We start from the raw sequence: 66,649 nt of genomic DNA on the forward strand, positions 1-66,649 counted from the left end.
AGGGGAGACCAGCACAGGGAGAGCCTTGCCCAGCAAAAATCACATATTCTCCAAACCAAGACCTTCCCAAGGATGGAAAGTCTAGGTCATCTTGGACCCTATGGAGCAGAAGTAATGTGACAGCCTAAGAGCAGAGGCATTTCTCCATTTGTCCAGACCATGTGGGTCTCACTGACTGCAGTTTGGTTTTCACAGGCAGGAGCTTGAAGCCCTGACAGGGAGCCTGTTTCTGGTCCATCCCATGGATCAGTGTTTAGAATCAGATTCTAATTGCCTTTCAAATGGGTGTTCCTACCATTTGAGCATGTGCAATGACATTTCTACCTGCTATCTTAAGAGTAGGCTTCCCTGGTAGCTCAGCTGATAAGAATCCACCTGCAGTGTGGTGAGACTTGGGTTCAATCCCTGGGTTGTGAAGATCCCCTGGAGAAGGGAAACGGTACCCCCTCCAGTAAGCTGGCCTGGAGAATTCCATGGACAGAGGAGCCTGGCAGGCTACAGTTTATGGGTTTGCAAAGAGTCGGACATGAGTGACTGAGCGACTAAGCACAGCACAGCACATTCAGAGTAAAAAATAAGGCTGCCCTGTTCCTTCTCTTCCCTCCCTGCTGCCCCCTCCCCCGGGGGCGAGGATGCTCCAGTGAGCAGAGCACTATTTTCATGTGTAGAAACAAAATAACTGATGTTCTAGAGTTAATGTAATAACAATCCTCTCAATCTGGGTGAGAATGAGGGGCTTCTCAGGAGACAAGCCCTGCTCTGGGCCAGCTCCCCTGGATGTGGGGGTTACAGGTCAGCTCAGGTAGTCCCCCTCCCCAGTAGGCAGGCCTCTGTCCTGGAGTTGCAGCCCAGACTGTGCTCTTGGTGTCGGGGCCCCATGGTGTGACCCGCTCCTTCCTGCCATGTACCCAGAGCAAGGAGTAAGGAGTTCACCCTGAGCCCCAGGACCAGAGTGGTTCATGTTTTCCCCTGATGGTGCTCAGCTTCAGCCCTTGCAGGAGGGCCAGCCCTGGAAGACAGGTGTGGGTAAGCAGACCTGGGTGACAGCTTTGCATGGGGTTTAGGGGAAGAGATGGTGGGAGAGGGGAGAGGAGGAAGCAGAAAACAGCAGAATCCTGTCATTGCCTTTCTAAACACACAGTGAGTATTTGTGAATAGGAGTCAGTGAATAAATAAGCAACCAGCCCTTCGAGCCCCAGCTGAGAGACAGTTACTGAGCTGTTGGCACCCCTAACCCCACAGTGTGATTCTGGATCAGCCCCAGGGAAGATGGTCTGGTTCCCGCAGTCAGAGGCCTTTCATGGTTTTCTTTATCCAGGGCAGGAAACTTGAGACTGTGGTGCAGGACCCTGGAGGTGACACATAATTTTGTCCATAGGGGACAATGCCTGGGGGGCTACATTGTCACACCCCAGAGTCCCCCTGAGGACATGAAAGGGGAAGGACTGAGCCAGCTCTCCTCCTGGTCCTGCCCCCCCCATCTTAAGACCCTCTAGGCAATGCTGGCCTTACAGGGCCTCCATCAGAGCCCAGGGCAGGCCCCTGGGGGCTGCTCAGCTCTCAAGCCGGGAGCCTGGACATTGTCAGGAGCTCCATCTCCTCCCCCAGGGCCCTGATCTGTTCCACATGAAGACACTGCAGTGCTGTTGACTCCGGGCTGGTCTCCAAGGACACAGAAGCAGGGGTCAGGCTGACACTCAGCATGAAGGACTAGCCTATTACCCAATTCAGGTGTGCTCTCACGGCAGCAGGTAATTACACAGAACCCAGGGGGCAGCCTCCATCCTACACATCAAGGCTGTTCTACTCCTGGGCCGCGGAGATAGAGTTAGCGTCCCCCTGTCCTCACAGGGCTGACCCTCTCCCTCTGTGTTGCCCACAGTGCTGGACATGGTGGAGGTCACACAGGCTAGTGTGGTTGGGAGCAGCCGTTTGTGGCTGTGGTTCGTGCAGGACTTGTGATGCTGTCCCTCCTCTTATCAGCTCCACTATTACCTTTGCAGAAGTCAGTGACACAAGATCTTCTCTGCATCTCACATCAAAGCTGCACAGATGGTAGATCTTCTCTTATCGAGGTGGAATGTGAGGAGGGCCCAGTGTGAACCAAATGCATCTAAACCTGAGGTTCTCAACTGAAGCTGATTCCTGCCCAGCTCCTTCACAATGTGTTGCCTACCGCCCCTCCCCCCCCATCCCAGCCAACATGACATCTCCCCCGGGGGACATTTAGCAAAGCCTTGAGATATGTTTGATTCAGAACTTGGAGGAGAGGGGGATGTTGATACTGGCACCTAATGGGGAGAGACCAGGGATGCTCTAAACACCCTGCAATTCAGCATGTTCGTAGTGATTCTAAAGAGCCCTAAAGATGACTCAGAGTTGATGATGAAGGCAGGGAAGGATCTGCTCTACTTTCTTCTTTGAGGTGGACATAGGGGTCCTGCCACTCCAGGGAACCCCTTTCTCTTCTTTCTCTCCCTACTATTCTTCACTGTATCCTCTCTGCTTCTCGCACAGAACCACACACTCACCCCTTTCAAGGCTTCTGGAATGCCTGATGCCAGGAGAAGAGAGAGGAGACACATGCTCAGGTCTGGAAGCCAGGTGTTCACTGAGAGTTATTGGGAATTCTGTGACCTGGAGGAGCCTTCCTGAGGATTAGGGTCGTGACGGGGCTTTAAGGGGAAAATCAGAGGCAGATCCAGGGTGAGTGGCACAGAGAAACTGCCAGAGTCCTGCCCCGGTTTCCCCTCAGGATGGCCCAGGTTCCCAGTTAATTCTCTTTCAGGACCTCATCGATCCAGGGCCAGTAATGGGAGATCCGGGTGAACGGTGGGGCCTTGCATTGGACTGTCCATAGGAGACAATGCCCTGGGCCACCCCAGCACACAGAAGAGGGCCCCCTGAGTCTCCCTTGGGACAGAGAAGGAAATGGAGAGAGAGAAGGTGAGCCAGGGAAACCACCCCGTCCTCCCTGATGTCGCAACTCTGAGTTGGTCGGACCTGCCATCAGGCTCAGGAACACTGGCTCTCATGAGGTGATATGTTTCTGACGCTGTTTCCTTTCCTTCCTGGCACCCCCTGACCCTGGACTGCACCCCCTGACCCTGAGCAGACCCTGGTCAGAGACCCCATGGGGCTGAGGAAGGAGGATCTGCAGAGGGACAGTCCCAGTCCTCAGACCTGAGGTCTCACACTTGGTCACTGGCTGACATTCCAAACTCCATCTCCTTCCAAAGGTGTCTGCACCCTGGACAGTGATTTGTGGGGAAGTATGTAGTCTGAGAATCACCTTAAATGCAGATTTTGTGCTCTGAGGATGGCCCACACACAGCTGGAGATTGTGGTCAAAAGCAGGGAAGAGGCTGCAGACCCGGGGCTCCACGATTCTCAGCTCCACCGCTTGCAGAGTGCTGGAGGCTGGTTCCTTCACATCTGTTTTTCCCCAGCCAGCCGCCCAGCACATTCTCCCAGGACGGATGAAGGTGAACTGGGGTGGGAGGGGCAGTGTCCCCACGGCCAGGGTCAGGCTGGCTTTTTCCTTCAGCTGTGAGGGAAATGGGGGCTGTCAGTGAGGGAAACGGGCTTGGGGCTGGTTGGGGGCAACCAGGGAGGGACAGGGCAGCTGCTCCACCTGAGAGCCACTTGCAGAGGCTGAGCTGAGGGCTGCTGGTGAGAGGCAGGTTGGGAAAGTGTGAGGGTAACGGGACCTGAAGGAGAAGTCCTGGAGAACAGGGAGAGGGAAGGAGGCCCTGGAGAACAGGGAGCAGGGAGCGGGGAAGGAAGCCCTGGAGAACAGGGCATGCGTAGGGGAAGAAGAATTTGCACCTTCAGTAACATGATGTAGTGGAGACCAATGGATGCTCATATTTTGGGGGAGGAAACTGTTATGACTTCAAGCCTCTGCCATGTGTCATCTTTCTGTTTTCTGTTATGGCTCCGAGGGTGACTGATATAGACCCATTTGAGGGAGAAGAAGGACAAGGTGAAACGCTGATGGTGGGGTGTCTCCTAAGATATGCCCACTCTGAGAAAAGGCCTGTAGTCTCTCCCAAGGTCAGCGATGTCTTCCCACCTCCCTTTTTTAGATACTCGTGGTATGGGAGGGGCTCAGGCTTTGCTCAAGGAGGAGCTTTCCAGGGAACACAGGTAATTTCCAGGGCCCTCGGGATGTGCTGGGGAGTGAGCGGGCCGTGGAGGACCCAGGGGACAGGGCAGGTACTTCCTAATCAAGGTGCCCTAATGAGGGCCACCTCTCTGAGGTCAGAGTGTCCGAGGAAAGGGGGGAGTGATGGAGTCTCAGGTGGACCCTGTTCTCTGTCTCCGTGGAAAGGGTGGGTTCAGGTCCCTGAGAACTGGGCCAGTGTTCTTGAAAAGGGCATAGAGCAAGTGGTCCAAGAACTGGGTGTGACCCTGAAGAGTGAGTCCACATCTCTTGTGTTGGGGCTGGGGAGGGGGAGCTGCTTTTAGAAGAGGGGCACTGGGAGAAGGTCCCCTTTCCTCTGAGGGGAGCTGAGCTCACGGTGACTGAGGGTCAGGACAGCTGTTCCAGTCTGAGAACAGTTTCCTTAAGGCCAAGTATTGTCTCTCCCTAAAGAGACCCAGCCCTAGGAGCTCCCCCTCAGGCCCCCAGGGGCTGGCCCTGGTTGCTCCCCTGGCTGCTCACCTCCCATTTGGAGATAAACGGGACCCATTGTCTCAGCTCCCTGCACAGTGCGCAGCCGTCAGCACAAAGTCCCTTCTTATCAGGAAACCACCACAAGCCTCCTGCTTACCCTGCGAGGTGACAATTTCCAGGTAGGCCATGTAGGGGCGGGAGTGTGGCTTGCTCTCTGTGCCCCTGATGATCTCCCCTGGAACACAGAAGCCCAAGGCCTGAACACTGAGGGTGCACCAGCTGGCTTCCAGTTGGGACAGGCGTCTTTGCAATCTGCCCTCACCCCGTGTTCTGCCCTCTCCTCTCGGTGGCTCTGGTCTCTGCTGTCTTTGCTCCAGCCACAGAAGCCCAGGCGGCCTTGGACCCCTCGCAGTCACGCTCACCTAAGGTTTTCCCCCACTCCCATTCTGCCCTCACTCAACCCTCCTCTGTCCCCGCGCGTGACCAGCTCTCCAGGTTCCTGTCTCCACCGTCTGCATATCCCATGTTGCTCAGAGATCAGCCAGGTTACAAGACCAGAAGGTGAAGGGAACACAGGCCTTTCAGCACAGTGTCACACATTCTGTACAGAGAAGACCACCCCCTGGGCCCCCTGCTCTGGGCTTCCCCCCAGTCAAGGTGGAGGAACCAGCCTCCAGCACTCTGCAAGAGGTGGAGCTGAGAATCGTGGAGCCCCGGGTCTGCAGCCTCTTCCCTGCTTTTGACCACAATCTCCAGCTGTGTGTGGGCCATCCCCAGAGCACAAAATCTGCATTTAAGTTGATTCTCAGACTACTATCTTCCCCACAAATCACTGTCCAGGGTGCAGACACCTTTGGAAGGAGATGGAGTTTGGAGTGTCAGCCAGTGATCAAGTGTGAGACCTCAGGTCTGAGGAGCTGGGACTGTCCCTCTTTAGATCCTCCTCCCTCGGCCCCATGGGGTCTCTTCTCAGAGACAGGGGTGCTGCCCAGGGTCAGGGGGTGTCAGGAAGGACAGGAAACAGCATCAGAGACATATCACCTTAGGAGGAGCCAGTGTTCCTGAGCCTGATGGCAGGTCTGACAAACTCAAGTGTTGGGACCACAGGGAGGACGGGGTGGTTTCCCTGGCTCACCTTCTCTCTCTCCCTTTCCTTCTCTGTCCCACAGGGAGACGTGGGGGTGCTCTTCTGTGTGCTGGGGTGGCCCAGGGCATTGTCTCCTATGGACAGTCCAGTCATTGAGGTCCTGAAAGTGAATTAACCGGGAACCTGGGCCAGCCTGAGGGGAAACCAGAGCAGGACTCCGGCAGGTCCTCTGTGTCACTCACCCTGGATCTGCCTCTGATTTTCCCCTTAAAGCCCCGTCATGTCCCTAATCCTCAGGAAGGCCCCTCCAGGTCACAGAATTACCAATAAATCTCAGTGAACACCTGGCTTCCAGACCTGAGCATGTGTCTCCTCTCTTTTCTCCCAGCATCAGGCAACCCAGAAGTCTTGAAAGGGTTAAGTGTGTGGTGTGTGTGTGTGAGAGACAGAGAGGATACAGTGAAGAACAATAGAGAGAGAAAGAAGAGAAAGGGGTTTCCTGGAGTGGAAGAACCCCTATATCCACCTTAAAGAAGAAAGTACAGCAGATCCTTCCCTGCCTTCATCATCAACTCTGAGTCATCTTTAGAGCTCTTCAGAATCACTACAAACATGCTGAATTGTAGAGTGTTTAGAGCATCCCTGGCCTCTCCACTATTAGGTGCCAGTATCAACATCCCCCTCTCCTCCAAGTTCTGAACCAAAGATGTCTCCAGGCTTTGCTAAATGTCCCCCAAGGGAGATGCCATGGTGGCAGCTCCGGGGGTGGCTCGGTGGGGGTGCGGGGAGGGCAGATTGAGAAGGAGCTGGGAAGGAATCAGCTTCAGTTGAGAACCTCAGGTTTAGACGCATCTGATTTACACTGGGCCCTCCTCACATTCCACCTCGATAAGAGAAGATCTACCATCTGTGCAGCTTTGATGTGAGATGCAGAGAAGATCTTGTGTCACTGACTTCTGCGAATGGAATACATGGAGCTGGTAAGAGGAGGGACAGCATCACAAGTCCTGCACGAACCACAGCCACAAACGGCTGCTCCCAACCAGCAGGAAGTTGAAGGCCTAGAGCCTACTTGGCCTCCAATTCATGCCAGTTGAGGGACTGGCTGAAGAAGAGAAATGGGCAAGACAGGGACACACACCATGGAAGCCTGTGGCTGATACCACTCCCCGCTTCTGAGGGGATGCTGAATCCCTTCAATTAAGTGAACCCTTTGCAGAAAGTCATCTTTAATAAATCATCAGAGCTATACGCCAAAGTTTTTGCATAAAGATTTTTATCTCAGCATTTTCAATAGTAGAAAGCTGGCTTCCCAGCTATGAAACAAAGTTTATATAGTAAATTCATATGACTGAATATTTTGAATTTATTAAAAATTTATTTCAAAACATTGAATCATGTAGGAAAATGCAATGCAAGAATGCTTTTTAAAACAATATAAATATCTCTCTATAGTAGAATTTCAATTTTTGTAATTATGGTTAAGATTTGATGTATGCCTAGGAAGAAAACTGGAAATAATTAATATCAAATAATTATGGTAATAATATAATTTTAGAGGCTAGGATTAACAACTGTCTTTATTTCTTTTATAGGCTGGCTCTAAACCCAGGTATTCTAACTGTTGCTAACTCAATACCATATATGGACCTACCCATACATAAGCACATACACCTGTTCATTCTCTCATTGGTCAAGGTTTTCTCTGTGGGAAATAAATACCCTTGCACTTCCAGATTGCATCCCTCAGCCCATTCAGGATGCTGCGAAACAATCTAAGCCTTCATGGGATCCCTTGGGCCAGTGCACAGATATGGTGGTCTCCTTGTCAATTAGTGCCTTGCAAAGACTTTTGTCTTTAGCAAAAGTAATGGTGGCCTGGGATTGATACCCATGGAATGGTGTGAGCTGGGAAGTATAACTGATTGAGCTGGTCAGAGGTAGTAGACAAATGGCCCTGACGAAGCCTTTCTTATGCCACCCAAATCCACCCTCACTTTCTTTTTGTGAATATTTATTTTGGCTGGTCTTAGTTTCATTTTCCTGAGAGTTCATTCAGTTCAGTTCTGTCGCTCAGTCGTGTCCGACTCTTTGCGACCCCATGATTGGCAGCACGCCAGGCCTCCCTGTCCATCACCAACTCCCGGAGTTTACTCAAACTCATGTTCACTGAGTCGGTGATGCCATCCACTACTAGTCTACAAACAAATTAAAACAATAGATTTCCATATATTAACCTTGTATCTTGAAACTACTGACTTTATTTATTCTAATCATTTTTTTTTGGTAGAGATATTCAAGTTTTCTATATATAATATTGTGTCATCTGCAAATAGTGACTGTTTTTTTTTCTTTCATTCCAAATGGATGCCTTTTATTTCTTTTTCATGTCTGATTGTTGAGACTAGGACTTCCAACACTGTGTTTAATAGAAATGGTGAGTGGGGGCATTTCTGTTTTGCTCCTAATCTTAGGGGAAAAACTTTCAGCTTTTCACTGATGAATGTGATGTAAGTGGTGGGTCTGTCATGGAAAGTGAAAGTGTTAGTCATTCAGTCATGTCCAACTCTTTGGAGCCCATGAACTGTAGCCCACTGTGTTCCGTTGTCCATGGAAATCTCCAGGCAAGAATACTGGAGTGGTAGCCATTCCCTTCTCCAGAGGATCTTCTTGACCCAGGGATTGAACCTGGGTCTCCTGCACTGCAGGCAGATGTTTAATGTCTCAGCCACAAGGGAAGCCCAGTGTGGATCTGTCATAAACAGCCTGTATTTTGCTGAGATATGTTTCCTCTATACCAACTTTGTTGAGAGTTTTTATCCTGAATGGGCTCAGACAGTAGACCCTCTATTGTGTCAACTGTACCACTGTACAATCACAATGCCCAGCACTTAGTAGGTGATTCACCAGCATTTGTATTGATAAATAAAAAATGTGCTTTTCAGTCCTACTAAGGACAGGAGCCCTTTCAAACTCAGAAGGCCCCAGTTGACCAGCAGGAAATCTTGGCCCAGAGACCAACTATGACTAAAGGGACAGGGTGAAAGGTACCCTTTCAAACTATCCAAACTGATCACTTGGATCACAGACTTGTTTAACTCAATGAAACTATGAGCCGTGCCATGTAGGGCCACCCAAGATGTGCGGGTCATAGTGGAGAGTTCTGACAAAACATGATCCACTGGAGAAGGGAATGGCAAACCACTTCAGTATTCTTGCCATGAGAACCCCATGAACAGTATGAAAAGGCAAAAAGATATGATACTGAAAGATGAACTCCCCAGATCAGCTGGTGCCCAATATGCTACTGGAGAAGAGTAGAGAAACAGATCCAGAAAGGATGCAGAGGTTGAGCCAAAGTGAAAACAATGCCCAGTATGGCTGTGACTTGTGATGGAAGTAAAGTCTGATGCTGTAAAGAATATTGCATAGGAACCTGGAATGTTAGGGCCATGAATCAAGGTAAATTGGAAGTGGTCAAACAGGAGATGGCAAGAGTGAATATCGACGTTTTAGGAATCAGTGAAGTAAAATGGACCAAATGAGCAAATTTAATTTAAATGACCAATAAATCTACTCCTGTGGGCAAGAATCCCTGAGAAGAAATAGAGTAGTCCTCATAGTCAACTAAAGAATCCAAAATGCAGTACTTCAGCTCAATCTCAAAAATGACAGAATGATTTCTGTTTGTTTCCAAGGCAAACCATTCAATATCACAGAAATCCAAGTCTATGCCCCAGCTTCTACTACCAAAGAAGCTGAAGTTGAATGGTTCTATGAAGACCTACAAGACCTTCTAGAACTAACACCAAAAAAAAAAAAAGATATTCTTTTTATCATGGGGACTGGAATGCAAAGTAGGAAGTCAAGAGATACTTGGAGTAAAAGGCAAGTTTGACCTTGCATTATAAAATGAAGCAGGGCAAAGGCTAACAGATATCTTTGTCAAGATAACACAGTGCAAGCATCCTCTTCCAACAACACAAGAGACAACTCTACACATGGATATCATCAGATGGTTAATAATGAAATCAGATTGATTATATTCTTTAGCTGAAGATGGAGAAGCTCTATACAGTCAGCAAAAACAAGACCAGGAATTGACTGTGGCTCAGATCATGAACTCCTCATTGCAAAATTCAGACTTAAGCTAAAGAAAGTAGGGAAAACCACTAGGTCAGTCACATATGACCTAAATCAAATCTCTTAAGATTTTACAGTGGAAGTGACAAGTAGATTGAAGGGATTGGATATGATAGATAGAATGCCTGAAGAACTATGGATGGAGGTTCATAACATTGTACAGCAGGTGGTGATCAAAACCAACGCCAAGAAGAAGAAATGCAAAAATGCAAAATGGGTGTCTGAGGAGGCCTTACAAATAGCTGAGGAAAGAAGAGAGGCAAAAGGCAAAGGAGAAAAGGAAAGATACATCCATCTGAATGCAGAGTTCCAAAGAATAGCAAGGAGAGATAAGAAAGCCTTCTGAAGTGATCAATGCAATAGAGGAAAACAATAGAATGGGAAGACTAGAGATCTTTTCAAGAAAATTAGAGATACCAAGGGAACATATCATGCAATGATGGGCCCACTAAAAGAGATAAATGGCCTAACAGAAGCAGAAGATATTAAGAAGAAGTGGCAAGAATACACAGAAGAACATTACAAAAAAGACCTTAATGACCCAGATAACCATGATGGTGTGATCAGTCACCTAGAGTCAGATGTCCTGGAGTACAAAGACAAGTGGGCCTTCAGTTCAATTCAGTTCAGTTGCTCAGTCATGTCCAACTTTTTGCGACCCCGTGGACTGCAGCATGTCAGGCCTTCCTGTCCTGGAGTTTACTCAAACTTATATCCATTGAGTCGGTGATGCCATCCAACCATCTCATCCTCTGTCATCCCCGTCTCCTCCTGCCTTCAATCTTTCCCAGCATCAAGGTCTTTTCCAATGAGACAGTTCTTCTCATCAGGTGGCCAAAGTAATTAAGAAATGCTAACACACTTTAACCAAGCGGAAACCAAGCTGTCAAACCCCAAACTGTCAACCAGTTATTTGATCTTTCTCACAAAATTGCCTCACAGCCCTTTAGTTATAGGGCAAAAATATTTGCAGCAGAAACGCTTTCGGCAAAGATTTCTGTGGCAAAGATGCTTACAGTGAAAACACTGGACACGTTCTTTTAATATGTTGTTGGACTGGGTTTGGACTTTAATCTGAGTATATTTTACTAGGACTTTACATCTCTATGAGAGAGACTAGTGAATGACTCATTCATTCGTTGTGTTTTCCTTCGTGCCATTGGTCAGATTTTAGCGTTAGGGTTATTCCAGCTTTATAAAAAGAGCTGGGAAGTGTGTGAGTCAGGGTCCTGGCAAGAAACATTCTCCCCACTGCCAAATGGTTGAAACAGACAGTTTTTATTTTTATTTTTTATTTTTTTACTTTCAAAATATTAATTTATTTGGCTGCCCCAGGTCTTAGTTGTGACACTCGGGATCTTCGACCCTCATTGCAGCATGCGTTAGTTGCAGCTTGTGAGATCTAGTTCCCCCAACCAGGGGTCAAACCTGGGCCCCCTGCATCGGGAATGCAGCGTCTGAGCTACTGGACTACCAGAGAAGTTCCTAAAGAGCGAGACTTTAATGAAGGGAGTCCCTACAGAACTGTGGATAAGGTGAAGGGGACAAACAAGGGACAGTGAGGCACCCAGAGACTAGTACTGATGCAGAGACACCAGCAGTCCCAGGGCTGCAGGGATGAGGGAGGCGCCTAGAGCTGACCCCTGGGAGAATAGCATCAGGCAAGTGCTGAGGTTGGAGACACTGCTGCTGCCGGAGCGGTTTGTGGGGTCAGCCCCCTGGGGCTTGGGGCCAGACAGGCAAGGATGTGGTTTCTGCTGCAGTTTCTGTCTCGTGACCAGACTCTGACAGAGACTAACATAATCATATAACTGACAGGGTTTTAATATTTACTTCCACATCCATGCAACAACTTCCTCGTACTGATTTTTGTTGTTTACTATGATCTTGCTTATTTGGGTTCATCCCTGCCTGCTAAGACTGCATCCCTGAATATTTTCCCCCATGAAACCTTACACATGGCACATGTCCTAAGTTCTGGAGTACAGGAAAGATTTTTTCTGTTGTCTTCATGCATGAGCTCACCTGGCAGATGGTGGGAATTTTAGGTCACAGCTGCAATCTCGAAAAATTCTGTAGAAGCGTGGTTTTCCAAAGTGTGTTCCATACAGCACCCGTCTTTCCATGCAGTCAGTGGAAAAGGGTTTCATTGCTAAATAAGTTTGGAAAACTGTGCTCGCTAATATTACTGATTTCACAAAATGCTTTCCAAGCCCCGAGAAAGCCTCGGTATAGGATCTTGCCGCACCTTATTCTGCGTCTCCCAGGCCGATTTTATGGCAGAAGCTTTTTTCTCCAGCATAACTGGGACACAGGGCCCTCTGCGGCAGTGCTGCAGTGCTTGCACCTGACACCCCTCTCCTCAAGCGACACAATATGAAGACACTGTGGGACTAAAAATAACTGCATGCATATGCACTTGGGACAAATTCTGGACCAAAGATACAAAGAGACCAAAAACCCAACTGCCATTTTTGAAGAACCTGGAGCAAAAACTGTGTCAGAAGCAAAACTAGGGTACTGTGCATGCCCACTGCACTCAACATCACCAAAGGAGTGGGTAAAACACCTAAGTCACCCCTCTGGTCTGACCCCTGGACACACCCCTACCCTCATTCTGTATAAGGAACAAATTGGCACCCTGCTTTATGGAGCAAGCGAACAAGGGAAACTTGTTTGTTCTTCATCTCACTTGTTGCAGCAAGGGTCCCAATAAAGCTTTGTCTGGATTTCTTGTCTGGCTTCTGGTCAATTTCTGTTGATTGGGGAAGGCCAAGAACCCTGGTTGGTAACATAAGTACTTCTCAATATCCCATGGAATGGAATTTCTCTTCCAATTAAACATGTTTCCAGAATGTATAGATGTTTCTCCCATTTCCCCCCTCTGTATGGGTGCTTATAAGATTACTCTGTTGTTGTTGTTCAGTTGCTAAGTTGTGTCCAACTCTGTGATCCCATGGACTGTAGTCCGCCAGGCTCCACGACATTCTCCAGGCAAGAATACTGGAGTTGGTTGCCATTTCCTTCCCCGGAGTATCTTCTTGACCCAGGGGTCAAATCTGTGTCAAACTGTGTTGCCTGCATTGACAGGCAGATTCTTTACTGCTGAGCAACCAGGGAAGCCCCATAGAGTTGTTTCTTTACCCTTAAAATGGACAAAATGCTGCATAGTATTTCTACGTTGTTTTTTTTTTTTAATTAATTAGACATAGAGATCAAAAGGAACCTTTTAAATGTTTAAGCTCAGGCTTCCCATCAGGAGTATCATCTCCTTTTTCGACTCTTGCTTTTGTTTCATTTGCTCAGTTTCTTCTTTGGGCCTCTACGTCTACTGTGGTCTCCCTGTTTGTGTTTATTCCTTTGGGCTTTTCCTCAGCCTTCTCAGAGGACTTAGGTCTGTCTCCGCATTTACAGATTCAGTCTTCTGTAGTTTCGATTCTGTCCATTACCATCATAATGCAATGTTAAATCTACTGCTGCCTTTGTAGTTTCTTTACATCTTTTCTTTCTTTTCTTTCTGTTTCTCTCCTATATGGTTTGCCTGTGACTTCCACCTGCCTCTCGGCCAGCAGCCATCTCATTTCATTCTTCCCATTTGTATTTCAGCTGCCCTTTCTTAGAGTTTCTGTTTTGATTACATGAAGTGCATACAAAGCAGATGTGGTCTGAAAGTTATTTGTGTGTCTCAGATAAATCATCTTCAAAGGAATGGTTTTTCTCTGCCTTTTGAAGGACTTATTCTTTCCCTTCATGATACAGAATCTTTCAAAGACTGTGTGTTTGCAAGCATTTGAGTGTGCATGTGGGTGTGTGTTTGCTTTTACTCCACCTTAAAAAATCAGTGTTTTGTTAAATCTTATTATTTTCCCCCAAACAAGACATGAAGAATTGGATTCTTTTTAGCTCACCATTCACCTGGATATTTTTCCAGGTCCTGTCATCTTTTAGGTTGAAGGACTGGTTAATGCCAACTCATGTCACCAACTGGCTGTGAACACAAATTGTCTTTGTCATTATGTGCCCCCGCTCATCTCCAGAGTTGACTTGCAGGTCTCCCTGGCTGTAGAGCTTGTGTGTGTGTGTGTGTGTGTGTGTGTGTGTATCTGTGTGTTTGTCCTGTTCTTTCTCTACTCAAGTAGAGCCTTCCAAAGGCTATTACCCGCTCAGGGATCTAGTTAGGGGAACAGAGTGGGAATTGGCAGTGACCCAGTGGGGACTCTTCTGTCTGCACCAGGGGCCAGCGATACGCCAGGCTCCTCCACCAGGTAATTGATGCAGCCATGATAAGACTTGAGCTCACCCTGTCAAGGAAGAGGAAACGTGGTATCAGGGAGAAACCGATTCAGGGAGGAGCTCCCTCCCAGTTATACACGTGGCCTAGCAACCACAGGCACCCCAAAGCCTTCCAGTCAGCTCTTCCCAAATGCTATTGATCCACAGCTCTGAAAGAGCTTCTGAATGACATATTCTCTGCAAGCCCCATGTCCCACCACCTGCTTTCCAATTCAGGGGCAGTTGACAAACACTGCCAGGATCTCATCTACTTATTTCTCTTGAAGGAAGTTTACCTTTCTCAGAAACTGGTGTTGTGAACAGCCCTTTGGGGGGGGGTCTCCCTTCAGTCCCGATGGTGCGTGTTTTCCGCAGATCCCCAGCATTCCTGCCATGGAAATGTGCTTCCCCTGGCTTCCAGGCTGACTCAGGGCTTGCCCTTATTTATTTATTTATTTTTAATAAAAAAAATTTAAGGGGACTTCCCCGGTGGTCTAGTGGTTAAGAATTTGCCTTCCAGAGGGTATGGAGATTCCTTTAAAACGAGGAATAAAACCACCATTTGATACAGCAATCCCACTCCTAGGCATATACCCTGAGGAAATAAAAATTGAAAAAAGACACATGTACCCCAGTGTTCATTGCGGCTTTCTTTACTATAGCTAGAACATGGAAGCAACCTAGATGTCCATTGACAGATGCATGGATAAAGAAGTTGTGGTACATATACACAATGGAATACTACTCAGCCATAAAAAGGAACATGTTTGAATCAGTTCTAATGAGGTGGATGAAACTAGAGCCTATTATACAGAGTGAAGTTAAGTCAGAAAGAGAAAGATAAAAATTGTATATTAATTCATATATATGGAATCTAGAAAGCTGGTACTGAAGAATTCATTTGCAGGGAGAGAAACAGACATAGAGAATAGACGTATGGACACAGGGAGAGGGGAGGAGAGGGTGAGATGTATGGAGAGACTAACACGGAAACTAGCGTCACCACGTGTAAAATAGATGGCCAACAGGAATTTGCTGTGTGTCTCAGGGAACTCAGACAGGGGCTCTGGATCAACCTAGAGGGGTGGGATGGGGAGGAGATGGGAGGAGGTTCAGGAGGAAGGGGATGTATGTGCACCTACAGCTGATTCAGGGCTTCCCTTGTCGCTCAGCTGGTGAAGAGTCTGCCTGCAATGCAGGAGACCTGGGTTCAATCCCTGGGTCAGGAAGATCCCCTGGAGAAGGAAATGGCAACCCACTCCAGTATTCTTGCCTGGAGAATCCCATGGACAGAGGAGCCTGGCAGGCTACAGTCCATGGGCTCACAAGAGTTGAACACAACTTAGCGACTAAACTGCCACCATAGCTGATCCATATGGAGGTTTGACAGAAAACAACAACATTCTGTAAAGCAATTATCCTTCAATTACAAATTGAATAAATTTTTTTAAAAAAGCTGCCTTCCAGTGCAGGGGACACGGGTTCGATCCTTGCTAAGGGAACTGAAATCTCACACCCAGTGGGGCAGCTCAGCCCACGCACCACAAGTAGAGAGAGGCCCAGGCATTCAAGGAGGGATCCCCCAGGCCACAGCTGAGACCACACACAACCAAAAATAAAAATAAATAAATACAATGTTAAAAAATTTTTAAATATGTTTACTTGTTGAGTTTTCCCTTCTATATCCTTTTGATCAGCTGGGCTCTGGGAGGAAGCAGAGCCCTGCACCGGCATACCTGGGTGCTGTGTGGGACTCGTCCTGTCCTGGATGCAGCTGAGACCCGAAACTGCATATGAAAGACACCAGGAACCCATGTGCCTACATTCACAGAGCCTCCAGTGAGGGCCAGGAGCTCACAGCATCTCCCCTCTGCAGGGCTTGCACGGGGGCTGGACTGGCCCTTCTCTCATCAGCACCACAGCTGCCCACAGTGACTGGGAGAGGGGCTGGCACGGGGGCGAGTCATTGGCCACGTGGGGAGCCCAGCGCAGGTGGCAGAGGGTCCACCCTTCCCTCTCATGGGGGAGATGGGAACGGGCGCTTTCCCTCCCCAGGGCCACAGGGGATCTCTTGTGAGGCGAGACCAGCATGTCGCCCCCCAGGTGGGTGTCCGCTTTGTCTGTGGGCTCTGTGATGAACCTCCGGGCCGCCTGAGGAGGGGAAGGGGAAATGAGAGGCAGACGGCGGGTGGGGAGAGAGCGCAGAGGGAGGCAGCGGGGCTCACCCTGAGTGCTGATGCTGCTGCCTCGCCCCAGGGCCGCTCACAGGCTGCAAGGAATGCACAGGCCTTCCAGAGGGGCTCGGCTGTCTGCGAGCAGAGGATGGGTCGAGTGGCCAGAAAGGCAGTGACGATCCAGCCAGGAGAGGACAGGCTTGTGAGACTTGCTTCCACAGCCCTCTCCTGGCCCCCCTGTCTCAGAGATCCCCGGAAGAGGGAGGAGGAGGATGGGTGTAGGGCCAGATTCCCCTTCACCCTGGGCCATGCAGCTGGGGTCTCCCCTCTGCTGGAGGAGGCGAAGAGGTCTGAGTGTTGACTGCGGAAACGAGACTGTTCCAACAGACGAACACGGCCGGGGAGCAGGGCGGTGCAGCCAAGATGCCATTCAGAGCGCTGCCTCCCAGTGGACATGGGCTTTCAGCAGGACACAGCTGGGTGGGGGTGGGGTGGGGCGGGGTTGGTTGGTAGAAGACCATTTCATGTCTATATTCCAACAGATTGAGACTCTGCAATGAATGTGCTACACGTGAAAAACCCTTTCTTAAAAGCAAAAGGGGGATAAAACAGCTTTGGAACATTCTGGGAGTAGGGAATGTAGAAGTAGGGCATGGGAGCTTCTGTGAGTGCAGATGAAGAGGGAGGGCCATCAGCGGGGGACCGAGGGCGTCAAGGAGCAGGTCTTTGTCCTTTTGCTTTCAGGGGACAGAAGTCCAACTCATGCTTGCTTCTGCAGAAGTGGGGTTTTATAGGGGGGATCCTGGAGCATCTCATGGAGTCCAATAGTTGAGCTGGGGGCAGGGAGGTGACATAGGTGGGCATGAGTGATGGCAAAATCAGCCCCCTCCCAGTCCTCATGTTTTGCTTCCTGCTGCAGGTCAGCCCCAATCTTTCCTCTCACTGTACACAGGTTTGGTCCCAAAGACAGAAAATATGGCCACTCACAGCTTCCAAACATTGTAACATGGAGATTCTGTCCTGAGAATTGACTCTCAGTGGCCCCAAGTCTAAAATCCCAGAGGATGACCTCACCAGCCAGGTCAGGACAGTGGACAGTCAGGCTGGCCAGGAGGGCAGCTCCACAGAGGAGCAGGGAAGGCCCCTCCCAGGGAAAGAGGATCGGGGCCGTCAGGCAGGCACAACTGGTGTTCCTGGTGGAAATCAGACTGACACCATGACCTCTGTAAGGAGGGGGTTCTGACGACCCCACCATCCCACCACCTGCCAGGGTGCCATGCAAGCTGCAGAGGTTCTGATGGTGCTGTGGCCTTCAGCTCTCATGAAACCCATGGCAAGGGAAGCAACCTCAGAAATCATAATAGCTGGCATTTATTGTCTACTTACTATGTGCCAGGCCCTGGGCTGTGCTCTGTATGGATTTTCATTGAATCCTCAGGGCAGCTGTATTATTTCCATCCATATCGAGGTCGAGGAGGCAGAGGTTATGTTGGAAAGATTAGGAACCCAAGGCCCTGTGGCTAGTGGAGGCCAGGCCTGGCTCTCCGCCCACATCTGTCTGGCTTCCACTTCCACGAGGTTTTAACATTCAGCTCTCCCGCCTCTGAGACTGAAGGTCTGGGACATGGCATTCCCAGGGGAAGTAGAAAAGTCTTCCAGGCCTGGGATATAGTTCTGTCGTGTAGACCTTCAGACGTCACAACCAGAGCGTGAGAAGCTTCCTGGGGACTGGCTGTGTCCCCACCAGGTCTCCAGGAGTTCGTGATGAGCATCGGAAGAGGTGACAGCTATGAGCAGCATCTGTGACAGATAGAGGGGATACAGAGCTGGATCCTCCAGCCTGATGGTTTGGAGGACAGAACGGGTCCCGGCTCCCCTCCTCCCTTCTTATTTTGTCCCTCATCTCCTTTCTCTTCCCTTCCATTTTTCCCTGTTCCTACACTAGAGGGAGGGGAGTTTCCCCAGGCACCCAGGGCTTACTACTCAGGCTCTAGTCACTGACTCACTGGAAAAGACCCTCTTGCTGGCAAAGATCAAAGGCCGGAGGAGAAGGGGGTGACAGAGGATGAGATGGTTGGATGGCATCACCGACTCGATGGCATCACCTACTCGATGGACATGAATTTGAGTAAGCTCCCAGAATTGGTGATGGACAGGGAAGCCTGGCGTGCTGCAGTCCATGGGGTCGCAAAAATGACTGAGCGACTGACCTGAACTGAGGTAGACGTAGGCTGCAGGCATCGCTGATGTCAGCAGAGGGCGCCAAAGCCTCCTCCCACACCCAAGGCCCAGGCCTGGCCCAGGAGGGGAGAGCAGAGAGGCAGGTTGGCAGGGGGTGGTTATGGCATGCTCCCCGCCTGTTCCTCTTGCCTCAGTCAGCCTGTCCTCTGTATGCCTCTATGCAGAGCTGATGAATGTGCACACACCTTCCTGTGTGTGTGTGTGTGTGTGTGTGTGTGTGTGTGCACATCTGGTCTCCCTGTGTCCAAGAGGAAGTCCAAGGTCACGGCATGGGACAGATACTCTGTCCATAGCAAGCCACTGATTTTACAGACTTCAGTAACATCATTTTCTGGGCAGTGATTGTAATTCCTGTTTCTGTCCTATCATGGGACAGGCCAAGAATGACTGCATGCAGGGAGGGGAAAGAACAGTTATCCAGCTCTCTGTCTGTACCAGGTCTTGGTTAGAAGCTTTGCACCTATTATCCTGGTTGGCCAGTCCCAGCAGTCATGTAAGCCAGGCAATATTAGTCTCATGATACAGATGAGGATGTGGCGGCTTGGGGAGGTTAAGTAACTTGCCTGAGGTCACACAGCTAGGAAGTGGAGAAGGTAAGATTTGAACCCTTGTCTCTCTGATTCCAAAGTCCATGTCAGTTTCACACCTAAAGCTGCTCTCTCAGACTTGTGGTTTCCTTTCATGCAGACACCCCTCTGGCCTCCACATCCCCCCTACACCAGCAAAAATAATGCGCTTGAGAGCAGTCAGTGAAATTCCAGAGCAGCAGCCGGCTTGTGGCTGGAATGACTGAGAAATGAATGTTGATAGATAGAGTGGTGGCTTCTGGGATTCAAGGAATAATATTTAGCAATATTTAGCTGTTAGCTGTGGGCTAGTTAGCTGATGGGGAGTGAGGAACAAGATAGGCTTGGAGGAGAGAGAGAAAGAGAGAAAGAGAATGAATGGGAATGAGGTGCCAGCTGCCTGGCCTGGCTCCTCACCCTCAGAGTTGGGTCTCTCTGGCCAGCTTTGTATGGAGAACCATAGCGGGTTGGGGTCTCTTCATGAAGGGAAGTCCCAACTTTATCAGGGCTGGTGGGGCAGAGAACAGGGTTTGCCGAGGAGGATCTGCCAGGCCTTTCAGATTGTCTTCTCCACGTATGTGATATTGGTCCATGAGCCTTTCTGGCTAGGGGGTGTGGGGGTCCACAGACTAACATCGGCGCAGCTCAGCTCCAAAGCACTGCAACAACCCCCTGGATGGGCTGGGGTTCGGTCTGTCCCTTAGAGTCGTGTGACCTCAGGTGCCCCTCACGGGCCAGGACATCCCTCTCCTTTCTCACAAGGGGACATCAAGGCACTTGCTCTGGTGTGCCTTGGGTTTGGTTTCCCCAAACACTCTGCTTCCCAGAGGAACAGAGAGAGAAGTTCCTGCCTTCTCCTCACATGTCTGTGGTTCTGTCCCCCTCTGCCCTCCTCCTCAACCTGCTTTGTCCCCTCCTGGTGTAACCGATGGGGCTGGGCCCCACGCGTCTCCTCAAACCGCTCCGTCCCCGACTCCGCCCTCAGATTTCACTCAAAGAGCAAGGCCCAGTGTACTAACGATTTGAGTGGTAGACCTCGAAGAGGGTCTCATACCCCCACTTGAGATGCACTTCTTTCCACCCTTCTCCCCACTTAGGTCCCCGTTTGCCTACCCAGATCCTTCAAGGTGGGCAGCACAGAGGGCCACCAGGCACCGGGGCGCAGCTTCCGAGAAGGCCGTGCAGAGTTATAAATAAGAATGACGCTGTTCTCTGTAGAAGTAGCACCAGGGCTGGGGAGGGGAAGGCGGGACAAATGGGGAAAGTAGGTTTGATGTAGATGCACGACCCCGTGTGAATCAGGGAGCAGGGGGAGCTGCTGAGCGCAGGGAGCCCGGCTCTGTGATGACCTGGGGCGGGGGGCGGGAGGGAGGCTTAAGAGGGAGAGGACGTGCATGTGCTCACAGCTGATTCCCAGGTGGCGCTAGAGGTAAGGAACTCACCTGCCAATGCAGGAGACGTAGGAGACGGGATTCGAACCCTGGGCAAGGAAGATCCCCTGGAGGAGGAAACGGCAACCCACTCCAGTATTCTTGCCTAGATAATCCCATGAACAGAGAAGCCTGGCAGGCTACGGTCCATAGGGTCACAGAGAGTTGGACACGACAGAAGCAACTTAGCACGCATGCCTGCATAGCTGACTCACGCTGTTGTAAAACTGAAACTATCACAACACTGTAAAGCAATTATACTCCAATAAAAAAAAAAGAAGTAGGGTCACAAACCTTCTGGGACTCTGAGTCTGAGCAGCTGAACAAGAGAGGCCCCAAAGCCAGAGCGCAGGACAGCTGCCTGAGCCTGACCCCCACCCTGGCCACACTGCAGGTGACCCATGGCCAGTTACTTCCCTCGTGGGCCTGGATTCCCTTGCCTGAGTTCTCTTCCCTGCAGACCACGCTGCCTTGAGGAAAGGAGCACGGACCCCCGGGCCAGGCCCCAGCAAGTCCACACAGACCCCGTGCTGCCCGCTTGACCGCCCCCATGGATTCTTCTCTGAATTTCCCCTGGGGCGCTCACAGCCAGGACCTGGAGCACGTGCTATAAATCCAGTGAGTGCTCCGATTTCAGCTCACCTGGGAGCCGTAGTTTGCTGGGGGCAGAGCTGGTAAGTGAAGGTACTGGTGGCTTTCTGAGAAAGAAAAGCAGCTCTGGTCTGTAGCACTTGCCAACTTCCATGTAATAAATACTGCCCCCGCCCCCATGACCAATGTCAGGCTCCCAACATGAGGTGCAGAGTGCAGAATTGGAAAGAGATGTGGAAATATGCGTTTTCGAGCCAGCACCAGCCCATTTCCGTACTCCATCCGGCCAGGGGAAGGGCATAAATTCAGGAACCCTAACCTCAAGGATGTGCTGGCTTCCGCCAGGGAGGAACCAGCGAGCAGACCCCTAAATCATTGTGTTTCCCCCCACACACAGGTCGATTTAACAAGGAAGAATTAAAGCTCAAGAGTGCGTTTGAGAGTGAATCTCTTTCCAAAACAATCGGGCCACTTAGCAATTTAATTGCCTAAATATTTTTTACCTAATTTAACAATTGCTCATCCTAGAAGTAATTGGATCACATGTTATTGAATTAGAGGGATTTAGTCCCTAAATTGGGGGCTTTCCTGGTGGCTCAGTGGTAATGAATCTGCCTGCAATGCAGGAGAACTGGGTTCAATCCCTGGGTCATGAAGATCCCCTGGAGAAGGGCACAGTAACCCACTCTAGTATTCTTGCCGAATTCTTGGACACGACTGAGTGAATGACTAAGCAGCAGCAGCAATGCCTGAACTGAAGAAGCAATGAAACATTTGCATCTTTGAATTGAGTCTCTGATTCACACTTGGCTGGGGTAGGGGCAGGGGACCTGGTTCTCTAGTGAGGTGCCCTTGCTCCCCTGGAGCCCAGTGCCTGGAGCAGGTTTCATGGTCAGCTAGGGCTGAGCCTGCGCCCTCCTGGGCCTGTGCTGCTGTCTGTGCTCATCACTCCCCAGTTTCCACCTCTGTCCCTAGATTCTCCCATTTCTGCACCTGACTTTCTCCATTCTGGGCTGTCTTCCTCTCATTTCTGCCTCTGTCTCCACTCACCTTACCCCTCTCTGTCTTCCTCACTTCTTTGTGCTTTTTGTCTGTCTGTGTTTGCTTTATACCTCAATATCTCTTCCCTTGTTGTCTCTGCTGTCTGTTTTCCTTGGCCTCTCTCTCTTACACACACACACACACACACACACCTGGCCCTGTCTTCGAGCCCCAGTTCCTCCTTGTTTTGGTTCTCCTGCTGCATGCTGGTCCTGTCCACATCCACCCTGGCACTCTGAGGCCTGATTGACCTCCCTCCTCCTGGCTGATCTGCCTGCCTCTTGAGGGAAGATCAGAGTCAGAACCTGTGCAACGAACCACTCCACACACTCAAGATTTCATTACACCTGGGAGCCACAGATGGTTGGGGTGAGGATGGGGCACATGCAGTGGAGGCTCTCTGAACCTCCTTGATGAAATCCTTGCTTGGTAGCATTTCTGATTTCCTTGGTGTAAATACTCTCATTGTGGCTGGTTCCAAGCTACCGACACAATGATGGTGTGTTGGGAAGAGATGCACACGTTGGTTCCTCTGAGCCAGTGTGAGCTGATTTCAGCATACCAGCAGGCGATGTTGTGGAAGGAGATTCGACAGGACCTGGCGGGGGGCTGCTAACAGGGCTGACCACAGAGCAGCCCCCCACAGCCTTCCCAGGGTGAGGGCTCACGGGGCCTGACGGGCTCTGCTCTGGGCTGACAGCCGACTCCACCCAGGCCCATGCTTCCTTGAAGCTGGCTTCACAGTCTGCTCACCTTAGGATGGGGCAGGGCGCCCGAGGACTGACCTTCACAGTCACCAAGGAAGGCTTCCAGATGAAACGCCTGCATTGAGCTTCAGGCAGAGGGCCAAGGGCGTACGGAAGGGCGTTACAGGCAGAGGGCGTGAGCCAGACTGTGTGTGTGTGTGTGTGTGTCTGTGTCTGTGTGTGTGTGTGTGTGTTTGTCTGCGTGTGTGTATGTGTGTGTCTATGTGTGTGTGTGTATGTGTGTGCCTGTCTGTGTGTGTGTCTGTGTGTGTCTGTGTATGTTTATGTGTGTGTGCATATGTGTGTGTGTCTGTCTCTGTGTATGCATGTGTGTGTGTGCATGTATGTGTGTGTGTCTGTGTGTGTGTCTCTGTGTGTGCGGGTGGGTGTATGTGTGTGTATGTTCTCTGTGTGTCTCTGTGTATGCGTGTGTGTGTCTGTCTCTGTGTGTGTGTGTGTGTCTGTGTGTGTGTCTCTGTGTGTGCGGGTGGGTGTATGTGTGTGTATGTTCTCTGTGTGTCTCTGTGTGTACGTGTGTGTGTGTCTGTGTGTGTTTGTCTCTGTGTGTGTGGGTGGGTGTATGTGTGTGTATGTTCTGTGTGTGTCTGTGTGTGCGTGCATGTATGTGTGCATGTATGTGTGTGTGTCTCTGTGTGTGCGGGTGGGTGTATGTGTGTGTATGTTCTGTGTGTGTGTATGTGTGTGTCTGTGTCTGTGTGTGTCTCTGTGTGTGTGTCTGTCTGTGTGTGCGTGTGTGTGTGTGCATGTATGTGTGTGTCTGTGTGTGTGTCTCTGTGTGTGCGGGTGGGTGTATGTGTGTGTATGTTCTCTGTGTCTCTGTGTATGCGTGTGTGTGTCTGTCTGTCTGTGTGTGTGTGTGTCTCTGTGTGTGTCTCTGTGTGTGTCTCTGTGTGTGCGTGTGGGTGTATGTGTGTGTATGTTCTCTGTGTGTCTCTGTGTGTACGTGTGTGTGTGTCTGTGTGTGTATGTCTCTGTGTGTGCGGGTGGGTGTATGTGTGTGTATGTTCTGTGTGTGTGTATGTGTGTGTCTGTGTCTGTGTGTTTCTGTGTGTGTGTGTCTGTGTGTGCGTGTGTGTGTGTGCATGTATGTGTGTGTGTCTGTGTGTGTCTCTGTGTGTGCAGGTGGGTGTATGTGTGTGTCTGTGTGTGTGTTTCTGTGTGTGTTATGCGTGTGTATGTGTGTGTGTCTCTGTGTGTGCGGGTGGGTGTATGTGTCTGTATGTTCTCTGTGTGTCTCTGTGTGTACGTGTGTGTGTGTCTGTGTGTGTATGTCTCTGTGTGTGCGGGTGGGTGTATGTGTGTGTATGTGTGTGTATGTGTGTGTATGTGTGTGCGTGTGTGTGTGCATGTATGTGTGTGTGTCTGTGTGTGTCTCTGTGTGTGTGGGTGGGTGTATGTGTGTGTATGTTCTGTGCGTGTGTATGTGTGTGTCTGTGTCTGTGTGTGTCTGTGTGTGTGCGTGTGTGTGTGCATGTATGTGTGTGTGTCTCTGTGTGTGCGGGTGGGTGTATGTGTGTGTATGTTCTGTGTGTGTGTATGTGTGTGTCTGTGTGTTTCTGTGTGTGTGTGTCTGTGTGTGCGTGTGTGTGTGTGCATGTATGTGTGTGTCTCTGTGTGTGTCTCTGTGTGTGCGGGTGGGTGTATGTGTGTGTCTGTGTGTGTGTTTCTGTGTGTGTTATGCGTGTGTATGTGTGTGTGTCTCTGTGTGTGCGGGTGGGTGTATGTGTGTGTATGTTCTGTGTGTGTGTGTCTGTGTGTGTGTGTCTGTGTGTGTGTCTGTGTGTGTGTCTGTGTGTGTGTGTCTGTGTGTTTCTGTGTGTGTGTGTCTGTGTGTGTATGTGTGTGTGTGTATATATCTGTGTGTGTGTCTGTGTGTGTGTCTCTGTGTGTGTGTGTGTGTCTGTGTGTGTGTGTCTGTGTATGTGTGTGTAGGGGGCAGGGACATGGCTGCTCTGGGTGGTATTGGTGATGACGAGCAGTTCAGTGTGACCAGAGCATGAAGTTTGAGGCTGCAGGGGAGAAGTGGTCCAGGAGGGGCAGACGTGGGTAAGGGTCCTGGAGGGCTCTGAAGACTGAGGGAAAGAAACCGGGCTTTCCCGGAAGGCAGTGAGGAGAGTCAGGTGATCTGTTGTCTTAGTTTGGTTTCCAGACCTTTACACAAGGATTTGGGTGAAGTCATTTGTTTTTCAGATGATTCCAGGAAGCAGGTGAGGGATGGGGAAATAGGATGGAGGTAAGTGGAAAAAGCGTGTATAATGAGCAGGCTACTGCTGTGAGCAATCGGGACCCCAGCCGAGTGGGGTCCCTGTGAACATGGCCCAGAATTGTCTAATGGAGCGTGAAAAGCAGGGGTATTAATCTGCTGTGACTAGTCCCTTGTTGGTGGAAGGTTTCTCTTGGGGTGTCAACAGCCCAGCCTTCCAGTCTGACCCACGTGGGGGTCGAGTTCAGCCCAGGGTCAGACAATGCCCTTATGAAGAGAGATAAGATGCTGTGGGTCTGGGTCCCAGGCCAGGAGCAGCAGAGAAGCCTGTTCTGGCCAGAGCCTTTGGACGGCTGCCTCTGCATTGGGCAGCACCGGGGTTGTTAGTGACTCTGGGGAGGGCATTTCAGAGGGATAAAGGGGCAGCAGCCAGAAAGGGCTGACATACGGGGAGAACAAGAGTTGGTACAGAGGACACAGACTACTCCGAAAAGCACAGATAATGGGGGAACTGTTCCAAGGCCTGTGGGGCTGGGGCAAAGGTGAGCCGCACGTGGACAGGGGAGCTGCTCAGAGCGCAGGGGGAGCAAGCAAGTGGCCTGGCCACTCTACCTGCTGCCAGACCTGGGCTGATGGAAGTCTGCATGGGGCCTCCACCGAGTCCTGCAGACTCAGATTGAGTCCTCCAGACTTGGCCCGGGCACTAGCTGGCAAGTTTCACTTCCATATTTCTCTCTGGGTGTCACGGATTGGCTCAGCACGACCGGTTCTGCAAGCATTTATTGGATTGATGGGAAGCAGACAGGCCTGTCCTCTCCAGGGGGAGCAGACCCCACATTAGGCATCAAGGGGGAGAGGAAAGGAGAAGGACCTTCCTGTCTGCTAGTCTGGGAAAGTTACACCTGTGCAATGACGGATACAGGCAGTGGACTGGGGCAGGTACCAACGGAGGTGTCAGGGAGCAAGTAAGTCGGAGAGGAGACGGCTGTTCTGCAGAGCTGGGGCAGCCAAGCCTTGAGTGATGAGGGATAATTAGAGGTAGAGAAAAGAGGGGTCAGGCATTCCTGGACCTCAAAGACTTCCTAGCCTGTTTACCCCTTTCTGGTAACTGAGTATCACATACCTTCAAGATTAGGGACCTGCTGCCTACAGAGGCCATCCTTTCATAGCCAGACCCCAGTGACCATCCTTGGATGGATCAGACTGCCTTTGCTGGGGATTGACACAGAGGATGTTTGGAAGGCGTTGACGCGTGTCGCACTGTGCCTCCAGCTTAAAGGAAGAGGCTGCTTTCTTAGGTTTAGTTTCCTGGTGTGTAGGCTGAATAGCAGCTCCCACCCGAAGATGTGTGTGCTGTGTGCTCACTCGCTTCAGTTATATCTGACCCTTTGCAACTGACTCTCCTGGTGGCTCAGATGGTAAAGCATCTGCCTACAATGCGGGAGACCCGGGTTCAATCCCTGGGTCAGGAAGATCTCTTGGAAAAGGAAATGGCAACCCCCTCCAGTAGTCTTGCCTGGAAAATCCCATGGACGGAGGAGCCTGGTAGGTTATAGTCAGTCCGTGGGGCCGCAAAGAGTTGGACACCACTGAGCGAGCCCACCAGACTCCTCTGTTCATGAATTCTCCAGGCAAGAATACTGGAGTGGGTTGCCATGACTTCTCCAAGGGATCTTTTCGACCCAGGGATTGAACATGCATCTCCTGCATTGCAGGCAGATTCATTACCCTCTGAGCCACGTGGGAAGCCCCCGCCTAGAGATATCAACATCCCAGTCCCCAGAACCAGGATGTTGCCTTACATGGCAAAAGGGACTTTGCAGATGTGATTAAATTAGGGTTCTTGAGAGGGAGAGATCATGCTGGATTATCAAATGGACTTCAATTGTCATCCCAAGTGTCTTTATGAAAGGGAGGTAAGAAAGTCCAAGGAGGAAGTAGGAAGCAGAGATTGGAGTGATGTGAAAAAGGGGCCACCAGCCAAGGAGTTCAGGTGGCCTCCAGGAGCAAGAGAAGACAAGAACCAAACTCTCCCCTGGAGCCTCCAGGAGAGACCAGCCTGCCTGCACCTTCACTGTAGCTCAGAGAGGCTGAATCTGGACTTCTGGCCTCCCGAGCTGTAAGAGAATAAATGGGTGTTTGAAGCCAGTTTATGCTGATCTGTTTCAGCAGCTAGAGGAAATGAATACGCCTGGGAGGCAGATTTGGCGATAAAGATTTGCATGTAGGGGTTTGAGTGAGGAGTGCCCCTCACCTGTAGGGTGAAGGAAGCAGAGATGGGCAGAGCAGGCTGCCGAAATGCTGTGGAGTCACAGAGAGACACTGGCTTCAGAGCGTCCTTAAAATTCTCCCACAGGTGGTCCTCCCAACACAGCCTGTGGACAACACTGAGGATGCCTACCCTTCCCAACTTCTTTACTGGGTATCCTGGTACTGTGTCCTGCGGTTCCTCTGCTCTATGGGGACTGTGCTGCGCATAAGAATAACAGGGATAAGATCACGTGCTGAGCATTTAAGCAGTTTCAGAAAGTACTTTGGTTTCTCTGCATTTTTCACTTTTTGGGTCAGTTGCAAAGCTATAGAAATCATTGTAAAGAGAACAGGTAAGTCTTTTGTTTAATTACAATTCTAACAATTATCTCCATTTCAGAAGAATTCTGTCTAGTTTCCTCCCCAAATGGATAGTACTCCACACTATTTGCAATCACAGTGAATGTTCATTTTTCAATATCCTGCTTTCTTCAAGTCACATTATATTGCGTTTTTGACTAGATTTGAAGTTAGGACTCTGAAGCTGTGAAGCAGAAGGAGCAGGATTGTTGGCAGTCCCTCAGTGGCTGCGGAGGCGGAGAGTTCTTTCAGATGGGGAGCCAGGCAGGAAGGCCTGTCTTCCTCGTCTCCTATAAAGTCTGTTTGATGAACTGTGGCCCGCTGTTCACCTGTCGCACTTGCCAGGGTTCCTGATCCTGGTTGCAGTGGAAGGCGGTGATGAGCATCAAGTACATGGTGAAGAACTTCAACAAAAGCATTTGTTGGGAGGCCTGGCTTAATTTCAAAAATTCTGGCTAGCATTCTATAGAAACCTGGGGTCACTGATCTTAGTGAGGTTGGGTTTCAGGTGCACTCAGAGGTGGATCTAGGGCCAGGTTTGGCTGAGGCCCACGGGTGCCTTTCCTGGGCTGGAGAGGCCCTGCCCTATACTGGCCTCTCATTCAGGGCCTGAGACCTTTCATTTAGTGCGGATGACTTAATTAGACCTGAGACTCCAGAGAGCTGCAGGCTCATGAGGCTTCCCACCTTGTTCTAAGACCTTCGGCACAGGAGAGTTCAGTGATTTTTTTAGTCACACACATGATTTTGTTGTCGGTCAGAAGCTGGAAGGGACAGAGATTGCCAGAAGCCATGGGACTGGAGAATCACCTTTAGGGACACCTCTGATGAACTGATACTGGTTTATCTGTGATATGGCCTCCTTTGGGTAGGTGTGGGAATGGTGGAAGGGGTGGAAAAAGAAGAAGGTGGATGAAAAGTTAGAATAGGAGGAGAAAAGGAGAGCGCACTCTCTGTCCCTCCTCTGTCCCCTGAATGACCAGCTCTCCAGGTGCCTGTTGTCTCCACCGTCTCCATATCCCATGTTGCTCAGAGATCAGCCAGGTTACAAGGCCAGAAGGTGATGGGAACACAGGCCTTTCAGCACAGTGTCACACATTCTGTACAGAGAAGACCACCCCCTGGGCCCCCTGCTCTGGGCTTCCCCCAGTCAAGGTGGGCTCCTAGATCCTGGGAGCAACCCTGGGCTGCAGAGAGTGGGTGTGCACTGCCCAAGTGGAGACTTCACTCTGGGGTGTTGGGGAGAAATCCTGGGGTTCTGTTTCAGGGTTAGCAATCTTCCAAGTAAATCTTGTTTTAGAGGTTGATCCTGCACTTTCCAGAAGGAGTGGCCGGGGACTCACCAGCCTGGGCTCTGCATCAGAGGGGGAGGAGCAGCAGCGGGAGGGAGGATGGCGCATCTTCTCAGAGAGGCTGCCAAGGGCACGTGCTGCTTCTCTTTACAGTCTTGGGTTTTTAACTCCCAACAAGCGAGGGCAGGGCCAGGCTGGTCACCACAGGAACTGACTGGTCACCTTCTCTTCCCTTATACTGTGCCTGCCGTCTTTCTAATCAGAAGTTCCCCTCAAGATGGCCTCTGTTTTGTGTGAGGTGAAGCTGAGGTCTGAACTTCCAAGTCGGCCTCGGGGATGAGCTCTCCACTGTGGTTCCTCATTGGAGTGGAGGTGGAGGGCTCATGTGCTCCCAGGCAGGGCAGCTGGTTAAGGCCCATCAGAGACATGGGTGGGGTAGTCTTTACACTGAGATCTCAGAAGCATATGCACTTTGAAGGCCATGATGCCCAGTAGGAATACATTTTGCAAAAAGCCCCTGTGCATGCACTACATGTATGTGAGTACTGAGCACAAACTTTTACCCATGCAGATGAATCAGAAGCTTCAGGAAATATGGTTTATCCTTACCATGTGCAATGCTTTCCATCAGTTTCTACTTCTTGTCATTCCCTTTTATTCCAATCTGCAGTGTAATGTAAGCGGCATGCCACTTAAAGATGATCATCTGAAACGTGAAAGACATGATATGGCTCTCTCTCTTCCTGCAAACCGATAGTTCACTGGCTTAGAAGAAGGATCCAGAAGATCAAGCTGGAGTCAGTGTCTGTCAGCCCCTTGGGGTCCAATTCACTGTGTGGGCTCTGCCCAGCTCCCCACAGTGTCCCCTGACCCGACCACTTCCTGAGGGCCAGGCTGGCAGGGTCGGCTGACCACTCTCCCCCCGTCTCCAGTGTCCAGCTCCTTGGAGAGCCGGTCTGCCCTGTGCATGTGTGATGTACTATCCTTGGGGTCTGGGGGTCAACAGTGGATGGGGCCCGAGCCACAACTCAGTCTCCCAAGCAACACATCACACTTAGAACCTCTGCTCCTTGTATTTCATGTTTTAAAACTCTAATTACACAAATATAAAAGGAGAGTTAGAGCAAAAATCATAAAAATGGTTTATTATCCTTCCATATAACTTCTTTTATTTTTGAGAACCAGCCACATTTCTTCTTTTTAAAAAAAAAATTGGAAAGTGCTTCTCTGGTGGCTCAGTGGTAAAGAATCCGCCTGCGGAAGACATGGGTTCCGTCTCCGATTGAAGAAGATCCCGCGTGCCGCAGAGCAACTGAACCCATGCGCCATAACTACTGAGCCAGCTCGCCAGCCCAGGAGCCTCGGCAACTGAGCCCACGTGCCCCAACTCCTGGAGCTCGGCACCTGGAGCCCGTGCTCTGCAAGGAGAGGAGCGTCACAATGAGCAGCCTGGGCATCGTGACGAGAGAGGGGGCCCCTCTTGTTGCAACTGGAGAAAACCCCTGCAGCCACAGAGACCCAGTACAGCAAAAACAAATGAGTAGGTGGTGTGCATGTGTCTGCTCTTCACATAGAGTTAGTTTATAATCAGATATGTTCATCAGGACTGATCTTATGTCTACATAGATCAGTGGCAGAACTGGAAGCCCAGACTGAGGGCTGACAGGCAGTGGGAAAATGAGGTCTCTCGGTCCCTGGTCTGGGGCAGCAGTAGCGGCTCTTTCTTGCGTGGGGCTGGGCCTGTCTTCTAGGCCTCTTAGGGAACGTGATGAAACCTGTATGAGGGCCCTTTAATGGCAGGCTCCTGAGACCTAGCTAGAGTTCACTTTCCATTTCCCTTGTTCAGAAGTGTATGGCTGTGAGTGCAGGCATCCAACTCAGATGCTGGTGGGTATGGGATTCAGACCACTGAGGGTCACTTGCAGGAGGAAGTTCTGGAGAACTTGACCTAACTCAGATTTCTCTTTTGGAAGACCTGGAGACACCGTGTCATTTCTGAAGGAAGATGACAATTGAATTGGGTGACTGATGTAGTTCAGGGGCCAGACTCACCCTGATATTCTAGGGGAACTTTCTTTTGGACTCGCATGGCCCTGCTTCATTATGACAGTTGTGGTTGACAAAGCCATCCTGAGGACTTCCAGGGCTCAGAGCTCCCTGGCATCCTGAGTTCTCCTACTTGGGAAATTTTCCTCCTTCTCTCTTGGCAGATACTTCTCTGGCCCCAGACCCATTATTGAGGGGGATGGTGAGGATGGGGCAGAAGTGGGTGTAAGCATGCAAGGTATCAACAGCCCAAGCCTGGGACCATCTCTAGAGTCATGGGGAGGTTGCTATGGTGCATCTATGCCCTGAATTGTAGTGGCTGAGGCACAAGGTTTCTGGGAAGTGGAGAAGTGAGAGGAGGAGGAGGGAGGAGCAGGAGGAGGAGGAAGAGGTAGGCTGAATAACGGCACCCAGAAATATCCAGGGCCTAGTCCTTTGAACCTATGAATGTTACCTTATATGGTAACAGGAACTTTGCAGATGTGGTTATGGTAAAAATCTTGAGATGGGAAGGTTACCCATGTTATCCAGGTGGGACCTAAATGTAATAATGTGCATCCTTACAAGACACAGGCAGAGGGAAATCCTACTATGAGAGAAGGCCATGTGACAACCTCAGCAGAGAGAGAGAGAAAGAGAGAGAAAGATGCAAAGTCACTCCTCTGTGGGCTTTGAAGATAGAGGACAGGACCATGAGCCAAGGAATGCGAGCTATGCCACTGTAGAAGCTGGAATAGTTATCAGCCTCTGGAGGGAGTGCAGCCTTGCCAACACCTCGGTTTGAGGTTATTGAAAGTGATTTCAGACTTCTGACCTCCAGAAATGTAAGAGAAAAAATGAGTACTGTTTTAACCCACTGTGCATGCGTGCTAAGTCACTTCAGTCGTGTTCAACTCTTTGCGACCCCTGGAGCCTGGTAAGCCCTTCTGTCCTTGGGATTCTCCAGGCAAGAATACTGGAGTGGGTTGCCATTCCCTTCTCCAGGAGATCTTTCCAACCCAGGGATTGAACCCACATCTCTTATGTTTCCTGCATTGGCAGGTGAGTTCTTTACCATTAGCGCCATGTGGGAAGCCTCTTTAACCCACTGAGTTGGTAGTATTTTGATAAAATGACTAGATTAAAATAATACAGTGATCAAAGGATTTCATGGGTCTGACATGACACAGTCTGAACAACACTATAAACATTTGGAACAAGTCGGTGCCATACTTGACACCCACCTATAACTGGTGGGAGCCATCACATCTTCCAGAAGCAGAGAGAATTCCTTTTTCCTTTATTTCAGAAATGCAGCACTAATTTCCATTCTTAGAGGAATAAACCATAAGTTAAAAAAATAAAAATAGAAACAGAAAAGGCAGAGAAGAGTTAGAGACAGGCTAGAAACAAAGAACAAGGGCAACAAATAGAAAATGGTAACAAGTATGGTAGACATAATACCAATACTCATTTTGAATACTACGGGTCTCAGTTCAGTTCAGTTCAGCTGCTCAGTCGTGTCCGACTCTTTGCGACCCCATGAACCACAGCACGCCAGGCCTTCCTGTCCATCGCCAACTCCCGGAGTCCACCCAAACCCATGTCCGTTGAATCGGTGATGCCATCCAACCATCTCATCCTCCGTCATCCCCTTCTCCTCCTGCCCTCAATCTTTCCCAGCATCAGGGTCTTTTCAAATGAGTCAGCTCTTTGCATCAGGTGGCCAAATTTTTGGAGTTTTAGCTTCAACATCACTCCTTCCAATGAGCGCCCAGGACTGATCTCCTTTAAGATGGACTGGTTGGATCTCCTTGCGGTCCAAGGGACTCTCAAGAGTCTTCTCCAACAGCACAGTTCAAACGAATCAATTCTTCAGCGCTCAGCTTTCTTTATAGTCCAACTCTCACATCCATACATGACCCCTGTTAAAACCATAGCCTTGACTAGATAAGACTTTTGTTGGCAAAGTAATGTCTCTGCTTTTTAACATACTGTCTAGGTTGGTCATAACTTTCCTTCCAAAGAGTAAGCGTCTTTTAATTTCATGCCTGCAATCACCATCCGCAGTGATTTTGGAACCCAGAAAATTAAGTCAGCCACTGTTTCCACTGTTTCCCCATCTATTTGCCATGAAGTGATGGAACCAGATGCCATGATCTTAGTTTTCTGAATGTTGAGCTTTAAGCCAAATTTTTCACTCTCCTCTTTCAGTTTCATTAAGAGGCTCTTTATTTCTTCTTCGCTTTCTGCCATAAGGGTGGTGTCATCTGCATATCTGAGGTTATTGATATTTCTCCTGGCAATCTTGCTTCCAGCTTCTGCTCCTCCAGCCCAGAGTTTCTCATGATGTACTCTGCATATAAGTTAAATAAGCAGGGTGACAATATACAGCCTTGACATACTCCTTTTCCTATTTGAAACCAGTGTTGGTCCATGTCCAGTTCTAACTGTTGCTTCCTGACCTGCATACAGGTTTCTCAAGAGGCAGGTCAGGTGGTCTTGTATTCCTATCTCTTTCAGAATTTTCCACAGTTTATTGTGATCCACACAGTCAAAGGCTTTGGCATAGTCAATAAAGCAGAAATAGATGTTTTTCTGGAACTCTCTTGCTTTTTCGATGATGCAGTGGATGTTGGCAATTTGATCTCTGGTTCCTCTGCCTTTTCTAAAACCAGCTTGAACATCTGGAAGTTCACGGTTCACTTATTGCTGAAGCCTGGCTTGGATAAGTTTAAGCATTGCTTTACTAGTGTGTGAGACGAGTGCAATTCTGTTGTAGTTTGAGCCTTTTTTGTTATTGCCTTTCTTTGGGATTGGAATGAAAACTGACCTTCTCCAGTCCTGTGGCCACTGCTGAGTTTTCCAAATTTGCTGGCATTTTGAGTGCATTATGCTCACAGTATCATCTTTTAGGATTTGAAATACTAGTCTAAATGCACCAATTAAAATGCAGAGGTGCACAAACTGCTGGGAGGGGTACTCAATCTTGGGGGCTAATGATGCTAATACAGTAATAAGTATCTGTAATACTTACTATAGCTGATGCCTTAACCCCTCATCTCTTATTTAATCCTCATCATTCTTATGCCCATTTTACAGATGAATAGGAAGGGGGAACCTAAGAAAGATGAAGAAATTTGCCCAAAATACAAAGCTGGTCAGGTATCCCACCAGGATTCCAATGCAGTCTGATTCCAAGATCTTAATGTAACCCATCTTGTTCCCAAGATGCTATAAATAAGGGTTCTGTAAGAAAAAGGTAATTCTTTGCCAAGCCTTGACAATGTGATTTTGCATTTAACTCTGATATACTTGTCTTGGGCTTTGCCGGTGGCTCAGATGGTAAAGAATCCACCTGCAATGCAGGAGACTTGGGTTCGATTGCTGGGTTGGGAAGATCCCCTGGAGGAGAGCATGCAACCCACTCTAGTATTCTTGCCTGGAGAATTGCATGGGCAGAGGAGCCTAGTGGGCTACAGTCCATGGGGTTGCAAAGAGTTGGACATGACTGAGTGACTAAGCACACATACTTGTCTTAGGAGATCCACTCCTCTCATCATGTTATAACATTCTTATAAGCACTGAAAAAATCAACCCTTCCCAAGAGATCTTGGCGCTTACACCCCTCCACCATGGCAGTATCAACAGACCAGCCAAACGTTCAAAATTACATCAGACATATATGGCATGTAGGGGAAAGAGAAGGTTCTCTCTGCTTGGTTGTGTTAAGAGATAAGGAAATGCAGGAATAAGGAGCAACTAGAGAGAAGAATCATTATTTGATAAAACATTGATTCACATCCTGGAGGGCTAAGGGAAGAGTCCTGAGTAGCATCCCCTCAGTTAATTGAAGCAACACATTGGAGAGCATAAAAGAAACCCTTGAAGTCAGGCCCTCAGACTCTAGCCATGCTGACTCAGAGCAACGTCCTGATTCCATTCTGGCAGCAACCGTTATCCAACAAGCTTCATGGGAGCATGTGGGGGGCGGTGGGGAAACAGTTGATGACATGCAGCCTTCCTCCGACAGGTAAGAGAAGATCCCCATGGACAGATCTGATTCTAAGGTACACAGGACTCTTTTGTTGCCCTGGCTGATGCTGGTTGCTGATAGACTGACAGCATTGCAAGGATTACCAGAGAAGCACACCAGACTTAAAGGACTTTACCCAAACCCACAGGAAAGGGATGGCTTGAGACAGCTTCATGTGACTACTGGATAAACAGAGAGGCTGGTGAGAGGAGATGAGACAGGGCAGGGAGTGACACCAAGCCAAGTGTTTCCAGGTGTGCAGGGAGCCTACAAGTGAAGTGAGACAGCGAAACAAGAAACTCTCTGCCATCTTTCACCCCAGAGGAAGTTCTCCCATGGAGACACTGGGTTCCACCTCCTCTCTACCTTTTGCTTTGCTAGTTACTTAGTTCACCCATGCCTTCAAGCACCAGCACAGTAACACATACATACATACATATATATATGTGTACATAACTACAGAAAGAAAGGTGAGAAAGAAAGAAAGAAAACATCCTTAGGCATAAGGGAGAGAGGCTAGGAGTCCTATAACTAAGGGCTATAATACAATGGGGCTTCCCAGCTGGCGCTAGTGGAAAAGAACCTGCCTGCCAATGCAGGTTAGATGTAAGAGACGTGGGTTCAATCCCTGGGTCAGGAAGATCATGGCCACACACTGGAGGAGAGCATGGCAACCCACTCCAGTATTCTTGTCTGGAGAATCCCATGGACAGAGGATCCTGGCAAGCTGCAGCCCATAAAGTTGCAAAGAAAAGGTCACGACTGGAGTACTTAGCATGCATGCATAACACAATAAAGGTCAGAAGCAAAGGGAAACTTTCAAGTGAATTAAACATTAGAAAACCACAGATGGGTTCCAGCTAAAGTAAGGAAGGAACAAATAATCTATACCTCATTCTCTTCTCTCTCATTGGACATGAAACACGCATAGGTGTCTGGTATTCCTCTAAGTGGCAAAATGAATTATATAGACAAAACCAGTGATTTCAGGAAATGGAATGTTCATTGCATCCTGTGACTGCTAAGAAAGATTTACCATCATGGAAAACTCCAACATGAATGGAACCTTCAAGATCAAGCCTCATTGACCTTCTCCATATTTCCATGCATTAGTCCCCACTGAAGAACCTGGAGTTCACTCAGACTCTTCTTAAACATGATCACTGTTGACTAATTTATTCTTCTCTCAAGCAACCTATCAACAACCTGCTGAGTAACTCCCTCAGGGAATCCATTACAGATCCTTCAGGCAAGAAAAGACTAACCTCTGAGACAGGAGGGGATGGACTGCTGTTACTGCAAAGGAGCATTGGGAGGATTTTCAAGTTCAAGATTCCAGCCTCATCAGATTCTGCCCAGATACACTCCTCTCCCAATTTTCAGAATCCCAAATATGCCTTACTTTACGTAAGAGACCTACCAGGCTGGGAATTCAAATGTATTGCAAGCCATCACAGGAGTAGACATAGGTTTGGTTTTTAGGACTCTGAAGTCTGGGGACCATAGCAAATGTGCTTGCAAAGTCAGTTACCATAGTTATGAGTTTTGTTATTTGAATCATGTTAATATGTTTGAGTCTACAATCTACATTAGTAAAGCAATGGTAATGGTAATTCCCAAGGTTGTGATGGTAAAACAGAGGCAAACCTCAGATCCTGACATCTGTGTATATTCTATTTCAATCAAACAAGCTTGATTCCTAATGTGAGATTAGAAACCCCAGCGCCCTTTGAACAAACCATTCTATATCTACAATCCCATTAGCAGGACTCGACTTCTCTGTTCATCATGTTACTGAAGGTGCAAATTCTTCTTCCCCTACGCATGCCCTGTTCTCCAGGGCTTCCTTCCCCGCTCCCTGCTCCCTGTTCTCCAGGCTTCCACCCCCGCTCCCTGTTCTCCAGGGCTTCCCCTCAGGTCCCGTTACCCTCACATCTTCCCAACCTGCCTCTCACCAGCAGCCCTCAGCTCAGCCTCTGCAAGTGGCTCTCAGGTGGAGCAGCTGCCCTGTCCCTCCCTGGTTGCCCCCACACGGCCCCAAGCCCGTTTCCCTCACTGACAGCCCCCATTTCCCTCACAGCTGAAGGAAAAAGCCAGCCTGACCCTGGCCGTGGGGACACTGCCCCTCCCACCCCAGTTCACCTTCATCCGTCCCAGGAGAATGTGCTGGGTGGCTGGCTGGGGAGAAACAGATGTGAAGGAACCAGCCTCTAGCACTCTGCAAGACGTGGAGCTGACAATCGTGGAGCCCCAGGCCTGCAGCCACTTCCCTGCTTTTGACGACAATCTCCAGCTGTGTGGGCCATCCCCAGAGCACAAAATCTGCATTTAAGGTGATTCTCAGACTACATACTTCCCCACAAATCACTGTCCAGGGTGCAGACACCTTTGGAAGGAAATGAGTTTGGAATGTCAGCCAGTGACCAAGTGTGAGATATCAGGTCTGAGGACTGGGACTGCCCCTCTTTAGATCCTCCTCCCTCGGCCCCATGGGGTCTCTGACCAGGGTCTGCTCAGGGTCAGGGGGTGCTGTCCAGGGTCAGGGGGTGCTGTCCAGAGTCAGGGGGTGCCAGTAAGGAAAGGAAACAGCATCAGAGACATATCACCTCATGAGGAGCCAGTGCTCCTGAGCCTGATGGCAGGTCCAACCAACTCAGAGTTGGGACATCAGGGAGGACGGGGTGGTTTTCCTGGCTCAACTTCTCTCTCTCCCTTTCCTTCTTTGTCCCACAGGGAGACTCGGGGGGCCCTCTTCTGTGTGTTGGGGTGGCCCAGGGCATTGTCTCCTATCAACAGTCCAATGCAAAGCCCCCCGCGGTCTTCACCCAGATCTCCCATTACCGGCCCTGGATCGATGAGTCCTGAATGAGAATTAACCTGGAACCTGGGCCAGCCTCAGGGGAAACCAGAGCAGGACTCCAGCAGGTCTTCTGTGCCACTCACCCTGGATCTGCTTCTGGTTTTCCCCTTAAAGCCCCATCACGCCCCTAATCCTCAGGAAGGCCCCTCCAGGTCACAGAATTCCCAATAACTCTCAGTGAACACCTGGCTTCCAGACCTGAGCATGTGTCTCCTCTCTCTTCTCCCGGCATCAGGCATTCCAGCAGCCTTGAAAGGGGTTAGTGTGTGGTGTGTGTGTGAAAGAGACAGAGAGGATACAGTGAAGAACAACAGGGAGAGAAAGAAGAGAAAGGGGTTCCCTGGAGTGGCAGGACCCCTATGTCCACCTCAAAGAAGAAAGTAGAGCAGATCCTTCCGGGCCTTCATCATCAACTCTGAGTCATCTTTAGGGCTCTTCAGAATCACTAGGAACAAGCTGAATCGCAGGGTGTTTAGAGCATCCCTGTCCTCTCCCCATTAGGTGCCAGTATCAACATCCCCCTCTCCTCTAAGTTCTGAACCAAAGGTGTCTCCAGGCTTTGCTAAATGTCCCCCAGGGGAGATGTCATGTTGGTGGGGATGTGGTGGGTGTGGGGGTGGTAGGCAGGGCATTGTAAAGGAGCTGGGCAGGAATCAGCTTCAGTTGAGAACCTCAGGTTTAGATGCATTTGGTTCACACTGGGCCCTCCTCACATTCCACCTCGATAAGAGAAGATCTACCATCTGTGCAGCTTTGATGTGAGATGCAGAGATCTTGTGTCACTCACTTCTGCAAAAGGAATACATGGAGCTGATAAGAGGAGGGACAGCATCACAAGTCCTGCACGAACCGCAGCCACAAACGGCTGCTCCCAACCACACTAGCCTGTGTGACCTCCACCACGACCAGCACTGTGGGCAACACAGAGGGAGAGGGTCAGTCCTGTGAGGACAGGGGGACAGTAACTCTGTCTCCTCAGCCCAGGAGTAGAACAGCCTTGATGTGTAGGATGGAGGCTGCCCCCTGGGTTCTGTGTAATTACCCGCTGCCGTGAGAGCACACCTGAACTGGGAAATAGGGTCGTCCTTCACGCTGAGTGTCAGACCGACCCCTGCTTCTGTGTCCTTGGAGACCAGCCCAGAGTCAACAGTCCCCCAGTGTCTTCCTGTGGAGCAGATCAGGGACCTGGGGGAGGAGAAGGAGCTGCCTCCTGGGTGCAGTGAAGCTCTGACAATGTCCAGGCTCCCAGCTTGAGAGCTGAGCAGCCCCCAGGGGCCTGCCCTGGGCTCTGATGGAGGCCCTGTAAGGCCACCATCGCCTAGAGGGTCTTAATATGGGGGGGCAGGACCAGGAGGAGAGCTGGCTCAGTCCTTCCCCTTTCGTGTCCTCAGGGGGACTCTGGGCTGTGACAGTGTAGCCCCCGGGCATTGTCCCCTGTGGACAAAATAATGTGCCACCTCCAGGGTCCTGCACCACAGTCTCAAGTTTCCTGCCCTGGATAAAGAAAACCATTAAAGGCCTCTGACTGCGGGAACCAGATCACCTTCCCTGGGGCTGATCCAGAATCACACTGCAGGGTTGGGGGTGCCCACAGCTCAGTAACTGTCTCTCAGCTAGGGCTGGAAGGGCTGGTGGCTTATTTATTCACTGACTCCTATTCACAAATACTCATTGTTTGTTTAGAAAGGCAATGACAGGATTCTGCTGTTTTCTGCTTCCTCCTCTCCCCCCTCCCACCATCTCTTCCCCTAAACCCCATGCAAAGCTGTCACCCAGGTCTGCTTACCCACACCTGTCTTCCAGGGCCGGCCCTCCTGCAAGGGCTGAAGCTGAGCACCGTCAGGGGAAAACATGAACCTCTCTGGTCCTGGGGCTCAGGGTGAACTCCTTCCTCTTTGCTCTGTGTACATGGCAGGAAGGAGCGGGTCACACCACGGGTCCCCGACTCCAAGAGCACAGTCTGGGCTGCAACTCCAGGACAGAGGCCTGCCTACTGGGGAGGGGGGCTACCTGAGCTGACCTGTAATCCCCACAGCCAGGGGAGCTGGCCCAGGGCAGGGCTGGGCTTCCTGAGAAGCCCCTTGTTCTCATCCAGAGAAGAGTGTTATTACATGTAACTCTAGAACATCAGTCATTTTGTTTCTAGACATGACGATAGTGCTCTGCTCACTGGAGCATCCTCACCCCCGGGGGAGGGGGCAGCAGGGAGGGAAGAGAAGGAACAAGGCAGCCTTACTTTTTACTCTGAATGTGCTGTGCTGTGCTTAGTCGCTCAGTTGCTCAGTCATGTCCGACTCTTTGCAAACCCATAAACTGTAGCCTGCCAGGCTCCTCTGTCCATGGAATTCTCCAGGCCAGAATACTGGAGTGGGTACCCTTCCCCTTTTCCAGGGGATCTTCCCAACCCAGGGATCGAACTCAAGTCTCACCACATCGCAGGTGGATTGTTTACCAGCTGAGCTACCAGGGAAGCCCACTCTTAAGATAGCAGGTAGAAATGTCATTGCACATGCTCAAACGGTAGGAACACCCATTTGAAAGGCAATTAGAACCTGATTCTAAACACTCATCCATGGGATGGATCAGAAACAGGCTCCGTGTCATGGCTGCAAGCTCCTGCCTGTGGAAACCAAATTGCAGTCAGCGAGGCCCACGTGGTCTGGACAAACGGAGAAATGCTGTCCCATTACTTCTGCTCCATAGGGTCCAAGATGACCTAGACTTTCCATCCTTGGGAAGGTCTTGGTTTGGAGAGTATGTGATTTTTGCTGGGCAAGGGTCTCCCTGTGCTGGTCTCCCCTCACCAGACACTTCCATCCGCCATCCCTGCAGGGTCTTGACGGCTGTGCTGAGCTGCCTGGGAGCTGAACCTGAGTTCCAGGTCTTGGCTGGTGCCGCCCTACCCCTACCACACAGCACTGTGCCTCTCTGAGGCGTGTCGCATTATTCTGGGGTACAGTTACCCTAATGGCCGGCCCTTTCCCAGTATTCCTGGGGAGAGAACCGCCAGCGCCAGGCCAGCTCTGGGGATGATGGACCTGAAAGGTCAAGCCCCTGCTAGTTTGTTAGGGAGTGTGCTTGGAGCAGGAATGGCTCTGCCTTCCCTGCCCATGACCACGCTGCTGTCGGTACCACTCACTGTGGTCTGGCAGGGTTTATCTCCTGTCTCTGTATCCCACACAACGCGACTTTTGGCCAACAAACGTTTTACTGTGAAAGAACGTTGAAGCCATGAGTTCACATCCCATATCACTCAGAAACAGCTGGCCTGAGAATTGTGTAAGACTTAGTAATGTAGATAGTGGAAAGACAACCCCCTTCAAGGTTGGGATGCTGTCTTTCGGGATGTGGTGTATGCTTTAAGCCAGCAGTGAGTATAGGGTGTTGTTTCTCTCATAGCCAGAATACATAGTTCTAGAGACAAAGACGCGACCATAGGAGTGGCTCTCATTCCTACTATTAAACCTATTAACTCAGTCTCAGAAGTTTTACTTCTGTCTCTATGACCTTGGACGCTTCTTATGTTTAGAGGCCTTAATTTGTAGGAAAGCAATAGACAGACAGATAAACTTACTATGCAAGTTAGGTGGGTGATCCTAATCGCCAAGGGAAGATGAGACTCCCTGTGTTACATCTTGGTAACTTGGTATTTCCATTCCTATTAGTGATGGTCAGTGAAAGGCTACTAGCCCAATAAACATAAGACCACTAAGATCCTTTAAGAGTAACGTGTTGAGTCACCACACCAGATAAAGAATCCCACTAGCTGAGATACTTGAGATTAGATTCCTCTGTATGCTTCTCAGATGATAAAATTCCTGTCCTTGTAATGACCTTCCAGTCTCCTTGGTCACGGACCCTTTCAAACTTCCTGGAGAAAGAGATATATGTGTGTCTGTATATATATATATATCATATATATATATATGATAAATATATATCCATCTAGTCTAATATGTTATTTAAGGCCTTTGTTTTCTTTATTTTTTATCTGAATGATCTGTCCATTGAAGTAAATGGGGTGTTACTTCATATTTTTACTGCATGACCATCAATTTCTCCCTTTATGCTTGTTAATATTTATGTTTTTAGGTGCTCCTATGTTGGTTGTGTATATATCTAAAATTGATATATTTTCTAATTGGATTGATCCATTGATCATTATGTAATGTCCTTATTTGTCTCTTGTCACAGTCTGTTTTAAAACTATTTTGTCAGATACAAGTATTGCCAGCCTGGCCTTCATTTTGTCTCCATTTGCTTGGGATACTTTTTCTATCCCCTTAATTTCAGTCTGTGTGTATCTTTAGATCTGAAGTGAGTCTCTTGTAGGCAGCATATGTATGACTCTTGTTTCTGTATCCATTTAGATATTCCATGTCTTTTAATTGGCTCATTTAGTCCATTTATATTTAAAGTAGTTATTGATCGGTAGGTAATTTTTGCCATTTTATTCATTGTTTTCTAGTTGTTTCCGTGCTTCTTTTTCTGTTTCTTCTTTTGCACTCTTCCCTTGTGATTTGATGACTATCCTTAGTGTTACATTTGGATTCTTTTCTCTTTTTTCTGTGTGTGTATCTAGTATAGATTTTTGTGTGTGATTACCATCAGGCTCATATATATATCAATATATATACATCAGTATTCTGTAACTGTAATTATTTTCAATTGCTGGCCTCTTAAGTTTAACACATCCTTACAACTCTGCATTTTTATCCCTCTCATTGTTCATTTTTTTGACATTGTATTTCATGGCTTTTTATTTCAAGTATTCATTAACTACCTATCGTGGATATAGATGAGTTTACTACTTTCATCTTTGACTTTCCTACTGGCTCTGTACGTGGTTGATAGCTACCCTGAAGGTTGTTCTTCAGTTGCTCCGTCATGTCCAGCTCTGTGACCTCACGGGCTGCAGCATGCCAGGCTTCCCTGTCCTTCACTCTCTCCCAGACACATATATCTTCATTTTTCCTTACCAATGAGACTTTTTCTTTGATAATTTTCATACTTCTAGTTGTGGTCTTTTCTTTTTCATTTAGGGAAGACCATATAACATTTCTTACAAGGGTGTCTTTGTGTTGCTGAACTCCTAGCTTTTGCTTGTTGTAAAACTTTAGCTTTCTCCTTCAAATATAGCCTGCCCAGTGGAGTACTCTTGGTTATAAGATTTTTTTTCCTTTCCTGACTAGAAATATATCATGACACTCCCTTCTGGCTTGCAAATTTTCTGTTGAAAAGTCTGCTGGTATCTGGTCGTTCCCCTAAAAGTAACTTTTTTGCTTTTCCTTTACTGATTTTAATGTTCATATTAATATAAAATTAATATTTAATTTTTGCCATTTCAATTACAGTGTCTTACTGTGGTCATCTTTGTGTTTATCCTGTTTGGGACTGTCTGTGTTTCCTGGACCTGGACATTTCTTTCTTTTCCTGTGTTAGGGAAGTTTTCAGCTATTATGTCTTCAAATATGGTCTCTAACCCTTTTCTTCTGTCTTCTCCTTCTGGGACTCCTATACTGTGGGTATCAGTATCCTTGATATTATCTCAGAGTTCTCTTAAACTGTCCTCATTAGAAATATTCTCTCTCTCTCTCTTTTTTGTCTGTTCAGGTTGAGTGATTTCTGCTGCTCTCTTTTCTATTATGCTGATTCACTCCATTGTATCATCTAATCTACTATTGATTCCTTTTACTACTGCTGCTAAGTCACTTCAGTCATGTCCGACTCTGTGCAACCCCATAGACAGCAGCCCACCAGGCTCCCCCGTCCCTGGGATTCTCCAGCCAAGAATACGGGAATGGGTTGCCATTTCCTTCTCCAATGCATGAAAGTGAAAAATGAAAGTGATGTCGCTCAGTCGTGTCTGACTCTTAGTGACCCCCATGGACTGCAGCCTACCAGGCTCCTCCATCCATGGGATTTTCCAGGCAAGAGTACTGGAGTGGGATGCCATTGCCTTCTCCGATTGATTCCTTCTAGTGTATTTTAAATTTCAGTTATTGTATTCTTCAGTATTGCTTGGTTCTTCTTTAGATTTTCTAACTCTTTGTTTTTATATAGATCAACTCTTTGATTGTGATATATGTTCCAATAGTTTTTTTCCAAGTTATTGTCTGTATTTTGGTTTTGCTTATGCTTGATCTTTGAGATATAAACTTTATTTTATAAATAATAATAATAATAATTAAAAAATTAAAAAAATAAACTATTTTACATATCACAATTTATTTATCAATCTCTTCTTTTAATGTTTCTGTATTTAGAGTCATTGCTAGACCTCTAATTTTATGAAGGGATTTATCCACATTTATTTATTACTATGGCTTTATTTCATACATTTGTCTCTCATATTTTGCACTTACTCAGGTGGTTTATGTAATGTATGACTAACTTATTGCTCCAGTATCATTTATTAAAAAGTACCACTTTTACCCAGTGATTTTTTTTTTAAATGTCACCTTAGTGTAAACTACATTTTCATATGTGCTTGGGAATGTGTCTGAATTTTCTATTCTTTTTCTTTGGTCTGTCTGTCTGATCATGAGTGAGCAACACACTGTTTTCAGAAAATACATCTTATAGGATGTTTTTTGATATATGACTAGCTTTCCTTCAAGCTATTTTCCAAATAAATTTTAGACATTAGCTAGAACGTCCTAACACTAGGAGAAAAAAAATTTTTTTTTAAATCGAAATCACATTATTATATTAACTTCAGGAGAATCAGTGCTTTTTTGCTGTGGTTCTACCCTATCATAGAGCTAAGACTGTCTTTCTATTTGTAAAGTCTGTTTATATATTTTTCAGGAATCCTTTAACATTTTGCTCAAATAGTGTTTCACAATTCTGGTTATGTTTTTCCCAAGCTCTTTTATGTTTTTTGTTGCTGCTGTGACAGATTATCTTTTCAAATGTATCTTCAAACTGGTTGTTGTTCGTATATGTGAAGGCTATGGCTTTCCTTTTACTTTTGAAGTAATCTCAGGCTTACAGAAAAGTACCAATTATGATACAAAAGCTTTTATTTTCCTGAACCATTTGAGAGTAAAGTTACTGACATGGTGTTCCATCAGTTCTCAAAAACTTCAGAGTGCAATTTCTACAAACAAGGGACTGGTTAAGCGACCACAATTCAACCATCAAATCCAGGAAATTAACATTGATGCCACCAATACCATCTAATCTTCAGACAGTAAGAAATCGGGGCACTTGCCTTAATATGTTTATTATTTGATTAGTCCCCACAGAGATTTATAAAACAGATCTCTTACTCATCTTCTCCAAGTGCATCCCCTGCTCTCCCCACCCAGGCCCTGGTGATCCATGTCAGGCAGCCACTTCAAAGCAAAGCCCACCTCGCCCTATTTGTCCTGCTCTGACACATCCCACCAGATGCCCTTTTCTGTTGGAGTCCCTGAATCCTCCTTGGGCTCCTTTACCGCCTACTGGTCAACCCTTGTGTAAACACCCTCCTCACAGCCCTTAGATGTTCACTCCCTGCGTAGTAGTAGTACTAACAGTCGCTCAGTTGTGTCTGAGTCTCTGTGACCCCATGCACTGTAGCCCGCCAGGCTCCCCTGTCCATGGGATTCTCCAGGCAGGAATACTGGAGTGGGCTGCCATGCCCTTCTGCATTCCCTATGGAAGGCAACATTCCTCACCTCACTTGTATTCTGATATCTCATCCAGGTCGTCCAGTGCGGGGTGTCCGAGCCCATGTGGGATGAGGACACCCCTTGGTTCACTGTGACTCTCTTGCCAGAATCACTATTGACCATGGGCTTTGTCTCTTTAACTAAGGTGTTGCTTTTTAAGAGGCTTGGGATCAAGATGTTTAGAAACAACAATTTCTTTGATTCCATGACTTGCCCCATTTTCATGATGGGGACACGACTGCCTTTGCCTGTCTCCATCCCACAGGCTCTTCTTACGCGACTGCAACAAAGGAGGTCTAGGCCCTCCTTTAACCTGCGTGAGGGGAGCTCTTGATTGCTTTAAGCAGTGGGATATGGTAGAATAGGTGCCACATGACATCCAAATCTAGGTAATGAAAAAGCACAGCTTCTAGATGACTCAGTTTTTAGGAGATGCTCACTTTAAGGAAACCAACTGCTGTGTTATGAGGGAGCCAAAGAATCCCATGAGGTGAGACTACTTGAGGGGCTCTTGTGGAGAAAAACCAACGTGCCGAGTGGATAGCCAGCACCAACCACTGGGCCTGTGTGAGCAATCCTGCAAGTGATATAGCCTCCAGGCTTCAAGCAACCCTGATGCCAAGGTGAGTAGAGGGATGCCATCCACACTGTACCTGGACCAAATGCAGATGGGTAAAGCAATGTTGCTGTTATTTTCAACCACTGAGTCCTTTAGTAAGTGGAATAAGCCCTCTTCGGCATCACATTCACACCAATATGTCTATTCCACACCATGGATCTTGCCTTTATAGTTTGATCATAATGGTTTATCTCCTCTACATGAAGCACGGAATCTCATTTCCAATATTTCTCACATTCTTGCTGAAGAAGGGGTCTCAATGCACAATCACCCTGGTGATCTCAAATGGACCACACGAAGACATTCTTTGATCTCTCATCATGAGGCACAGGTTTCTGGGGCTCAGGCACCTGAGGGCTTAAGGACTGGCTGATGGAACCACCGCCCCCCCAACCCCGACCCCTGCCCCACCCAATGGATGAAAACTCAGCAGATGCTTTAATTAAATTCAAATTCACAGTCCACTCTGACTCCAAAAAAGTGGTTTGAGGCTTTCAGAGAAGGCTCACATGATAAAGGCCAGAGTATGGGAGGGGACAGCTCAGGGTTAAAAGACCAGAAGGAAGCAGCAGCTGCTCAGAGCTGAGCAGTCTTTCTGGAGAGATGGTCCTGTTCTTATTCCTGGTGGCCCTTCTTCTGTCCCCTACTGGGGAGGCAGGTGAGTGACGGTCCCACCCTCAGAGGCCCAGTCCCACCCCACATGGATGGACCTGCTCAGACAATACCCTCATGCACAGCCTGGGTCTGGTCCATCTAAGAAATTATCTGAACTCAGGGAAACCGTGATCCCATCTCCCCTCGTCAAACTTTGGCTCCCTGAGCACAGCGGGCAGGCTGGAATCTTTCTTTCAGGGAAGATCATCGGGGGCCATGAGGCCAAGCCACACTCCCGTCCCTACATGGCATTTCTTCAGTTCAAGATTTCAGGGAAACCTCACATATGTGGGGGTTTCCTTGTGCGTGAGGACTTCGTGCTGACAGCAGCTCACTGCCTGGGAAGGTGAGGAGCAGGGCCTGGGCCTCCATGCCTCTGTTGAGCCTCCCAGGGAACCCTCTTAGAGCTGTAGACCTGTGCACCCAGGTAACAGAGGAAGCTATTCAGAGGACAGGTGAGCACTGGGGAGAGAGGGACAGGTCAATGCCAGTTGCGCATGGAGGCACACCAAGGTTGTGGCCTGGAGCCCACAGTGCAAATGTGAGAAATTCCTGTTTTCCTTCGAGACAGTCAAGCTTGTGCAGGACTGAACACCCTCCGTGGACTCCAGGAACTGCCACCCTGCCCAGGCTGCCAGGGAGCAGACAGTTCAGAGACGCTCAGCCCCAGGGCCCATCACCTAGAATTTCACCACACCCCCCCCCTGCCCCGCCCCAAGTTTTGCTCTGTCCCAAGCTGAGCTCTTTCCCCCGGCTCCTCGGCCGTTTCTCCTGTAACACCCCCCCTCTCTCTGCTCTCTGTGCAGCTCAATTGATGTCACCCTGGGGGCCCACAGCATCATGGAACGAGAGCGGACCCAGCAGGTCATCCCCGTGAGGAGAGCCTTCCCGCACCCACATTATAATGATAAAACTTTTGAAAACGACATCATGTTACTGCAGGTGGGACCCGTGGCTGCACTGACTCCGGGACCCTTCCATCCAGGGCCCTGCATCCCCCATGACCTCATTCCTGACCCTCCTCCTGTGCCACCCCTCCGTGGTCCCAGGGCTGTGAGGAGGCAACCCCATGACTGTCGTGCAGCCTCTGTGGGCCATCAGTAGGTGAGAATGCTTGTCCTCTACCTTCAGCTGGCTTGGAAGGCTGACATGACGGATGCAGTGAGCCCCATCAGTCTGCCCAGGAGCTTCGAGAAGGTGAATCCAGGGATGATGTGCAGTGTGGCCGGCTGGGGGCGACTGGAGGTAAATATGCCCTCTGCAGACAAACTACAGGAGGTAGACCTTGAAGTCCAAAGTGAGGAGAGATGTATCGCTCGCTTCAGAAACTACATCCCCGTCACGCAGATATGTGCTGGAGATCCAAACAAGAGGAAGAATTCTTACTCGGTGAGATCCCCAGTGTTATCCCGTAAAACCCTGGGTCCAGCTGAGCTGTGAGGACGGGGGGCTGTGGGAACAAAGCCCGTCCCTGTGTCCGCAGCCTGTCCTCCTATCTGGTCTCTGTCCTGTGTCCCGGGGGGTGAGCACTGCTCCGCAGTCACAAATGGGTAGAGGCTTCCTGCAGGAGGAGCAGCAGGATTGTCAATGCAAGGATGAAACCTCGGGACCAACAGGACCCTGCTGTCAGCCAGGACCCCTAACAGAGACCACCCACCCCAGGGTGGGAGGGAGACTAGACCTGAAGAAGCTGAGCTCAGCCCTTGCTCTCTCTGCCCGCAGGGTGACTCCGGGGGCCCGCTCGTGTGTGATGGTGTGGCCCAGGGCATTGTGTCCTATGGAGACGTGTATGGTACGGCTCCAAATGTCTACACCAGAGTCTCCAGCTTTCTGACCTGGATCCAAAAAACAATGAGACAGTACAAAGAGCAGGGATCAGCCTGAGGTGCCCCCGGGATGGACCCTCCATCTTCCCTGGGAAAGGAGGCGTTGGTCAAAGTGTGTGGAGGAAGGCTGTCTGAAACTTAATAAACTTTCATCTCTTGAGCAGAAATCACTAATTCCTTCTTTATTCACATATTCGTTAGGTACCTACTATGTCAGGGAACCATCTCTTCCCATTTCTGATCTGTCACCAGCTGCCCCCCACCCCAGCCCATACACCGAGCCTCCCAGCCCCACCTTCCATCTCTGAAATAAAAACACCTGCTGTACTGACAGCCAGCTCCCTCAGTCACGTGTCCCCAGGGCCAGCTCCCCTCCCGGCTGCCCGTGAGCTCCAGCAGAGAAGGGAAACCCCTCTCACGAGTATAGGTCCCTCTTGATTCTGACCCTCGTGTCTCATCCATACGCCCTCCTCCTCATCCACACCGACTCCCCTCCCCCACATCCCAGTGCCCAGGGGGCAACAGAAGAGAATCCAGATTTGGAAAGGGGACCACCTGAGATACTCTGGGGTTGAGGGGGGCACTTGTCCACCCTAACAGAAGTTGGGGAGGTTTCCAAAGATGTGGCTCACCCCATGAGTGTTCCCTCCCTGCATCAGAGGAGACAGAGATCAGAAGCCTGAGAAAGTTTCAGGAGGGCTTCAGGATGCCGAGGGCCTGCTTCAGTGCCTGTCACAGCCCTGTCTTGGAGTCCTGGGTCCAGGGCTCTGTGCAGCCTCTGGTGTCCTGAGAGCACATCCTCCTTCAGCCCCAAATGACCTTGAGGGAGCTCTTCCACCTTGGGCTGAGCCAGCCTCTCCCACCTCCATCATACTTACATGTGTGTATATTTATCTCTAAAGGAAGGTCATTGTTAAATTTTTTTCGATTCAAGGTATCCTAATATTTCAAAGGTGCCCCATACCTAATAGCTTATTGAATAATTTTTTCTCTTCTATCTTTCAATAATCTCTGAATTTCATGTAAGAATCTATTCAGGAAAGTAATTTCATTTTTAAAACATGCAGCTTAGAGATGACTGGGCTAAAGAGAAGTGGTTTGCTGGAAGTTTGCATGGTGAGTGAACTTAGACCATGGCAAAATGTATTTTGCATGTAAAAGCAACACACATAATCATATGAAGATAGCTAAATACAGTACATCTAAGTAAGAAATTGAAAATTGCCTATAATTTCACCACCCGCAGATCATCATCATCAATGGTTAAGCCTGTGTCCTTCTGCTCTGTTTATTCGTAAGATGCTCTTGCCAGAACTCACTGGGGACTGGCTTGTTTAGAACTCCTCATGTGATCTTTTCCATTCCTCTTTCTTCTTTCTCATACTGGTGACAGTGTTGGAATCATCTGCACATGTTCAGGATGGCCTGGCCCAGAGACATCAGAGATGTGATTCTCTGGACTCTGGACAGAGAATATTAGTGGGGAGTAATTATTAGGATGATCAGCATCACTTATCTCATCACCACACATCACTAACCAGATTTTTGGAGAGGAAGGTCCTCCCACTCATAGGAACCCTGAGTTGGATGGGACAGCCCCCAACTCAGCTCAAGGGGTGCTGGATACCTCAGCACAGAAGTCAGTCAGGTCACTGAATGCTGAAGGACCTGGTGATGGTGGTTTTGGTCCAATGAGTATCAAGCCCAAGACTTTTGTTCAACGCTGTGGGATAAGAAAATTTCTGTCATAAATATTTACATTTGAAGAGCTGATTGTAAACACAACAAAAATGTGAGGCTGGAACCCTGGCAAGATAGGAAATGGGGTTGCTGTTTGGTTCACTTTGGTGAGTTCAGGTCTATCTGCTCCCAAACCAAGTTCAGCCACTTCCTCACCCTTGGCAACAAGCAGACCCTTCATTATAGTCCTCACCACTTGTCCTCTAGCCACCTAGTCTAGGCCTTCCTCTGCCTCCTGTCGGCTTCACAGGGGCAGCAGCTGAATCTCCCATATCCCTGACCTCCCTTACTGAGTAATTATTCATGATATTATCAGAATCATAAAAGTACCAAGAGTGGAGAAATGGAGATTCAGTTATTGAGGGGCTCCTGGGGATCCAGTGCCTCTTGGTGTGATAGGGAAGAACTTTGGTATTCTGTTCGTTAGTCACTAGTGGTGTATTGCCTATAAAATTAATTATACACGATAGCATACCTTTGGGAACACTGGCTCCCAGGTAATGAACTTTAAGCTAAAATACCTTTGTTTAGCTCACAGGAAACAAGCCCACTGATGAAAGACTGCAGGACAGAAGAAATTAACACAACCGTCCTGAGGCTGACTGGAATCAGGAAATGTTTAACTTTATTCCGCTCCCTTCTACTATAAAAGTAGCCTGAATTCCAACTCAGGCTAGGTGGTTCTTTGAAACATGAATCCACCATCTTCTTGGTCTGCTAGCTTTCTGAATAAAGTTGCTATTCCTTCTTTTAACAACTCATCTTGGGATTTATTGGCCTGTTGCTTAGCAAGTAGTACAAGCTGGGACTAGGTAACACTGGCTACACCACAGGCGTCACTTTCTTATTCCTTCTGGTGAGGCTTTGTGTGTGAGTGGGGTGACGGTGTTATTCTCTCCTAATCCAGGGCAGAGAAGGTGGATATCTGTAGCATGCTGACACCCGGCTGGGGGGAGCACACCTCTGGGAGGTCTGTGGGGGCCCTGAGCCTCCCCTCCTTCCTTCCCCTGTGCTTTTGTCTGGAAGGAAGAAACCCCAGCAGCTGTGACCTGGAAAGACCTTTGTGAAGATGCAGCCACTCCTGCTCCTGATGGCTTTTCTGCTTCCTGGGCAGGGACTCGTGAGTGACTGCCCATTCCTGATGGTGTAGCCCTTCTCACTAAGCCTCCTGCAGTCCTGACCCTTCTGCACCCCTCCAGTTTCTGAACCAGGTCCCATCCCAACGAAGAACACAAATTTGATGCCACATAGACGCTCAGCAAGGAGAGGTGGCAGGCAAGCAGGAAGATTGTCACTAAGATCTTTCATGGGTCTCAGCCTCTCTCACCACCAGAAAAATGGGTTGTGCATTTGCTAGAGGATGTGAAGCTACAAAACACACGTAAGTACAATTCCTCACACCAGCCAGGAAAACAACTCAGACAAACCAACCACAGTACGGGAGTTGTCAGTGGACCCAGCTTATGAACCAGTGCCTTCCACCCCTCACTCCTGTCCAGGATAGGAGGCAGGTGTGCAATTGATCGAAGGTGATAGATGACAGCACCCAGAGCTCTCCAGGTGTCTTGGCTCTTTCCCAGGCCCCGAGCAGCTCACTTTCTGCCCCACCTCCCCCATCTCTCAGGCCCTTAGCTACACCACTGTCTCCACCCACCCCGTGACCTGAAATCCCAACAGCACTATCCCCAGCAACCTCAGCCAAAAGCTAACGGGAGGCTACTTGTGCGGTCAAAGAACACTTTCTGAGATCCTGCATGCGTGATGCCCTAGGACATGAGGATTTTAGAAAACTCACCTCTATAAGTTCCTCGTGCAAATGCACGTTAATTTCACAATATTCCTGAGAAAGCCCCCAGAAGCCCTGCACTCATGTCATTGAAAAGCACAAGACACAGTGTCACGCCCCCAGGGCTGTCTGTCACCCCAGTGTCCCCTCAGCTGCAGCCCTGCCCTGAGGTCGCCGCCCGTCCCGGCTCCTGGGCCGCATCTCCTGTGACTCCACGCTCCTCACACCCCTGCTCTGCTCTCTGCAGCTCAGTCAGCGGCACCCTGGGGCCACAGCGTCAAGGAGCAGGAGAGGGTGCCGCAGGGCCAAGTGATTTTTTCCACGGAGAAATATGTGTCCTTAAAGACACCATAGAAACATTTGTTTTCCTAAGCACCACTTATTTAGGAGGAAAAAAATAGTTTCTCACCACTCTCTGCCATAAAACCATCATAAACCAAGTGTTCTATATTTGTGTAGAATGTCTCAATGTGTGCAGGGTCTCTATCTTGTCATCGCTGTCTCTATGGCCCCATCAGTACCACACTATCTTCATTATTATGACTTCATTTGCTAAAGCAAGAGCTCCCATCTTATTCTCATTCTTTAAGCCTGTCTTCTCCAATGTTGGCTACTGGTTTTCCACGTCTTTAGAACCAATAAAGTTCTGTGAAATACTTCCTGAGTGCAATGAATCTGAAGATCACTTTTTGGAGAATGAATACCTTAAAAATATTGTCTCTTCCAAACAGGAATGTGCAATATCTTTACGATTCATACTTAGTTATTTCACCATTTCCATGATTTTAATGTTTTTTTAAATTTCATTTTCTATTACCATGTAGATAGACAGATGATTCATGTTTCAGTTGATTTTGTGCCCAGAAAATTTGACAATTACTAATTGTAATAATTGATCTGCAGGTTCCTGGCTATTCTTTTTGTATATTATAACTTGAATATCCAGTTTTATTTCCTCTTTCCCTGTCTTATACCTTTTACTTCTACTGCTTGCTTAACTGTAGTGGCTAAAATCTCTAGTATATTATTGAAGAGAAATGATGATTATGGCTATCTCTGTGACCTTGTATTGTTTTGCTCTCGAATGAAAAACATCCAGCATTTCATCATTAAGTATATTGATTGGTGTGGGATTTTTGCGGGGATCATTTATCAGAATGAAGACCCTCATGTCTGCTCCTATTTTGTAAATATTTTTTTAAATGAAGGATAGTGAGTTTTAATAGATGCTTTTCCCCCTTCAGTTGAATTATCATATGGTGTTTCTTCTTTCATCAGTCAATGTGTTGTGTTATGGCAGTTGTGTTTTGAATGAAAGCCACTCATCCTCAGAGAAACCCAGATTAGAAATGATCGAATACTTTCGCTTATGGACTGATGGGATTGCATCAATACAGGACTAACATTAACCTGTAAAGTTCTCCTCCCACATTGTCATCACTGGGTTTGTCATCTAGGTTTTGAAGTCTCATAAGGGAGATGAGTGGGATATACTTGCCAGCAGAAATTGTATACCATTCTTTAAATTGTTTTCAAAGATTTCCAGAGAATTCTTTGAGCCTGTGGCTGTCCTTGATGGACTATTTTTGAAAACAGAATCAATTCATGTAAAGTTTATAGGAAAATTCAAACTTCCTGATTATGTTCCTTAAGTTATATTTTCTAGGGATTTGTAATTCCATGTAGATTTTCAAAATTGTTCACTTCTCTGTGACCTAGAGGTTAGCATAGATAAGATTTATGAATGTATATATACATACATATATCTCTCAGATAAAACTCTTCCTTAGTTCACCCACCCTGTGGCTATAATTTTCACTATCTCAATAATGTCTTTAGGAATAGAATTATCTTGATTCTTACATACCCAACAAATTTTTAATGTGGATCAATTTGTCCATCATTATCGATAGTCCTTTTTATATCTTGTATTAATTTGTTTTTCCAAGGCTAAATGTATAAAGAAATTCTCCTATATTCAAAGTTTTCATGTTTTACCTTTCAATTAGTTAGAGAAATTAGAGAATTAGTTAAGTGGTCAAGTTTGTTTTTATTCACACATAGCCAACAGATTTTACTATATTTTCATCATTACTTACCATTTTGAATTCCTTTTCATTTGGTTTCCATTCTGATTTTGCTTATGATTTACAGTTGATCCTTGAACATTCCTCACAGCACATGTAATCTGATATCCAGGCCACCCAGTGCATGGTTCTGAGCACATGTGGTCTGAGGAGACCCCTTGGCTCACTGTGACTTTCCAGCCCGAATCATTATTGACCACCAGTTCAGTTCAGTTCAGTTCAGTTCAGTTGCTCAGTCATGTCTGACTCTTTGCGACCCCATGAACCACAGCATACCAGGTCACCCTGTCCATCAACAACGCCCAGAGTTCACCCAAACCCATGACCATTGAATCAGTGATGCCATCTAACCATCTCATCCTCCATCGTCCCCTTCTCCTCCTACCCTCAATCTTTCCCAGTATCAGGGCCTTTTCCAGTGAGTCAGCTCTTCGCATCAGGTGGCCAAAGTATTGGAGTTTCAGCTTCAATATCACTCCTTCCAATGAACACCAAGGACAGATCTCCTTTAGGATGGACTGGTGGAATCTCCTTGCAGTCCAAGGGACTCTCAAGAGTTTTCTCCAACACCACAGTTCAAAAACATCAATTCTTCTGTGCTCAGCTTTCTTTATAGTCCAACCGTCACATCCATACATGACCACTGGAGAAACCACAGCCTTGACTAGATGGGCCTTTGTTGGCACAGTAATGTCTCTGCTTTTTAATATGCTGTCTAGGTTGGTCATAACTTTCCTTCCAAGGAGTAAGGGTCTTTTAAATTCATGGCTGCACTCACCATCTGCAGTGATTTTGGAGCCCAGAAAAATAAAGTCAGCCACTGTTTCCACTGTTTCCCCATCTATTTGCCCATGAAGTGATGGCAAATATCTACTGACCATCAACTTTTTTTTAACTAAGATGTTGTTACTTTTCAAGAGGCTTGGGATCAAGATGTTTAGAAACAACAATTTTTTCAATTCCATGCCTTTCCATATCTGCATGGTGCAGATATGACCTCCATTGTGTTCTCCATCCCACAGGCTCTTCTTCCATGACTGCAATATTTCACCTCCTGCTGGGAGGTGGGGTCTAGGGACCTTCCTTTTTAATCTGGTGAAAGTTCTTGCTCTTAATTGCCCCAAGCAGTAGACATGGTAGAATGGATGTTAGAATCGAAGTCTAGGTAATGAAAAGAACACAGCATCTAGATGGTTCACTTTTTAGGAGATGCTCACTCTGGGGGAGCCAGGCACTGTGTTTGGACGGGGCCAAAAAATCCCATGAAGTGAGATGACATGAGGGGCCCCCGTGGCAAGAAACCAATGTGCCCAAAGGACAGCGAGCAGCAACCACTGGACAAGTGTGAGGGAGCCTTCAAGTGATTTAGCTTCTGGGCTTCAAGCTTCCCTGACTCCAATGGGAGCAGAGGGGTACTGTCCACATTGTACCATGAGCAAATTGCAGATTCATGGGTCAAGCAATGGTGGTGTTATTTTAAACCACTAGTCATTTAGTAACTGGAATAAGCCCTCTTCAGCAGCACTTTCACACCATTCTGGCCATCCCACACCCTTAATCTCACTGTTCTTATCTGATCATGATGGCAAGCTCTCCTCCACCAGAAGCAATAGAGCTTATCTTCAGTGTTTCCCACAGTCTCTCACACAAAGAGGCCCAAGACACAATCACTGTGATGATCTAAGGAGAACCACAGAAATGAAGACATTCTTTGATCTATCATCATAAAGCCCAGGTTTCTGGGACTCAGGGACCGGAGATCTGCTGATGCAGTATGCCCACCACCCCACAGATAAGAACTTATCAGAGGCTTTCGTTAACTTCTTACTCCACTGGGACCCCAACACTTGATCAAACAGTGGAGGGACACTTTCTGAGAAGCCTACTGTGATAACAGCCACCACAGCAGAGGAGACACTCAGGGTTAAAAGACCAGAAGGAAGCAGCAGCTGTTCAGATCTGATCAGCCTTCCTGGAGAGATGGTCCTATTCTTACTCCTGGCAGCCCTTCTTCTGTTCCCCACTGGGGAGGCAGGTGAGTGATGGTCCCACCCTCAGAGTCCCAGACCCACCCCACATGGACAGACCTGCTTAGATGCTACACTCATGCACATTCTGGCCCTGGTCCATCTAAGGAAATTTCTGAACTCAGGTTGAATTTTCTGAAAGACCAGCAACCTTGGTCTCATCTCCCCTCTTCAGCTTTTGCCTCCATGAGCACAGTGGGCAGCCTGGAATCTTTCTTTCAGGGAAAATCATCGGGGGCCATGAGGCCAAGCCACACTCCCATCCCTACATGGCATTTATTGAATACCAGGTTTCAGAATACATTTTCTTCTGTGGCGGTTTCCTCGTGTGTGAGGACTTTGTGCTGACAGCAGCTCACTGCTTGGGAAGGTGAGGAGCAGTGTGCAGGCCCCCACCTTCTGTTGACCCCTCGCAGGGAATGTAGGAAGCTTTTCAAAGGCCAGGTGAGCTTTGGGGAGAGAGGGCCAAGTGCATGCCAGTGGCACATGAGGAGAAGCAACTGATCAGACCTGGAATGGAAGGAAGCTAAAGTTGTGCTTTGCAGCCCAGGGTGCACGTGTGAGAAATTCATGTTTCCCTAGAGACAGTCAAGCTTGTATAAGACTGAACACCCTCTGTGGACTCCAGGAACTGCCATCCTGTTTCAGCTGCCAGCAAGCAGGCAGCTCAAAGATGCTCAGCCCCAGAGCCCATGGCCTAGAATTTTCTCCCCTCCAGTCCCGCCCTGTCTTAAGCTTTGCTCTTTCCTACCGGCCTCTAGACCATTTCTCCTGTGACATATGCTCCCTCTCTGCTCTCTGTGCAGCTCAATCAATGTTACCCTGGGGGCCCACAACATCAGGGAGCAAGAGAGACCCAGCAGGTCATCCCAGTGAGAAGAACCATGCTGCATCCATGGTATAATGATAAGACTTGGGCCAACGACATCATGTTACTGCAGGTGGGACCCGTGGCTGCACTGACTCCGGGACCCTTCCATCCAGGGCCCTGCATCCCCCATGACCTCATTCCTGACCCTCCTCCTGTGCCACCCCTCCGTGGTCCCAGGGCTGTGAGGAGGCAACCCCATGACTGTTGTGCAACCTCTGTGGGCCATCAGTAGGTGAGAATGCTTGTCCTCTACCTTCAGCTGGCTAGGAAGGCTGACATGACGGATGCAGTGAGCCCCATCAATCTGCCCAGGCGCTGGCAGAAGGTGAATCCAGGGAAGATGTGCAGTGTGGCCGGCTGGGGGCGACTGGAGGTCTGCCATCCGCAGACAAACTACAGGAGGTAGATCTTGAAGTCCAAAGTGAGGAGAAATGTATCACTCGCTTCAGAAACTACAACCCCATCACCCAGATATGTGCTGGAGATCCAAACAAGAGGAAGAATTCTTACTCGGTGAGATCCCCAGTGTTGTCCATGCAAAACCCTGGGTCCAGCTGAGCTGTGAGGATGGGGGGCTGTGGGAACAAAGCCCGTCCCTGTGTCCGCAGCCTGTCCTCCTATCTGGTCTCTGTCCTGTGTCCCTGGGGGGTGAACACAGCCCCACAGTCATATATGGGCAGTGACTTCCTGCAGAAAGCCCAGCGGGGTTGTCAAACCCAAGATGAAACCTCAGGAACAACAAGACCCTGATATCAGCCAGGACCCCTAACAAAGACCACCCATCCCAGGGTGGCAGGGAGACTAGACCTGAGGAAGGTGAGCTCAGCTCTTGCTCTCTCTGCCCACAGGGTGACTCCGGGGGCCCGCTCGTGTGTGATGGTGTGGCCCAGGGCATTGTGTCCTATGGAAGAGATGATGGGACAACTCCAGATGTCTACACCAGAATCTCCAGCTTTCTGTACTGGATCCAGACAACAATGAGACAGTACAAACGCCAGGGATCAGCCTGAGGTGCCCCCGATATTGACCCTCCATCTTCCCTGGGATTGGAAGCATTGGTCAAAATGTGTGGAGGAAGGTTGCCTGGAATTTAATAAACTTTCATCTCTTGAGCAGAGATCACTGATTCCTCCTTTATTCACATATTCGTTAGGCACCTTCTCTGTCAGGGAAACATCTGTTCACAGTTCTGATCTGTCAGTGGCTTCCCCCACCTCCCACCAGCACATACACTGCTCCTCCCACCCCCACCTTCCATCTCTGGAATAAAAACACCTGCTGTACCGACAGCCAGCTCCCTCCAGTCACATGTCCCTAGTGCCAACCCCCCTCAGGCTGCCTGTGAGCTCCATCAGAGAAGGGAGACCCCTCCTCAGGAACACTGGACTCCCTTGTCCACGACCCTTGTGTCTGATCCATATGCCCTCCTCCTCGTCCACACCTACTCCCCTATCCCCCATCCCAGTACCCAGGGGGCAACAGAAGAGAGTCCAGATTTGGAAAGGGGACCACCTGAGAAGCTCTGGGGTTGAGGGGGGCACTTGTCCACCCTAACAGAAATGGGGAGATTTACCAAGGTGTGGCTCACCCCATGAATGTTCCCTCCCCGCGTCAGAGGAGACAGAGGTCAGAAGCCTGAGAAAGTTTCAGGAGGGCTTCAGTATTCGCAAGCTCAGCTCACGTGTCTGTCACAGCCCTGTCTTGGAGTCCCGGGCCCAGGGCTCTGTGCAGCCTCTGGTGTCCTGAGGGCTCACCCTCCTTCAGCCCCAAATGACCTTGAGGGAGCTCTTCCACCTTGGGCTGAGCCAGCCTCTCCCATTTCCATCATTCCCACCTGTATGCATGTTTTTATAAAGGAAAGTCATAGTAACAAAATTTTTTAGATTCAAGATATCCTAAAATTTCAAAGGTGGCCCATACCCAATAGCTTATTGAATAATTTTTTCTCTTCTATTTTTCAATAATCTTTCAATTTTCATGTAAGAATCTATTCAAGAAAGTAATCTCATTTTAAAAACATGAGAAGGCTGGGCTAAAGTGAAGTGATTTGCTGGACGTTTGCATGGTGAGTGAACTTCGACCATGGCAAAGTGTATTTTGCGTGTAAAAGCAACACATATAATCATATAGTAAGTAAGTGTTAGTTTGCTCAGTCATGCCCGACTCTTTGCGAGCCCATGGACTGCAGCCCACCAGGCTCCTCTGTCCATAAGATTTTCCAGGCAAGGATACTGGAATGGGTTGCCATTTCCTTCTCCAGGGTATCTTCCCAACCCAGGGATCGAACCCGGGTCTCCTGCACTGCAGGCAGATTCTTTACCAACTGAGCTACAAGGGAAAAGATAGCTAAATACAGAACATGTAAGTAAGAAATTTAAAATTGCCTACAATTTCATCACCCTCAGATCATCATCATCAATGGTTAAGCATGTTTCCTTCTGGTCTGTTTATTCATAAGATGCTCTTGCCACAACTCACTGGGACTTGGCTTGTTTAGAACTCCTCATTCCATCCTTTCCATTCCTCTTTCTTCTGTCTCATACTGGTGACAGTGCTGGAATCATCTGCACATGTTCAGCATGGCAAAGCCCAGAGACACCAGAGACGTGGTTCACTCGTCTCTGGACTGAGAAAATTAGCGGAGAATAATTATTAGGGTGATCACCATCACTTATCTCATCACCGCACACCAGTAACCAGCATTTCTGGACAGGAAGGCCCTTCCCCTCACAGGAACCCTGATTTGGATGGGAGAGCACCCAACTCAGCTCAAGGGATGCTGGATACCTCAGCACAAGCCAAGCCAGTCAGGTCACCGAATGCTGAAGTACCCGGTGATGGTGGTTTTGGTCCAACGAGTATCAAGTCCAAGACTTTTGTTCAGCATAGTGGAATAAAAAAATTTCTGTCACAGAATATTTACATTTGAAGAGCTGATTGTAAACACCACAAAAATGTGAGGCTGGAATCCTGGCAAGATAGGAAATGGGGTTGCTGTTTGGTTCACTTTGGTGAGTCCAGGTTTTTCTGCTCCCAAACCAAGTTCAGCCACTTCCTCACCCTTGGCAACAAGCAGACCCCTCATCATAGTCCTCACCACTTGTTCTCTAGCCACCTATTTTAGGGCTACCTCTCCCTCCTGTCAGCCTCACAGGGGCAGCAGCTGAATCTCCCAAATCCCTGAACCTCCCCTATTAGTAATTATTCATGATATTATCAGAATCATAAAAGTACCAAGAGTGGAGAAATGGAGATTCAGTTATTGAGGGGCTCCTGGGGATCCAGCGCCTCTTGGTGTGATAGGGAAGAACTTTGGTATTCTGTTCATTAGTCGCTAATGGTATATTCCCTATAACATTAATTATACCTGATGGCACATCTCTGGGAACGCTGGCTCCCAGGTAATGAACGTTAAGCTAAAATACCTTTGTTTAGCTCACAGGAAACAAGCCCACTGATGAAAGACTGCAGGACAGAAGAAATTAACACAACCATCCTGAGGCTACTGGAACCAGGAAATGTTTGACTTTACTCGGTTCCCTTTTAGTATAAAAGTAGCCTGAATTCTAACTCAGGCTATGTGGTTCTTTGAAACATGAATCCACCATCTTCTTGGTCTGCTAGCTTTCTGAATAAAGTTGCTATTCCTTGTTTCAGCAACTCATCTTGGGATTTATTGGCCTGTTGCTTAGCAAGTAGTACAAGCTTGCACTAGGTAACACTAGTGCACTAGGTAACACACACCACAGGCGTCACTTTCTTATTCCTTCTGCTGAGTCTTTGTGTGCGAGTGGGGTGACGGTGTCATTCTCTCCTAATCCAGGGCAGAGAAGGTGGTCATCTGTGGCATGCTGACACCTGGCTAGGGGGAAGCACAGCTCTCAAGGTCTGTGGGGGCACTGAGCCTCCCCTGCTTCCTTCTCCTGTGCTTTTGCCTAGAAGCAGAAACCCCAGCAGCTGTGACCTGGACAAACCTTTGGAAAGATGCAGCTACTCCTGCTCCTGATGGCTGTTTTTCTGCCTCCTGGGCAGGGACCAGTGAGTGAATGCCCATTCCTGAGGGTGTAGCCCATCTCACTAAACATCCCGAGTCCTGACCCCTCTGTGCAGCTCTAATTTCTGAACCAGGTCCCATTCCAACGAAGAACACAAATTTGATGCCACATAGACGCTCAGCAAGGAGAGGTGGCAGGCAAGCAGGAAGATTGTCACTAAGATCTTTCATGGGTCTCAGCCTCTCCCTCACCACCAGAAGAATGGGTTGTGCATTTGGTAGAGGATGTGAAGCTACAAAACACACGTAAGTAAAATCCCTCACACCAGCCAGGAAGAGACAACTCAGACAAACCAACCACAGTATGGGAGTTGTCAGTGGACCCAGCTTATGAACCAGTGCCTTCCACCCCTCACTCCTGTCCAGGATAGGAGGCATGTGTGCGATTGATTGAAGGTGATAGATGACAGCACCCAGAGCTCTCCAGGAGTCTTGGCTCTTTCCCAGGCCCCGAGCAGCTCACTTTCTGCCCCACCTCCCCCACCTCTCAGGCCCTTAGCTACACCACTGTCTCCACCCACCCCGTGACCTGAAATCCCAACAGTACTATCCCCAACAACCTCAGCCAAAAGCTAATGGGAGGCCACTTGTGCGGTCAAAGAACATTTTCTGAGATCTTGGGATTCGTTATACCCTAGGACATGAGCATTTTAGAAAACTCACCTCTATAAGTTCCTCATGCAAATGCACGTTAATTTCACAATATTCCTGAGAAAGCTCCCAGAAGCCCTGCACTCATGTCATTGAAAAGCACAAGACACAGTGTCACGCCCCCAGGGCTGTCTGTCACCCCAGTGTCCCCTCAGCTGCAGCCCTGCCCTGATGTCACCGCCCGTCCCGGCTCCTGGGCCGCATCTCCTGTGACTCCAGGCTCCTCACACCCCTGCTCTGCTCTCTGCAGCTCAGTCAGCGGCACCCTGGAGCCACAGCGTCAAGGAGCAGGAGAGGGTGCCGCAGGGCCAAGTGATTTTTTCCATGGAGAAAGATGTGTCCTTACAGACACCATAGAGACATTTGTTTTCCTAAGCACCACTTATTTAGGAGGAAAAAAAGAGTCTCTCACCACTCTGCCATAAAACCAACATAAACCAAGTTTCTATATTTGTGTAGAATGTCTCACATTGTCATTGTGTAGAACGTCACACAATGTGTGCGGGGTCTCTATCTTGTGATCGCTGTTTCTATGGCGCCATCAGTACCACACTATCTTCATTACTATGACTTCATTTGCTAAAGCAAGACCTCCCATCTTATTCTCATCCTTTCAGCCTGTCTTCTCCAATGCTGGCTACTGGTTTTCCACGTCTATTTAGAACCAATAAAGTTCTGTGAAATACTTCCTGAGTACAATGAATCTGTAGATCACTTTTGGGGAATGAATACCTTAAAAATATTGTCTCTTCCAAACATGAATGTGCAATATCTTCACGATTCATACTTAGTTATTTCACCATTTCCATGATTTTAATGTTTTATTCAAATTTCATTTTCTAACTGTTAGGTAGTTAGAATAGGGAAAAAGAGTCCAAAATGGCCGTGGCTAAAAGACCTGGAAGGGAAAGCCCGAGAAAATAGAACAAAGAATAGAACAAAGAAAGGTCCGAGGTGGAGTGAGAACCTCAGGTAAGATAAACAAAGCTCCTGCCTAAGCCCAATTTACATAAGACAGGCCCAGGGACAGAGAAACATATAAAAAGAGGAGCCAAAGCCCTCTTCTCCCCTTTTTTTTTGCTCCCTCCCTCTCCCCCACACGATGGGGCGATCTTCTCTTCCCACCTTGCGTCTTTGGATCAACGTGCCCTCGCGCCTCAAAGATGGATTTTCCTGCTATTATCTAAATAAATAGAGCTGTAACACTGAGCTGTAACACTGATTTATTTAAGAGCTGTAACATGGTCTGTTTGAGACCTGAGAGCTATAACACGGTCTGTCCTCCGAGAGCTGTGACCCGCCAGGGGGCTTTAATGTCCGTCACTCCAAATTTTTGTTGTGACGACACAAAGAACCGAGGAGCATACACTCGCGTGACATAACTATTATCATATATAGAGAGATATGATTAATGTTTGAGTTGATTTTGTGCCCAGAAAATTTGACAATTACTAATTGTAATAATTGACCTGCAGGTTCCTGGCTATTCTTGTTGTATATTAGGTCTTGAATATTCAGTTTTATTTCCTCCTTCCCTGTCTTATACCTTTTACTTCTAATGCCTGCTTAACTGTAGCGGCTAAAATCTCTAGTATATTATTGAAGAGAAATGATGATTATGGCTATCTGTGTGACCTAGTATTGTTTGGCTCTCGAATAAAAATCATTGAAAATTTCATCATTAATTATATTGATTGGTGTGGGATTTTTGCAGGGATCATTTATCATTATCATTAAAACCCTCATTTCAGGAAAGAGGCCCGGCTTGGCTGCCGGGGAGGAGGTGCTGGCCCTGCAGGCCAAAGTCGCGCAAGGTGAGGAGGAGCTGAGTTCCCTGAAGCAGAGGCTGGCGGCAACCCTTTCGCGGGGCAGGAGTCAGCACGCTGGTTTCCGGTGTCGCCCCTGCCTCCCAGGGCCGCCCTGTCCGGAGAGGAGATCCAGCGCTACAGCCGGCAGCTCATGCTGCCAGAGCTCGGCATGCAGAGACAGCTGCCCCTGGCGGCCGCGGCCATACTCATCATGTGCTGCGTGGGGCTCGGCTGCCTGCTGGCGCCGTACCTGGCCGCGGCGGGCGTCGGCCGCCTGGGCCTCGTGGACTATGATGTGATCGAAGCGAGCAACCTGCTCCGCCAGCTGCTGCACGGGGAGGCCCTGGCCGGCCAGGCCAAGGTCTTTTCGGCGGCCGCCGTCCTGTGCCGCCTCAATTCGGCGGTGGAGTGCGTGCCCTACGCCCAGGCGCTGACGCCGGCCACGGCGCTGGACCTCGTCCGCCGTTAGGACGCGGTGGCCGACTGCTGCGACAACGCGCCCACCTGCTACCTGGTGAGCGACGCCTGTGTGCTCGCCGGCCGGCCCCTCCTGTCCGCCAGCGCGCTGCGCTTCGAGGGCCAGCTCAGGGTCTACCACTACGGCGGGGGGCCTTGCTATCGTTGCGTGTTCCCCCGGCCACCCCCGGCGGAGACGGTGACCAACTGCGCGGATCGCCGGGTGCTCGGCGCAGTGACCGGGGTCCTGGGCTGCCTGCAGGCGCTGAAGTGCCGAAGACCGCTGCGGGCCTGGGCCCCTCTTACAACGGCCGCCTGTTGCTCTTTGACGCTCTCCGAGGCGATTTCCGCTGTATCCGGCTGCGGAGGCTCAGGCCCGACTGTGCCGCCTGCGGGGCTTGTGACAGACCTGCAGGACTAGGAAAGCTTCTGGGGCTCCTCGGCCACGGATAAGGGCCGCTCCCTCCGGTTGCTGCGCCCGGAGGAGCGAATTTCCGTCATGGACTATAAGCGACTTCTGGATTCTGGGGCACCCCACCTGTTGCTGGACGTCAGGCCTCAAGTGGAGGTGGACATCTGTCGTCTGCCTCACGCCCTGCACATCCCTTTGAAACTTTTGGAACGGCGGGACGAGGAGAGCCTGAAAGTCTTGGGAGAAGCCATCCGGGAAGGGAAGCAGGGCGCACAGGAAAGGGCGTCTTTCCTCATTTATGTGATTTGCAAACTGGGCAACGACTCCCAGAAAGCCGTGAAGGTCTTGCAGTCCTGGACAGACTTAGACTCTTTAACAGTTAAGGACGTTGTAGGGGGGCTCATGGCCTGGGCCGCCAAAATCGATGGAACATTCCCGCAGTACTGAGGTGTCCGGTGGAGTCTGACCAGCGAAGGGTGTGGGTTGCCATGTTACCTGAAGGTTTTTGGCCTTTGTTTATTTGCATTTGTTTTTTCCAGTAATGTATGGAAGAGCCTGGGATTCTACAGTACCTGTGATTAGGTGGACTTCTTTTTATAAGGATCTCTTAAATTGTAATTTATCGAATGATGTCAATATTAAGGGGTGATACCATTGTTCCCGTGAACTGTCTTGTGTTTGCAGCACTTGCTGCAAGTGGTGTCTTGAACAGGTGAGATACAATGTAAGTGACAGGGCTTTGTGATTTGAACTCAGGTCATTTGCCTGTGCTGCCCCCTCCCTCCCCCCCCGCCCCCCAATAAAAACCTTCTCAGGATGTGAGGGCGATCTGGTTGTAATACCTGTCGCCCCTTTGATCGCCAGGGTTGGTGCGACTGACCTGGCTAGCTAGGCGGGTGTCTCCTTTCTCCTTCATTGCTCCCATGAGCATTTCTCCCGAAGCTGTGCCCTGAGTGAAACCGGACCGCCATCCCTGGTGGAGTAGGACGGGTCTTCAGTATAGGGCCTGGGAGTAGCTGTGCCTCCCCGATAGAACCTCCCAGCAAGCTCCCAAGTTTATTTGCTCTTTAAATTGTACATTTTAATGCTTGGAAAGGTGTAGTAAACTTAATTGATTACAGATAAAATAGTTAAGCTCAGTTTATTGTTTACTAAGACATTTTTTGGATGTTATTTCTACTTCAGATGCTAAAACAAGTTCTAGAGCAGTGGTCCCCAACCATTTTGGCACCAGGGACTGCTTTCATGGAAGACATGTTTGGAGGAGGAGGGGCGGATAATTTGGTTTCCATCACCCACCTCTCTACTTTGCAGTCTGGTACCTAACAAGCCACCAACCAGGACTGGGGTTCTGGGACCCCTTTTATAGAGAAATCAATATTTAAAATGTAGATTATTTACACGTTAAAATGCAAATTACCTGGGACGTGGTCATTTTATTGTTTCAAATTAATAGCCAAGTAAGATACTTACAGTCTAGCAAGATAGAAACCATCTTTGTAGTTTGTCAGTTTCTTTAATAAATCACTGATTTTTTTTCTAGGCTTAGCTTCAGGTTCCACCTTCTGTTGTGCAAATAGAAATTTCTAAACTGTTTTGTGTGGCTTGCTTTGAAATCTTTGGGTCCAAGTCCCAACTTTCTGCCTTCCCCTGTCCATTTTTCAATGTTCAACCTGTTACTTTAATTTTTTGCTTTACTGTGTGGCCAGGATGCCATATACAATATTAAAGTGAAATAATAAACATTTCTTCTCTCCTTTGAAAAAAAATAAATAAAACCCTCATTTCTGTTCCTATTTTGTAAAGAAATTTTTTAAATGAAGGATAGTGAGTTTTAGTAAATACTTTTTCCCCCTTCAGTTGAATTATCATATGGTGTTTCTTCTTTCACCAGTCAATGTGTTGTGTTAGAGCAATTGTGTTTTGAATGAAAACCACTCATCCTCAGAAAAACCCAAATTAGAAATGATCTAATACTTTGGCTTATGGACTGATTGGATTACATCAATACCAGAATATTAACCCATAAAGTTTTCCTCCCATA

At 48.6% G+C, this 66,649-nt stretch overlaps 3 protein-coding genes and 2 pseudogenes across 3 annotated transcripts; 4 read left to right on the forward strand and 1 right to left on the reverse strand.

Moving 5' to 3' along the window:
• Positions 1-2,784: 2,784 nt before the first annotated feature.
• Positions 2,785-3,840, reverse strand: LOC122419675 (mast cell protease 2-like). Its single transcript, XM_043434436.1, has 3 exons — positions 3,829-3,840; positions 3,293-3,547; positions 2,785-2,913 (listed from the first exon to the last, which is right to left on the reverse strand). Exons 1-3 carry the CDS (start codon positions 3,838-3,840, stop codon positions 2,785-2,787), a joined length of 396 nt encoding a protein of 131 aa, XP_043290371.1.
• Positions 3,841-36,884: 33,044 nt separating this feature from the next.
• LOC122454923 (mast cell protease 2-like) lies at positions 36,885-37,961 on the forward strand. Its single transcript, XM_043489589.1, is given in 4 exon segments — positions 36,885-36,896; positions 37,177-37,388; positions 37,390-37,429; positions 37,830-37,961. Coding segments are annotated over 4 exon segments (396 nt in total).
• An 8,864-nt stretch (positions 37,962-46,825) lies between these two features.
• Positions 46,826-48,880, forward strand: LOC122419670 (mast cell protease 1A-like). Its single transcript, XM_043434431.1, has 5 exons — positions 46,826-46,891; positions 47,086-47,233; positions 47,694-47,829; positions 48,019-48,276; positions 48,610-48,880. Exons 1-5 carry the CDS (start codon positions 46,837-46,839, stop codon positions 48,769-48,771), a joined length of 759 nt encoding a protein of 252 aa, XP_043290366.1. The 5' UTR covers positions 46,826-46,836; the 3' UTR covers positions 48,772-48,880.
• A 7,426-nt stretch (positions 48,881-56,306) lies between these two features.
• On the forward strand, positions 56,307-58,331 carry LOC122419672 (annotated as a pseudogene).
• A 2,263-nt stretch (positions 58,332-60,594) lies between these two features.
• On the forward strand, positions 60,595-66,343 carry LOC122454924 (annotated as a pseudogene).
• The last annotated feature ends 306 nt before the right edge of the window (positions 66,344-66,649 follow it).

The sequence above is a fragment of the Cervus canadensis genome, chromosome 17 (genome assembly GCF_019320065.1).
Source record: "Cervus canadensis isolate Bull #8, Minnesota chromosome 17, ASM1932006v1, whole genome shotgun sequence".
NCBI classification, from domain to species: domain Eukaryota; kingdom Metazoa; phylum Chordata; class Mammalia; order Artiodactyla; family Cervidae; genus Cervus; species Cervus canadensis.

Excerpts from the sequence above, each read along its gene's own strand:
- LOC122419675 (XM_043434436.1), bottom strand. Across the intron at positions 2,914-3,292 it reads GCACAAAATCTGCATTTAAG|GGAGACTCAGGGGGCCCTCT; the intron begins GTGATTCTCAGA and ends CTCTGTCCCAAG.
- LOC122419670 (XM_043434431.1), top strand. The coding sequence starts at position 46,837 with ATGGTCCTGTTCTTATTCCTGGTGGCCCTTCTTCTGTCCCCTACTGGG. Across the intron at positions 46,892-47,085 it reads GTCCCCTACTGGGGAGGCAG|GGAAGATCATCGGGGGCCAT; the intron begins GTGAGTGACGGT and ends TCTTTCTTTCAG. Across the intron at positions 47,830-48,018 it reads ACGACATCATGTTACTGCAG|CTGGCTTGGAAGGCTGACAT; the intron begins GTGGGACCCGTG and ends CTCTACCTTCAG.